General features: G+C 46.7%; 3 protein-coding genes across 15 annotated transcripts; 1 reads left to right on the top strand and 2 right to left on the bottom strand.

Annotated features, from left to right (window-relative positions):
- The first annotated feature begins 18,021 nt into the window (after positions 1–18,021).
- Positions 18,022–37,716, top strand: CLDN18 (claudin 18). Of its 2 annotated transcripts, none has more exons than XM_075099549.1 (5): positions 18,022–18,241; positions 31,839–32,003; positions 33,842–33,947; positions 34,314–34,424; positions 35,157–37,716. In XM_075099549.1, the coding sequence occupies exons 1-5, from the start codon at positions 18,022–18,024 to the stop codon at positions 35,332–35,334; spliced, it is 780 nt and encodes a 259-aa protein (XP_074955650.1). In that variant the 3' UTR covers positions 35,335–37,716. The 2 variants fall into 2 exon arrangements, with proteins under 2 accessions (XP_074955650.1, XP_074955648.1); XM_075099547.1 differs by lacking the exon at positions 18,022–18,241 and adding an exon at positions 26,567–26,911.
- Positions 37,717–42,682: 4,966 nt separating this feature from the next.
- On the bottom strand, positions 42,683–59,941 carry DZIP1L (DAZ interacting zinc finger protein 1 like). Of its 11 annotated transcripts, none has more exons than XM_075099539.1 (15): positions 56,663–56,867; positions 55,544–56,077; positions 53,878–53,962; positions 52,849–52,973; positions 52,311–52,469; positions 51,945–52,082; positions 50,683–50,823; positions 50,159–50,189; positions 49,292–49,336; positions 48,712–48,848; positions 47,363–47,555; positions 46,781–46,985; positions 45,860–46,011; positions 44,902–45,041; positions 42,683–44,112 (listed from the first exon to the last, which is right to left on the bottom strand). In XM_075099539.1, exons 1-15 carry the CDS (start codon positions 56,663–56,665, stop codon positions 43,969–43,971), a joined length of 2,232 nt encoding a protein of 743 aa, XP_074955640.1. In that variant the 5' UTR covers positions 56,666–56,867; the 3' UTR covers positions 42,683–43,968. The 11 variants fall into 11 exon arrangements, 10 of the variants coding, with proteins under 10 accessions (XP_074955640.1, XP_074955642.1, XP_074955637.1 ...); XM_075099543.1 differs by lacking the exon at positions 42,683–44,112 and adding an exon at positions 45,165–45,193 and having other exon boundaries at positions 44,890–45,041; positions 56,663–56,868; XR_012661572.1 differs by lacking the exon at positions 45,860–46,011 and having other exon boundaries at positions 44,028–44,112; positions 56,663–56,868.
- Positions 59,942–60,970: 1,029 nt separating this feature from the next.
- On the bottom strand, positions 60,971–68,966 carry A4GNT (alpha-1,4-N-acetylglucosaminyltransferase). 2 transcript variants are annotated; one of them, XM_075099545.1, is made up of 3 exons: positions 68,846–68,966; positions 63,129–63,578; positions 60,971–62,176 (listed from the first exon to the last, which is right to left on the bottom strand). In XM_075099545.1, exons 1-3 carry the CDS (start codon positions 68,945–68,947, stop codon positions 61,565–61,567), a joined length of 1,164 nt encoding a protein of 387 aa, XP_074955646.1. In that variant the 5' UTR covers positions 68,948–68,966; the 3' UTR covers positions 60,971–61,564. The 2 variants fall into 2 exon arrangements, with proteins under 2 accessions (XP_074955646.1, XP_074955647.1); XM_075099546.1 differs by lacking the exon at positions 68,846–68,966 and adding an exon at positions 64,346–64,556.
- Positions 68,967–69,626: the final 660 nt, after the last annotated feature.

The raw sequence follows: 69,626 nt of genomic DNA, 5'->3' as shown, positions 1-69,626 counted from the left end.
CTTCCCCCAACCTCCGTTCCACCATCCAAATCTACAGTTATGGATATAATACAGACCTCTGGCATTCAAGGTCCTCATTGCCCTATACTTCTGAAACAAAAGCTATTGTGCTGCACCATGAAAGCCTGCCTGTGGCAGAATAAAGCCATTCAGCAGTGGACCCTGAGAGAGTATTTGTGAGGCACTCTCTAAAGTTAAAATCCTGGTGAAAACAAAACATTCCAATTAAAAATGTTCTCTCATTTTGTTTTATGTTTTTGGTTTCCTTTTCTCTCTCTCCCTCTCCTGGAGATGTTCAGAGAGATGCTCATATAAAAAGGGAAGTGACCTGTCCTTGCTTTCATTCTCAAAGGGAGAAGATGGAAAGAGAAGCAGGAATGCACAGCTTGGGAGACAAACAGTATTATTAAAAAAAAAAAAAGTTAGAAACCAGGCCAGGAGGCATCTTCTTCCCAGTAGGCAGTGGGATAGGCTGATGTGTTTCGAAAGACAAGATATGAGGCTCAAAGGCTACCTTTTTTTCTTTTTTTTCTTTTTTTTTTTTTTGATAATAACAAGCACAGAGTGTAATAGAACTATCTCATTCCCAGTTTTTCCATACCCTTCCCCACAGCACATGCAGTATGCCTCAGGTGTCTCCTAGAGGGATCATGACATATGGTCCTTATGTTAAATAATTTGTCCCCTGGGCATGTCTTTTAGGCATAACAGTGTAACCAGTTGTAGGAAAGGCATGGAGCTGGTAGCCCTTCCTATTGGCTGTCCCCAACCTAGGCCAACCTTGCTGAAAACGGGCCATCAGAGTATAGGCAACCAAACACACACTGAAGCCACAAAAGAGATCAGTGAGCACTTTGCTGTCACCGCCAGTAGGTGCTACTGGGACAAACCCATCCCCTTATTTCAGAAATATTATCCCGCTTGGGGAATAAACATTATCTCTTATTTCTGTGGGATGTGTTCCCACACTTGTGACATGGTCCTTGCTCGCTTGCACACCCTTTCTGTGCACTGGGAGTGTCAGTGTGTAGCTGAGGAGGCAGTGCAAGGCTTGAGTCTTCCATGTGTTTTTAAAATGAATCAAAACCTGAAAGGTTAACAATGTGGCAGAGCGGTTGATGTCCCCAGGATGTTGATTCACCCATCTGCACCACACATAGGGTATGATGAGGTGCTAGAGGTGGAAACTGCTTGCTGTAAAGGAAAGTTATGTCAAGGGTTATTCTAATACCCAAGACCTATATCATCCATAGCTCAAATTGCCCAGATTTATCAGTGTATCTTGTCTTTAGCATTGGGAAGATATAGTAAAATAGCAGGGTAGGGGGCAATAGTTTGGCCTTGATTTTTCTGTGGCTGGCTACTTTCTGTATTGAGTTTTGCATTTAGTGCATATCTGGTGGGGGCATGGAGCCAGGCAAGGGAAGCTTTGATTCACTATTTGCTGTGACCCAGTGCAGGCACACCTCTGTGTAAGCAATGTCTCTTTGAAACCACTGCCTGGCTTGTTATTGGCACCAGCATCCATCAAGCCTTTACATCCATAATGCAGAGATGGCTGAAGTAGAACTGACGTTGGTAAGGAGGAGGAATTAAGCCCCAGGACCCCAGTCCTTGGACTCCAGCAGATGATGAAGTCTGTAGTTGTTCTTCCATCCCTCGGCACTTGGCTGCTATCTCAGATGCCAGCTAGGAGTCCCCAGGCAAGCATCCTCCTCTGGGGTTCTTCCCAGTGCACCCCACCTCTCTGATGACCTTCCCTGCAGTAAGTATGTGGCTTTCATCAGGACCTGCTCAAACTCTATGGGCTGTTCTCACTTCTACTTTCAGCACTGTTTGGAGTATGCATGATCAGATGCAAGTGTTACACACTGGTTATTGAGCGAGTTTTGTGCATGTACAGTATTGGATAGCATCTGTTTGAATGTGAATTACTGTTATCTACTATACTATATACTAGGCTCTGAAGTTATAAGCTAAAAGCAACAAGGGAAAGGGCAGTGAGATAGGGGAAGTAAGGCCAATTCACAAGTCAGTGACAAATGCTTTCTACAAGATCCCCAAAGTAACACACACAGTGTTTCCATATCCACCAGTGCAAGGCCCTGAGGATAAGAGCACTTGGGATGCTAGGGTAGAGGCTTTGCCACAGCAGCCTCTAGGTGTGAAGCTGAGCAGTTACAGCACTGCAAGTGAAGGCAAACATCAAAACTGTATGTGGGAGAGGACTTGACTGCTACATGGATTACGGCACCATGCGACATCTGCTCTCTCTCACCCTCTCTCTCTCTTATGGTGAGGAGGGACTAAAGCAGGGTACGTATCTCTGGATGTCTTATATCTGTGTCTCAGCAGCAGCATATTGATCTTTGGTCTACATTTGCACAGCTATCCATCCTAGTGTTGTTGTAACTTCTCAAAGTAGTGCCTGGCTTAAGTTCTGGGTTTATACTGAAGGTACTACAGAACTGTTTTTATCACAAATCCACTTGTCTTGATACTTTGCCATGCAGATGCATTAAAAAGAAAGAAGATGTAGTGAAGTACCTAGTTTCCAAATTGTTAGAAGTACTTGAAGCTCTAGCTGTATGCTCCTGAATGCATTTTATTTATGTTGCATTGCAATCAGCAGGGTGCTTACTAAATACTGCATTTAGGAAGCAGTTGCATTCACTGCACCTTTATGCAGTATTCTTCTGAATATTGGGTCTATTCCCAGTCTGATTTTCCTCTGGCACCAGTATCAGCACCCACCCTTTGTAATACTGTGCCAGGTCTCTGTGGGAGCTGCTCTCACTGTGGTCTTTGAAGAGTTAATCCCAGCTGGCACCTTGCAAATCACAGCCAGACCATTCTCCCACTGCTCTTGCTTCACCCCAGAGCACAAGCCCAAGAATGAGAGGCATAGGAACACAAGCCCAGGCATGGGAGGAGGATGGACTTCACGTCTTAAGCCCTGGACAGGGAGGTCTTCTAAGTGTGCCAACATTTTTGGCCATCAAGGTAGAGGGACAACAACTGCATTGCTAGTTTCTTCTTTGTGACACACTTTCCCCCATCATTCCCCTTTTGGGGTGAACAAATATATTCCAGAATGAAATCATAGTGACAAATAGCTCACAAATATTTTTTCTGCTTCTCGCAAAATAGCCACTGGGCAGTATCTCCTTCCTCATAAAAGACTTAGCGGATTTGCACTCCTTGTGTGGTTTCAAGGCACAGGGAGAAATGGAGCTAGAAAAGCAAGCTGATGTAAAGAAATGAGCTAATGAACTGAGATCACAAAGTGTGCAACCCCAGCTGGTTGTATCTTTCTCTCCAGTTACCTTGGTAACTGTGTAGTGATATGATGTTGCTTGGTTTGTATCCTTCAAGTGAAAGAAGCTCAAAGTACCCAACACTGGCAAAAATATTGGTAAGATAGCATATTCATCTACAAAACATAACAATTAAGTTACAGACTCACTAGATATTGTCTCAAAGGGGGTAATATATCTTACCCAAAGCCTGGATAAAATGACTTCTATTTTTCTGTGAGCCAGCAATCTAGTACATCCTTTGATGGACTTTCTAAGGGCTAAATCAAAGGGATCACAACAGGACTGCTTTTTTCAGTAACATGGTTAGCTGGATCTCTATACCCTTTCAGTCTTAGGTGTCTCTGCTGATGATAATGTTGGTTAAAGAGAGATATAGACTCCTGTTCAATTGAAACAGAACTTAAACTACATTTAGCTTGGGATGGACTTTCTTAATGGGAAGTTGAAAAAATCACCAGCTCACAGTGGTGTAGAAACCTCTCTGGCAGATTTACATCAGTAGTGAGTCTGGGCAGATTTGGATCCGCTGGCTGCCTTTCATCCTGTTGGCAAGGTGCTGCTATGGACCCACCAGTGGTACCTTTAGCAATAGAGGAGGATGGATACCATGGGCTCCTTCTTTCCCCCAAGTATCAAATATTGAGGTACTGCTTTTCTCTAAAGGTGACAGGAAGTGCTACTGCATCCTGGTTACTTTCCCCATTGTTCCTCTGGCTCCATGGTTACTCAGCACCACTGGGTAAGATGATTTAGGGTGGTCAGCATGAGGGAATGGATCTTTATCTAGCCACCCTATGTGACCAACTGCCAGCTTTTGCTCATATATCCCCCCTTGCCAGCCTTATTGTGGCCCCTGACCCTGAAGTCTGGGGTAATGGTGTCATACAAGTGCAGTGTCTCTGGGGTACATGTGGTCTGCTTCAGACTGCTTTGGTCTTCTTGGTCCAAGAGTTTCCTTGGTCTCTTTATAAAACCTGCAGCAAACTACTAAAAGGAAAGGTGCTATGTAAGTTGAGTACTTGAAAGGAGATGGGGAAAACAGTTCAAAGGGGGACAATTCATCTGAGAGGAGAGGAAGGAGCACTCCTCCACTGAGGGGGGGAAAAATGCCCAAATAGGTTACTTAATACCGAATGCCATCTCCATTCCAGCCTCCCACCTGCAGGCTTTGAAATAGCACAAGAAGCATAAGGTTGGGAGTATTGTCAGCTTTAAATGCAAAATCTGAATTGCCAGAATTTTGCAGGTAAACCTGGAGCCTCTCTGGGGGAAATGCAAATTACCTCTTTGCACTGGCCCCTTTTCCCATGCTGTTTTCTGTGCAGTTCTGCAAAGCCCTGGAGTGTGACCTGGAGACTGGGATGCTCAGAGCTGGAGGGAGGTGACTGGCTTTAAAAGCAGATGTCTTGGAGAAGAGCAGGGCTGGATACAGAGCACTGTCTCCTTGTGCACCCAGGTAAAGTGTCAGAGACCTCAGCAGGGCTGGCAAAGGTCTTTAACCAAAAAGTCCAAATCTGGCTTCAGAAAAAGCACATGGCTTGCCTTTGCCAATATTGCAAAGCAGCTAAACTAGAAAAAGAAGCAAACAAGCCCACTAGATTATATTAGTCTAGGGGCTGATCACGGGATATCTGTATACATAATTTATGTCTCAGCTCACTGGCTGAACACTGAGTCAACCAGGCTCAGCAAAACACATAAAGTTAAAAAAAAAATCCTAGGGTTACCATCCTTAACTGCCTGCATAAACACCTTATATTTGCCTTTTAAAAGAAAAACATGTTATTACAGAAAGAACAAGTAGCAAGGTCAGGGCAGAGGCAGTAGCACTGAACTTAAGTTCACAAAGTCCCTCCACCTGCTGCTCAGACCCAGCTGTTGTGCATGGTGAAGCACATGGAAAGGAGGAAATGCAGATCAGACATTGATACAGTCCTGTGGCCAAAATGACAGACAGGTGGACAGGCAGGGGAAGCGGGAGGGGGTTTTTCTTTCCCAGTGCCCTGAGCAGGTTTGCAGGTGCCTGGCTGTGCGTTCAGGGCTGTACAGTTAACTGGCTCCTATTGACAGCACAGCCCAACAAGTCAATAAAAAGGAGGGAAGGCGAAGAAGAGCAACAACGCAGCTGAAATGGGCTGGAAAGACTGAAAAGCCTCAGTATGTAAAGGCTGGCTAACCAGTGTCACGGAGGGAGGGAGCAGCGAGGAGGAGGGAGGTGGCCAAGGTGGATGATCAGCCTTTAAACATATATATTTATATTTTTTTTAATCTGTGTTCAGTGATTCTGCAATGTCTCAGATGAAGTAGTGGAGCCCTCCCATGAATCAACCCACCAGCCTTTTGCACCATGCCCTCGAGGGGTGCCTGTGTCCTGCTGGGGGAAACCCCTGCGCTGTGGGGCACAGGACATGTGCGTGGATGCTGTCGTCCTTTAACTTTGTACCATCTCCTTGAAATACCAAAGCAGGTCCCTGAATAGAAAACTGCAGAAAATTCCTCCAGACAATAAAATGATTCAATTTACTGCCTATAATAGAGGAAGTGCAACGAAGCGGGGCAGAATTCAGGCCAGCACTGGATCGACGAGTTTCTGCTGCCATCCTGTGGCCACGGTCCACATTGCTTTGCCTGAGCCCCATGATCTCTCTCTCTTTGAGGTTTTCGGTCTGAGCGAGGCGGAGGCAGGTGCCCCCGGGGCAGCCTCTTTCCCCGCTGCTGCGGGCATCTCCCTGCCACGTGCAAGCAAACGCTCCGTGCTTTTTCCCCTGCCAGCCTGGCATTTTTGTACAAGCATTTTGTTGTGAAAATTTGCCCTGGGCTTAGATCTGCAGGGCTAATCTGTGCCCTCTTCTCCACCATACAGAGGTCCATTTTTTTCTTCCAGGTTGGGTAGGTGTGTTCGCATCACTCCAGCAACAGCAGAATCATGCTCCAGAGATTACACAGCTCCCAACAAGAAAAAGTAATTATAAATCTTTGTGTATTCAGATTACAGCCCAGATATTCCTTTTATTGAGATCAACAGGCTTATTACCACATTTAAAGCCGATACCACCCAGGCACCCTGTGCAGGATCAGGGTGCTCTAGAGGACAAAGGGAGTCTCTGGTACATGCCATATGCTCAGGGGTGTGCAGGATCTCCTCCTGCAGCCTGCGCGTCATGTAGAAATTTATTAGTCAAACGTTTGTGAGTTGTTTCAAAAACACAGGGCCTTGGAAATATTCTTGAAATGGCTGGTGATAATATTTATAGGCTTTTTTTCTCCGCAGTAATCCACACATGTTAAACTTTGTCATTGCTTTGAATGTGATAATTTTTAACAGTTTCACTACTTGTCACATCAGGTGGCAGCTTGAGAAAGTAATGTAGGTGAAAAGAGGACAAGGGGAAAAAAAAGCCACACTTAAGAATAGGAAAACCCAGGGGGGACTCTAGAGTTTTACCCTGGTTTGCCCAATGAAGAGGAGGAAATGGGAGAAAGGTAACTCAGACGAGAGCAGGCTGGTGCTCTCCCCAAAACTTGAAATTCCCAGGCAGGAGGGGATGTTTGGCCAATGCAAATGCAATAATTTGGCACTCCTATTTTCCTTTTTTTAATTGACCCAGGATATGCATTAGACACCCTATGGCTCTGAAATGGGGGCGACACACAGCCTTATGTTAATGGCATTGCACAGAAACAACTACAGTCTGCATACCAGAATTATGTGCCAGCTCCATTTTCGTTGCTCCTCCAAAAAGTTTACCTAAAAAACTGAGTCGAAGAAGTTTTTAAATAGAAAACTGAGCCTTTTATTACACACAAAAAAGAAAAGATAATATCTCTTTTCTTGAAAGAGCAGAAGACAGCAGCAAAGGATACAGACATGACAAAAGCAAGTAGAGAAAAAGTTTATTTTTCTAGAGTGAAACTGCGCTTTTCTTTGTGACTTTCTTGTCTAGCTACATGTAAGGACAATGGATAGATCTGAATGCTCCTGAGTAAAAAATAATTAATGATGAATTTAAAAACAAATATACAATGCGAAGGGTCTTCAGGCACAGCCTGTAATGTGGAGACTTCTTTCCCTCCCTTGCACAGATGCTCACTTGCAGCACTGGGACTCACCAGTAGCACCACCACACCTTCTGAACTTCTGGACTCTGTAGAAAGCTGCTCTAGAGGGGGTAAAATAAATCCTGACTCTTAACATCTATGCAGGGGAAGGAGAAAGGGTTTATTCCTCACCCCTTGTCCCCACTGGACTTTGCTGGAGCCTTGCAGGGACATCTGTCCTCATTCCTCACCGGCTGCATCTTCCCTCTTTCATTCATCCTAAAATCAGAGACTCATGAAATCCCCTCCTTGTTTCTTTTGCTCTACCCAAAGCACTATAAAACAGGGCTGAAATGCACCTTGAGAGGTCTTCTTGTATGGCCCACATAGGCTTTCATGGAAGTAAGAAGTAAATTAAAAAAAAAAAAAGAAAAAAAAGGATGATTTAGAAGAGCGTCCTAGGCACTTTCTGCGACCAGTGCAAAGGAAACCCTGCCAAAGTCAATTTTGTCTTTCCAGAGAAACTGGAGACAGACACAATTGTTCTCTTCAATGCCAGGCTTTAGGTTTTGAGAAGGCTGGGGCAGTATTATTTGCCAGCACACAATTCCTGAATTTCCAGAGGGAATCTGCTGGTGTCAAAGCAATGAGAAAAAAACAAAGGCTTGGAGGAAAAGACTTGAAATGCTGGTTGTGACAGATGCATCTGAGCCTTTAGATTTTGGCCACAAAACCTGAAGCAGGAATTTACCATCTGTTTGGGCTTTAGATGTTAAAAATCACCCCCCAAAAAAACTAATTGCTGCTGGTGGAGTAGGTTTAATATGGTTTTTCTGTGTGTAAGAATGATGTGGTTGGCATGTGCACTGATGGTATTTCAGTAAGTCAGTCACCCATTTGTGCCCAGGCTATCTAATAGCTGTGGCTGTAGCATGCTGGTGGGTGGGATGGAGCTGCCGGGGGGTCACTGGGCCTGTTCCCCTCTGATGCAATGTGGGAGCACACAAAGGTGATGCTCTTGGCTAAGAGGGAGCACTGATCTGTACTGGGGCTCTTGCAGATAGGTGAGAGGAGCTGGGGTGTGGTTGTGCTCACACTGGTTTCCCTCCAGTTACCTTGGGTCACCTCCCTGGAAAACTCTCTACTCTTCCAGACTTCTTGCTTTGGTGGGCGGCAAAGGGAGATTTGGGGATAGAGAGGGCTTGCCAAGAAGGCTTAAGACTGGGATTCAAGCCTGAGATACACAGATGGCCTGGGTGGGGGTGAAGTGGAGCTTTTCTGGTGGTGGTGATCAAAAGGTTGAAAAACACCGTGCTTTTGGCAAACCACAGAGAAGCAGGGCATCAGGACGTACTGATGAGAACTGATACCACAAAATGCTAAGTTGTGCCTTCTGTGAGTGGTGGAGAAAGCCACTTTGCATCATGAAACCACTGAATGAGAGCATCAGCCTTTTGACAACGTTCAGTGTTAGCTCTATTCATGCCTTGCATACGGCAACTAGAATATGCCCTCTCCGGTCTCCCTGCAGCCTCTGTGCAATCTGGTGCTTGCTCAGTTAAAGTGCGACCTTGACTTCCAGACCCTATTACTGAGAAATAATTAATGACTTCTTAAATATGTAGGAGCTGAAAAATTAATTGCTATCTGGTCCAAAACAGTGTTTAAAGTTGTTCTGATTGATCAGGTAAACGGAGTTTTCTATTGCACATCAAATTTATATACTTTAATTCATACAGTATGTAAATTATTTCTATCTGTCACAAGCAGAAAACTTTTTCATGGATTGCTTTCAGTAGAGAAGTAGATGAAGGTAGCAGGATTCAGTATACCACGTTGCCTTGAAATGTGTGAGCAGCAGCATGTCATCGCCTCTGAAATCCTTATGCACGTCAAACACACTGACCTTTTAGGCAAGCACTCCTTCATTGAAGGCTACAGGGTCTGAGTGTGTCACAACATGCATACAAAATGTCACAGTTTTATTCTACTTTTTCCCCTCAGTTTCTGGTTTTCTTCATTTTTAAGTACTTAAATATGCAACCTAAGTGCTGTATTGGCACAAGAGTAAGGGCTTGTAGAAAGTTGTAAAAATAATTAAAAAATGATACACCGGAGGGGGCTGAAGTTGTGCTACAACTACAATACAAGATTAGAGAATATGATTCATGCAGTGAGATGAAGGGATAACTCCTGTGCCATCCTGAAGAAAGATAACAAAAGTGGCACACATGGTATTCGTAAACAAAATGCATGAGTGGAAACAGCACAAAGTTATCAAGAAATTATTTGAGTTGGGAAAAGAAGGCCTATCGATCCAAATCTGGAAAAGAAAAGGAACCTAGGCTGGCTGTCAGCAAGAGCATCAATTTACAGACAAGTACATTGTGAAAAGGCACTGTGTGCTCATAGGAGCTTGTCCAGGGGGACGGCTCCCACCTGCTTCATCGAGAACACCTATGCCATTTGGTTCACAGTACAAGTTTCTGTTGTCACTCAAAGCCACCACGTCAAAGGTAAATCCATTATTTGGGGCAATTCTCAGATTCTTCCTTGCAAAGCTGTGAACCAGGAGAATATCCACTGTTCAGGAATGTATTTAATTGCACAGTTAATTGCACATGTGGTTAGCTTGTATTAGCGTCAGTGAGACAAGGTCCTGTACCTGCAGCCTATTGCTTGTTCTTCCTTGCTTGCAGAAGTCCCTGTCTGGGGTCCCAGATTAAGCTCACTGGGTCATGTCCATTCAAGGACTTGATTTAAACAATGTGTTCCCAGATACCAATAAATATAGAGAAGTATTAGCAAAAGCCCAGCCAGCTAGGTTCATTAAAGTGCCTAGGTGCCAATACAGGGTACTGCAGTCCCTGTAACGGGGCCAATGTCATTCACTTGTCCCCTAGACACACTCGACGGTCCCAGGTTCTGTCCACTGGTCTGGTCTTTCTGCTTCCTTTGACCTTGTCCATGGACACTTCAGTGTGGGTTTGTTTTAAGACTGAAAAGTCGATGGTAAAAGCAGGGAAGGCTGTAGAGGTAAGTTGAGGTTGGGTGGGAATAGGGACTTCCCTACGTCTTCAAACACTACCTCTTTTGTTGCTGCTCCTTCAGGATGTTTCCTTATCACAAAACAGGGAAACAAACAGCAATTAATGAGTTCTCCTGAACTCTTTTTGGTCGACAAAAGCTTTCTTGCCCATATGTTTCCTCCACCTGCTCCTGGGGACAGGCAAGATTGTAGTAGTTGAAAGGTGGCATGAAGTTCATCCTTCCTGAGAAGCTCACCTTGCTTGGGCATATACAAGGAGTTGTCATGCTCGAGCTAATGAGCTTGTGGAGGAGGGAAAGTGCTCCTTGTTCTCTTTGAAGAACCTGACAGTGTGAAGCTATGGCTGGTGCTCTGACACACTCGAAAAATAGAAACGTGCAGAGCAACTCTGCTGCCTGTGCCCTCCTGGGCTACAAATCCTTTCTTATCCTGCTCCTCTCGGTCACCCCTGCCACCCAACCCTCCCTGGCTAGTTGCAAAATGTACTCTGTATAAAGTTTCCTGGTGTGCCCAGCATTTCTGGGACAAAGCTTACTATCCCGTCTCCTGTTAGATGCCACCCAGTGATGGCAGGAGTGACTTCTTGGTGTTGCCTGGCTCTTTTGCTGGTAGCTGCCTTTCTTGCCTGATGACTAACACTCCTGAGTCAAACTTGGCAATAGAAGTCATGGGCAAGTAACACCATTAGAGGTCTCTAACCTCCTATGGGTAATGAAAAGCACAAATACATTTTTGGGCATGTGGCTAAAAAAAAATCTCAGGAAAATACATTTTGGCTGGACCAACACTTTTCTTTTCAACCTCTTTTTTGCATCCTTTCCTTTTCCTTTCCTTTCCTCTTTTAAATCTCTTTATGTTCTTATAAGTGAAAGTAGAAACAGAAATGTAATTTTGAAACGAAAAGTAGAAAAAGTTTTCACTTCGCTAACTTTGCATATGAATATCTTGGCTTCTCTCTCCCCAGATTAGTTTTAAAACCACAGCTTCAAAAGACCCACCCGGAGCCCATCTGCAGTCACACTCATGTTTTCCAGTGAGTTCACGCTTTGTAAAAATCCCAGACAGATTGAGTGCCCCCAGCTCCCCAAACCCAATCCCCCTTTCTATATAAAACCTACAGTACTGTGGTGCCTAGCCCTAAAAACTGCATTCTTTTGCTTGGGCACATCTTGATTCAGAGAATCAGACGAGGCCTGCACCACCTCCCAGGCTCATTTTTACTGACCTCTGGCAGGTACTGCAAGTGCTGTGCCTGGCAGTTTATCTCCTTCACCATGTAGGAGTACAGCAAGGCCGGGAAGGAGGGATGCAAACAAAAGCATTATTAGCATGTTATTTGGCTCTTAATGGGTAGAAAAGATGCAAGACTTTTGGCACAGTGGTACTTTTTTTCATCCAAAAAAAAAAAAAAGGGAGGAAAAAGGACTTTAATTGAAGCCCGCAATGTTGTATAAATGGAAGATCTAAGTTTTAATTGAAAAATAATTATAACCACTTAATCATTTTAAATGAGGGCTGTAATTGCAGTCAGTTCATAATAGCCAAATACAGACACTTAGATTCCCGCAATAAAGCAGGGATGGTACAGCTTGATTTGCTAATAGCTCTTCCACTTCTCTCCTCTTTTGTCTCAAAGATTAATTCAGGCAAGGGCTATTAGTGCCGTTAATTGGTTCTGCAATTTAGACCTTGTGCTTGTGAATGAGTGACTGATGCAGACCTATCAGCCAATAATGTGAACACTTTGTCAATGTGTTTCTCATTGTCCAGCTGCATATAACTCCCCTGGCAGCTCGTCTGCCACCCAACCCCAGATCCCCAGAGGGATCAAGAAGAGTGGGTCTCCTCCGGGGTGAGGGATTCACTTAGCTTTAGATAGGTCACCTAGATGTCTTTCAAATTACAGCCAGCTTATGAATAAAATAATTAGGCAGTCAAGGCATCCTCCTTGGCAGGGACAAATCCTGTATTCAGGAGAAATCTTCTCCACTGTGCTGGAAGAAGGAGGTTCAATGGGGTTGTGAAGTTGGTGAGGAGACATGTTAGATGGAGAACAGACATTGCTGGTGGGAAGGGGCTGATGGCTCCGGGCAGGGTCCCGTGAAGGGTCCCCTTCTTAGGGGCAGTAGCAATGACTAAAGCCTGTCTGAATCACCAAAGTCACAGAAACCAACACAAACTCTACTCTCTAACAAGTATTATCTTTTACTTAAGTAGTCACAGCATTGGTGATTGGCAGTGGGAACAGCTGGTGGGCACAGCTGGCAGGACTTGGGCTAACAGGAGCAGCTGGTAGCATCATCCCTGACAAGCCCTTAGAAGAACACCCAGAGAAGATTTTACCCTTGCCACATCCGTTTTGTGGGAGATAACTGAGAAGAGACTATATTATTTAGTCTTTACAAGAAAATAACTGCCATTTTAGGCCCAGTGCAAGTGAAATTGCAGGTCCAAATTCCTTGCTCCATCCTTCTTTTCTGTTCTGTTTATTTTTAAATTGGTCTTTCCCCAGAACTTTTTATTTCTAACTTATGTGTAATTTACAGTTTTTATTATATTAACTTATTGATTTGATATATTGCATTATACCAATGCAAAACTACAGTATTTATGTACTCCATTACTTATTCACTTTTGTAGTTTATTTACCTTTTCTTCCATAGCTATTTTGAGGCCATTTCACAGAAAAAGCCAAACCTACCACCACCGATTGCTGAAAATTCCACTGTTGTGTTTGCAGGTTATTTTCCTCCAGAGCTGTTTTATCAGCATGACAAAGGTTTTCCTGCTTCCATTTCAATCTGGAAGAAGCAAAGGCAGTGCCCCAGCCAGCATGGGTGAGCATCACCCAGGAAGCAGTAGGCTGTGTCTCCTAAGGTCCATCTAGTGGTATTTCCCTGAAGAGAGGTAAGTTGCCTCTCTTCCTCTACACATCCCTTCATGCAACACCTCACACAGCATAAAGGCCATTAACCCATGTAGACAGACAAACTCCAGGTCATCTGCCCATTGTAACATCTCCCTTTACTTCAGCATCTCTTATCCTTACCCCTGAGCTATTAGTTTGAAAAATATACATGGGCTTGACACCCAGGGAAGGAGTATGAAAACAGGGTGTCCTGGGATGAGTGTTGTCTTCCAGTCACTCCACTTCCATCTGCAGGACCACCCAGTCTATTTCAGGTGGAGGGTGGGGAAAAGCATCAAACCGTTGCTGGGGTTTGGTGATGTGCACCAAGCGCATGAATATTCACAGGCATATCTTCATGCTTTAATCTTATTTGTAGCATCAAAAATATGTTTACAACTATGCTTCTGCAGAGTTCAGCTTTGGTGTGGTTCTTTTAATCCTGAGAGGAGATGCTGTGAGTTCTTTGACCCTACAGAGATGTTTTCATATCCTGCTGTTTTTTTCATGCTGAAGGTGGTAGCTATTCAGAAGGGGTTTACACAGGCATTCTTCCAGTTTTTCAGAAATGAAAAAAAATATTGGTTTTATAACAGAAATTTAACACACCTAGGGAGGAGATTGGGGTGAACTTAATTCTTCTGTTTACAATATTGAATTAAATAACAAAAAAAGAAGAAAAGACACCCTTCAGCCTCCTTCCCCCCCCTTTTTTTCTTTTAGTTGTTTAAATCTGCTCCCTTACAATGAAGAAATTCTACTGATCAAAAGCACCTGCATTTCCTACCAAACCTTATTCTGATGCTGTTCACTGGAGTGTGGACCAGTCCTTTCTCTGGGGAAAGCCACAGTCTAGGAATAAGCTTTTACAGAACACCTAAGTAGGGCAGGATGCATTTTATTTCAGTGCTGGGAAATCAAGGAGGAATTGCTCAGATTAGAGGTGCTGTGAAATGTGGCCAGAGGTGGAGAAACAGCAAAGGCAAGAGCCCAGGGTGGTGGTTGATCCTCCCAGGTGACATGGGTGAGAGTTGTGGATTGCACTTTAACACAAGGAATAGTTGTTAAAGGTGCTGGTGAGTTTTGAACAAGGGAAATAAGTGGTACTGTCATGTCAAGTTGGTAAGTTTAGGTGGCTGAAGGAGTTCAGTTCTTGATTATTTCAACTGTGAAATGCTGTCAGTAGATAAAACTGTCCTTTTGGTTATAGCTATGGAATTTCTATTTGTGAATTATACTACTCACACATCAGGACCCTACTGTTCTGGCTGCTGTAAATTGTCACAGTCATTGAAATAAACTAAGTGATGACTTGTCCAAGATCTCTCCCTTTACACGTATTTGGTGCTTCCCCCCCAGGGATCAAGGTGTACCAAATAGAGATGCAATTTTCAGGCCTCTCAGGCTGATTGAATGCAAGGCAAATTTATCCCTTTATTTAATTTATTGAAAACAATCCCTGGCTGTCATGACTCCTGTCATCAGGCAGTCCTGGTTGTGACAAACACAGGGAGTGTATTTGCGCTCTAGTCCTAGGCTCTATATTTAGCTATGATACCAGGAAATCTTTCTGTGATTAAGCTATGTTGACTAATACTGAAAGTAATTATGCCATGACATGCAGCAGGGGAGGTGTGCCACTGGGACTGCGTGTCACCATATCCAAAAAAGGGTCTGTGAGAGAAAGTGAATTATGAAAGTGTATTTGGATCACCAATACTGTTCCTTTGGGGAAAACAAGGAAAATGGGGTAATGTTATGTTTAAACCAGAGGACCATAACTGAGAAAGTTATGGAACGAATCCTCCTGGGGGCCATCGCAAGTCAAATGAAGCATGTGATTGGGAAAAGCCAACGTGGCTTCACTAAAGGCAGATCGTGCTTGGCGAACCTGGTGGCCTTCTACGACAAAGTGACCTGCCTGGTTGACATGGAGTGGGCAGTTGACATTGTCTACCTGGACTTCTCCAAGGCCTTTGATACGGTCCCCCACAGCCTCCTCCTGGAGAAACTCATGCGTTATGGCCTAGACAAGTAGCCTGTGCAGTGGGTGGGGAACTGGCTGACAGGCTGCACCAAAGGGTGGTGGTAAATAGCTCCTTTTCCAAGTAGCAACCTGTCACTAGTGGAGTCCCCCAGGGATCAATATTGGGCCCAATGTTATTCAATATCTTTATAAGTGATCTGGATAACGGCATCAAGTGTAGCCTGATGAAGTCTGCGGATGACACCAGGTTGAGTGGGGAAGTAGACACTCCAGAAGGGAGAGCTGCTTTGCAGGAAGATCTGGATAGGCTGGAAGAGTGGGCCAGCAAGAACCTTATGAAGTCCAACAGGGAGAAGTGTAAGGTCATGCACCTGGGAAAACATAATCTGGGAGTGCAGCACAGACTGGGATCCACCTGGCTGGAGAGCAGCTCTGTGGAAAGGGACCTGGGGGTCCTGGCGGACAGAAAGCTCAGCATGAGCGAACAGCGTGCTGCTGCAGCCAAGGAGGCCAACAGGATGCTGGGTTGCATCAAAAAGGGCATTGCCAGCAGAGATAAAGAAATCATTATCCCACTCTACTCAGCGCTTGTCAGGCCACACCTGGAGTACTGTGTACAGTTCTGGTCCCCACTGTATAAAAATGACATGGACAGGCTGGAAGGGGTCCAGAGAAGGGCCACCAAAATGATCAAAGGACTGGGAAGCTGCCATATGAGGATAGGCTGGGAGAACTGGGTTTGTTCAGCCTTGGGAAAAGGAGGCTCAGAGGGGATCTCGTCACCACGTACCAGTACTTAAGGGGCAGCTACAAAGAAGATGGAGACTCCCTTTTTACAAGGAGTCCCATGGGGAGGACAAGGGGGAATGGACACAAGTTGCTCTTGGGGAGATTCCGATTGGACACAAGAGGGAAATTTTTCACAGTGAGGACAGTCAACCATTGGAATAATCTCCCCAGGGCAGTGGTTGGCTCCGCCACATTGGACACTTTCAAGAGTCATCTGGACAGGGTGCTGGGCCATCTTGTCTAGACTGTGCTCTTCCTGGAAAGGTTGGACTAGATGATCCTTGAGGTCCCTTCCAACCTGTGATTCTGTGATTCTTTGTGATTCTGTGACTCTTGGTGAGACACATGGAGTTATCTTCTCCCTGTTTAGTGTTTACTTTTGGGCACTACTTTTCACAAATTATGTGTAATGGACTTCAATATTAGTCATAAAATTGTCAGAACTGATTTTTGAAACTCTAGGATAAATTAGCCCTAGAGAAAGCAACACCTCCCTCATGGATGTTCTCTGATGTCAGGTCAGAGCTCTAAAAGATGTAGAGTTGCTCTGCTTTGGGCGTGGGAATGGACTGGATGACTTTCCAAGGTCCCTTCTAGCTTGCTTGGTGCTCTCAAAAACATGCAAAACCAAAATAATCTCTAGGAGCCAACCACTGCGTTCACACAACAGGTTGGATCTTCTTCAGAAGCTGCTTCACAGAGAAGTCCATCTACACATGAGACCAAGCATCTGGGAGAGAACCAATGTTCCTTAAGCAAGGGTGGATGTAGCCAGACAATAGTGGTCCACTTCTGTGTGCTCCCTGGTGACCTTCCACTTCCACCATCTAAATGTCACCCCACCGCTCCATTTCTTCTGAAGATCCCTTCCTGAACCCTTCACATGCCATGTGTGAGTCTGCCACTGCCAAAACAGGACTCATCAATTCCTGCCTCCCATGGAGCGCAGCTTTCCAGCAACTTTACTCTCTAACCACTAACAGGCTGGCACCAGTGGAAAACTGGGCTAGGAAGGAAGTGATGAGTGATGTAACAGAATGAGCAAAAAAAGACATTACCCAACAAAGTGATTTTCTGTGATAAGGTCAGGTCTCTTAGGTGCTCTTGTCTTACAGTAATACATAGCAACCTGCCTGCCTTACCCTCATTCTTCATCCCTCTAAGTCCAAATTCATATTTGGATGAGGGCAATAAAGCAATAGCGACTGAGGATATACATTTGCTTCTATTTATTTTTTGCCTTGGTCTGCCTGCCAGATTTTGTTCTCCCAGAGCAAACTGCAGGTTCAGACCATTCACTCTTCAGCAACTGCTGGCTTTCCCGTGGGCTCCCAGCCCGACCTCACCAAGCAGCAAGGTCCATCTGAGCATCTGCTGCAGCGGTTTGCTGTTCTTTGCTATATGCGATCCTCTTCTGTACACTATCCTTTGCTTAAATGTTTTATTGAGCAAACTTCCCCAGACAGAGGCCTCTCTATGTGGCTCAAAAGCATCATCCCTGCCAGGAAAGGATTAGGGTTTCCGTAATTTTTATCTGTTTCATCTGATTTGAGCACCTCTGTGGTTGGCCTCCTGGAGCACACAGTCACTTCTGCAGAAGCTCTGTCCAAGCTGTTTCATAGGCACCTGCTGGTCTCCGTCTGCCCATGCCAGCTGCACCTCTGCCTGGAGGGAGAAGGTAAACAGAGAGCAAGGCGTTCACACCATGCGTAACAAATGGTTCTTGGTACTGAGCTAGGAAAATTATCTCACTGAAACAGATAAAGGAAAAGGGTAGGTTTGTATGGCGTAGACCAGACCTCCCCGACTCCCATCCATGACGTAGGCTGTGCCTCCAGCTAAAAGTCCTTTCTGCCCTGGCTTCCTGCCCCAGACCCGACTTGTGGAGGCTTGTGTGCGTTGAGGACCTGCCTAGTGAGTGCTCGGCGCCATGTCTGTGACAATATGCCAGTCCATGGGCTTTGTGGTGTCCGCTTTAGGAATAGGAGGCATTATTGCATCAACATGCATGGACCAGTGGAGCACCCAAGACCTGTACAATAACCCGGTGACGGCGGTGTTCAACTACCAGGGCCTCTGGCGCACATGTGTCCGGGAGAGCTCTGGCTTCACCGAATGCCGCGGCTACTTCACCATCCTCGGGCTGCCAGGTAGGGCTTGCTGGTCGCAAGGGCAGAGAGGTGGGAGGGCAGAGCCATGGGCATGTTGCCTCCCACCTGTGTTGCCAGAAGCCATGTGTGAGCAGTGGTGATGAGTGATTTTCAGTGCAGAGCGGGGAACCCAAGTTTTAGCAAAAACGGACCTCAGATGCTCACCCCATTTGGAGGACAGGTCCCTGGGAGGCACCTCAGCCTGACCCCCCTCCCATGGCCAAGCTGAGGTTCAGCAAAACCCATTACAGCTGATTATGCATCAGGTGCCCGAGATGTTGTCCTGGCACTACACCCAGGGCAATGGCTGCTGCGTGGGGGAATTTGTCCCGTGCTGCGGCTGCCTTGGGCATACAATCCTACCCTAGCTGCATGGCTGTGCGTGGCTTCCCACCAGAAACCACTAATATTCTTGGCATCAGAGAAGATCCTTTTTTAAGAGGATATGTCACAGTTCAGTTCACTGTATTTCTGTATGGGCTAACAACACCAGGCTGGATTTCTCCCTAATTCTCCTTTGGTTCCAGTTTTTTCTTCCACGGGTATCATTCCTGTCCTGGTTGTGCCCAGAGTATCTGGGGGTGCAAACAATTAGGTTACAACAGGATTATCTGGATTTCCTTCTTGCCTTAATACAGTGAGAAAAAAGGCACTTAGACGATTATATCCATCTAGCCTCTGTGCTTTGGCACAGCAAGAACGGAGGGAAGAAGCCAATTATATCAGCAACTCATTGCAGAACTTCTGCAAAATAGCATTTCCAAAACACACAGAAATAAGCATTGTGCACAAAAATAGCTTCTTTCCTAAGTAGTCTATCTCTGTGCAAATCAAACCAGTATAACCCAATGCAGCTATGGCTTCAGACACCAGGAGGAAGGGTCTTTCATCTCCTCAGGTGTATTTCCATGTCACTCATCTTTGGATCCTCGCTCCCAGCTGGTGTTAGCTGTGCTGCAGCATCCCTGTGCAGGTGCCAGGGATGCCCATGAGCATCTTCCTCTCGTTGGATCTGTGGCTTTGAATGCCCTTGTTTGTTCACACAGAGTCTGGGGTGCAGGCATGCATTTTCCTAGAAGTCCAAGGGCTTGATCCTGCGTGGGCATCCAGTTGTGCAGTCCCTAGAAAAAGCTGTGCGTTGCAGCAGGTACAAGTGAATGTCATCCAAGGATGACATCCAAAGACATCTGTGCAGGGCTTGTATTTGCACTCTGCTACCAGTCAGCAAAGCTGAGTAGTGTCATCAAGGGAAAATGCATGCAGCAAGTGGCAGGACAGGTTGGTAAAACTTGACTCTAGCTTACTTATTTTATATGTATTTTATTTGAATAAGCTCGTTGCTTATAGGTAAAGAGATTAAAGTTACCATATGAGGAACAAATAGAGGTGTAAAAAGAAAATCTTCCCCATGCACACATACACCCATCACACACTGCAGAACTTCCTCAGTTCTTCAGCTCTGAAAGCTTAAAATTACAGAAAATGTAACTCTACAGAAGAAGCAATTAAACTTTCCAAGTGTTCAGCTCTGGGAACTACTTTAATCTTTGAAGAAACCAGAATACTTGAAATTTGGGAATTTTTTTTGTTCTTTCAAAATATCTACATTGCTAACCTCACCGTTATAGTGAAAAGCTAGAGTTGTTTTTTTGCAATTCCCAAGCCTCCAGACTAGTGTCTGTGGGGTGGGTATCAATTCCCTAAAATGGAAGTACACAGCAGTGTGGGGGGGATGGATTTCCTTCATTTAGCAGACTGTCTGCGGGAAGTCGGTCTGTCCCTCCTCAGCTATATCCAGCAAGCTCTGCGGCTCCCTCCTGGTTGCGGACAGACATGGGCATCCTGTCCTAAATGCCAGGGATTCTAATGAACTGGTCATCTTAGAGTGGAATTACCATGTGTGTTTGCTGGGCTTACTGCAGTCACCTACAGAAAGTGATTAAAAAAAGTCCAAAGAATAAAGCACAACCTTTAAAAATAAAGTCGGGTGGGACCCCGAACCCCCAGAATTTGCTGTCCTCATCCTCAGTGGTGTTGGAGAGCTGGTGCCTTCCCCGCCAGTGTGTAGGTATATGAATATTTATGTGCTTTTGTCCCGACAAGATGATTTCTGTGACCGGTGCTATCAGCACTGCCCTACAAAGTGAGATGGACTTTTTTTCCTTTCTTTTTAATGAACAGGGCTTGCTCTTCTGAAGCCACTTCCTTGCTCTCCCCCCTTTTCCCCTCCTATTATATATTGTCTGACACTTCCAGTCTCTGGAGAAGCTAGTGCAAAAACAAGCATCCCACTGCTGTGCTTTATAGATTGGCTCTGTCTCCTGAATTCATCTGCTCCTACGGGTATTTCTTCCCACCTGCCGCCAGCGAAGGGCAGCTGTGTCCCAACCTGAGAGGAAAAAAATGCAGCTAAAAATCAAATTATTAATTTGCTAAGATATTATTTAAGTGGATCGTTCCAGTGTTTATTTTAACCATGCTGCATTTTGGTCTCTCTTAAACCCCCCTTGCTAACCACACCATAGTTAATGGTTTGTCAGCATTTCCATTATAAACCCCTATTTATTATTCTGACAATGGCAATTTATATTGGGAACAATACTGCCGGAGTGAATAAAAATAATAGGACTCCAGCAAAGCAGCGAGGTGACCTGAGTACCTCAATGAAGTTTCGGTTTCCGAGGATTTTTTTCTCTATCCCTTGCTCCCATAGCAAAGGTTAAACTTGTCTTGCCCATCATCCATCTTCAATTTAGTTGGGAATTTTAATTTCAGCTAGATTGAGGAAAAATCAAGATAATAGATGAAAATGAGAAATAACACAGGTAGTTTATGGCTCTCTCCCTCGCTGCTCAGTTATAAACAGTCAGTCTCTGGTGAAATATGTCACTTGAGAAGTAAGCATGTTTCTTCTGATTTTGCTTTCCCTTATTATTTTTAGCTGCTTGCTTTGGCATGTCAGTAGGCCCTAGTGTGATTTTCTAGAGGACAAGATCTGAATTTGAACACACAAATAACTGACAAATAGCAATAGCTGAGCTCTGGCAAGGTTTGTAGTTTCACCTAGTGCGGAAGTCACAAGGCACCTTCTGCTAAAACGAGCATTTTTCAGTTGCTTACAAGTTTGCTATGCTACAGTAACATGGGCAGTAATTTTCCTGTTGTCTGTCTTAGCCTCTTTTTTCCAGACCTCTTCAGCTAGACCAGTTCAGCCATTTTTAAAAGGACATTTTGTTCTCAAGTCAAAAGCCCTTTTGACGCTTTCAGAAAGGCTGAGGCACCTCTCTGCCGTGGAACAAAATGCTGGTGACTTGAAAAATAAGAATATTTTTGATTTTCCAACAGAAAACTTGGGAAGTCTGAGAGTACCCTGTTAAACTTCTCCAACTAGTAAAAGGGTATGTGTTGCTAGAGGGGTCAGCATGAAAATAGCCCATGGGAATGGAATCATGACTGTCCAGACTTTTGCATAAAAAAACTGCTTTCAGTTTTGCTGGTGCAGGAAGGCAGAGATGCATAGATGTTTCCTGAGGAGAATTCATGTCTGGAAAGTCTTAATGTTGGCATCTCTGGATTTTTTTTTCTTCTATATCCATGTTCTGACAAGGTTTTCTTTTATTTCATACAACCAATACCCATTTTGTGGCATAACCCTAGGAAAACCCTTGCTCTGGGGATTTTGGAGACCGGGCAGCCCACTGACCAAGGAAATAGCATCTCTGCTCCCTGGAACTGTTTCATGCCCAAAGTTTGTAAGGATGGGGACTGCTAATTGCTGTATCGTGATCCTCCACCTGTGCTGGCCATGGCAAGGCACCCTCCAAGCTCTGCTTTGTACTTAAAATCCTTTAACCCTGCCAGTTCAGCTCCAAATGTTGAAAAGTGTGCAGGCAACTGCTGTAGCCTGCTTAAAGTCTTTTGAGACCAAGTTTTGAGCACAGAAGGGTTTAGGTGGCCCAGGAGGGCTGGAGACTTGATATAACCTAGCAAGGGCATGTGTGAGGCTGTGGTGAGTTTGCACCCACAGCAGGAGGTGAAGGAGGTGTGGGGATGTGAAAGAGCTAACGTGAGACCTTTAGAGAGGTCTTGGGCACCCTGATCCCCAGTGACTTTCAGGGTGGGGAGAGGTGGCAGTGTCTATCAGGGGATGTCAGGAAGCTAAATGCATGGATCATATCCTTGCTATTGTCTCGTGCCTTGACACTGCAAAAGGATGAGAGACATGAAAAATAATCCTAAAGAATCTGGGCTGAGGGCCAGAAGAGGAGCAAGACAAAGGAAATGGCAAGCGGCTGTGAAGATGTGGGGCTGGGCTACAGCTCATAGGCATGTAGGGAAGGACACAGCTTCATGTACCCCAGCTCTGCTGAGGGACCTCAAAGACCCCTCTGGACTACCTGAAGACCAATGGGGTAGAGTGTGTCTGAGCTGGGACAGGGGCCTTCCATGATCCCCTTTCCCCACTGAGTTTCAGAAAGGCCAGTCAGCCCTTCTCATGTTGTGGACTAATGGGCCACACACTCCTGGAGGCTGTGGTCATCACAGTGGTGGAGGGACAGAAAGAGAAGGGTGGGTTTGCTTTGTTTCGGTGTGAACAAGCTGGAATTGACTGGCAGGGTGTGAGCTGTATTTGCAAATTTTAAAGCAAACATGAGCTGTAGGTGATTTTTGTGGGAGAGGCGGCGATAACATTCAGAAGTTGCAGTGGGCCCAGTGAACAGTTTTGAGATAATATAGAGTCAACGCCTGGGTAGATAAAGCAAGTATGAGATGAAATAAAAGTTGCAGAGCACAGCGGTCACAAAGTACCCTTCCTTTTCCTAGTTTGGGTGAACCGCTGGAGATGTCCCAATACTCAGAGTCAGAACCCTGTTCTCTGCTCCTTGGTGAGGAAGCTTGGCCTTTGCAAGAGCTGTCTCCCCACCATGTCCCTTCCTTAGATACTGCTCAGCATTACCGTGTGGCATGGCAAGGCCTTCAATGATCTTGCTGGAAACAAGCAACGGGAACGTGCTTGGAGAGAGATCCCCATTTCAACCACTCCTGGCTGTAGACATCTCCCAGGCGTCGATGGATATGAGCATCAGGTTGCAGTAAAGATGCTTAGACATGCTCTACAGCTACCCTATCACCCAACCACTTTTCAGGTTTTGCTCTGAGCCACCAGTTCAGGTAAAACTCCAAGGTCATCATCTATTATTGCACTGGGTGCTGGGAAAATGGGTTGATGGGTTTTTTGCAAAAGGAAACATATTTTTGCTTACCACGAGTGGCTCAGAAGCAACCATTAAAAATAAGCTTAAAATATGAACGTTTAGAAAGGCAGAGAAAATGCGCTAGTGGGAAGGGTTGGAATGGAAAAAAGTTTGTGTTTTTTCTCCAGATCTTTGCTTCAACCAACCATTGAGGAAGGTATTTGTGGGAGCTTTGAGATCCCAGTATTTACAAGTGTGATGCTATTCAGAGCATGAGAAATGGCAAGTAGCTAATGCTGGGATGGCTGGATAGGACCTTAGGCAATATTCTTAGGGATAAGCAAGTAGAAACTCCCCCAAAACACAGTAATGCTTCAGAGATGACAATATCTGGAATGCTGAGCATGGTTGGGTGTTTGTTTGCCTCTTATCTAAGGACTGCAGCATGATCCCCATTACTGAAGTTGCTTTCTCAGTTCCATTTTTGGGGGGAGCACGCATGAGGTTTAAGGGGGCAATATGCAACCCTATGCTTGTTTATCCTCTTCAGAGACATGATTCAATCTGGCCCTCAAAATCAAAGACAGACTGGTTCACTTGGGCTTTCTTGCATACTCAGAGACTGTTGCTGATATTTTTTGATTTCTCCACCATTGCTTTGGGGTTTCGATGCCCCTGAGTAAGAGGGATGATAAGAAGTGGCATCCCCCATCAGCTGGAGAAAACTATATCCCCAAGAAAAGGTTAGTGAGGCAGCACTGCCTGGGTGGCAGACTCCATCTCAGGCACAATTAAGGGCAATCCAGGGGATGGCCCTCTTTCCAAGAGGTGTTTTTGGGGTGATGAATGGGGCGATGAATGGGGCTTGGGGATGTGAAATGGTGGAGGGGGAAAGAAAAAGAAGAGAAGATCCATATCGGCTGGAAGAGCTGCTCCAGCTGCATGCAGCTGAAACCAGCTGAAAGGGCTAGAAGAAGGAGTGGTAGCTCCCCTCCCAGCAAAGCAAACACACAGGCATGGTGCATGGGAAAGCCACCTTCACCTGTATTTATGCAACCACCCAGATGTCCAATTTAGCAGAAAAACCCCAGTAATTTAAAAAGTGGTAAAAATTTTTGGGAAAAAAAAATCTGGAAAAAACATGTTTGCTCTTTGTATTCTCTGCCCTGTCCCCCCCCCCCCCCCCCCTTTTTTTTTCCTCCCCAGGGGTTATTTTCAGCTGTGACCAGTCCATGGGTCCATTTTTCTGTGCAGCCCTGCAAACCATTGCACACTAATGATGCAGGGTGGCATCACCCTTGGGAATAGGAGTTATGTCCCAGAGGAATATCTGTCCCTGGGACATGCTCTGAAGTGGTCTAGCCTGGAAAAAGTGATGTGGTCTCTTACCACTAGATGGCAAGAAGGCGGCAAGTCCTGGGGCACGAAGAAGGAGAGGAGTCTTGGCGAGCTGCTGAGGACCATCAGGGCTTGGGTGTAACCAGAGTTTCTGGATTGGGATACAGTTCTGGCTGTGGAGCAGAGAAGAATGGGATGGAGAGCTGGCCACATTACTTGTTTAGCACTTATTGCCCTCCTAGCCTCTAGGTCCTCTCCAGCCCTGATTTATCACAAAGCATTATCCAAGATGAGGAATGTTAGTCAGCATGCCCTTTCCCTCACTGAGGATGACAAGTTCTTAGCACCTCTGGTTCTTGCGGGCTCATTTCTGTGTTTTTTTGTTCATGCTATTTCTTTGCTGGCAACTTCTGACCTTTAGATATGTTGGAGCTAGTCCTTCCTCTGATATAAACTTGCCAAAGTCAGTAGAAATAATAAAATTTTAATAAATTAGCTTAGACAATTTTATTCAAAACAAAGACAGCTTGTGCCTGACCCAGGAGGGCTTTGGTAGCTATGATTAGTGAACTTTAGACATGTGACTTGTGCGCTAGCTGTTACAGCAGAGTCCAGTGCAAAAACATTTCTCTCTCCTGCCCACCAGCTCGCTGCACAGGCACAAATGCAAAACGGATATCCTGAGTGGTCCTCCAGAGGGCAGAAGCAATAGCCAACACATAATAACCCCATTGTAATTCATCCATCCACAGACATCATCCTCTCCTCTCTTCCTGGTGGCTTTCACATGGCTTCATGATCAGGAAATGGTATTGACGGTGCATGTGGCACTGAGCAGTATCAGGACTTGTTAAAGCGGGAATTTGTTTCTAGGTCAGGGCTGAAGTAAATCAGTCAGAGCAGGGTATTAGATGAGGATGGATGGGAGTGAAGTCTGGAAGGTCCTTGTAACTCACTGTGCTCCATCGGCAAAGTGGCACGGTGAATTTATATTGGTCCCCTGAGTCTAGCACTTCTCCACAGTGCAAAGAGATAATTACTTTCCTAATTTTTATATCCCCTGCCCTTTTCCAAGACCATCCCCCCAGCCAATACAGACAAGCACATGTAAAAAGGCACTTTCCAAACAGTCTCTGTCTCTCTCCCTCTCCTTCTCCCCAGTTTCAGTGGGGTCACATGACAGGTGATGGGGATCCAGGCAGGAGGAGAACAGGGTTGCAGGAGCTTTGCTTGATCAATATGGGGCTCTTGGCCCAGTGCCCTGGGTTGTACTACGGTCAGAATCAGAGGCAACTGCGGTGATGCTCGAAGTGGCTGCAAGGAACAGCCATGTCCCTGTTTGTTCCCTGAGTTGAGTGGCATCCTCCCACAGAGCTCACCGCTGGCACCCCTATCTATCACCGTACCTCTTATGTGGATGCCTGCATGGGTGGCCAGGTGTAGAGTTGTCCCTGTCTTGGCCTGATGGCAGATATTCTCCCCCTTTACATGAGCAGAAGGACAGGAAGGTGGTGACCTGGGCCAGATGGGTTCATCGGGGAATGTGATCCTTCCCTCTGCCCCATGCCAAGCATGCAGGAGAAGTCCGATGGACAGCAAAGGGTTTCAGGTGGAGGACGGCGCATGTTCCAAGTGGGTTGCCCAACACTTGATGGAGTGCGGCTGCTTAGCTGGGAAAGGACAAGCACTTCTAAAGGACAAAAGCTCATATCTCTGGCCCTGCCAGCACAAACCTACCTAGCAAGAGTGAAACTGGACTATCTTGCAAAAACACTTTGAGCAAACACACCGTTCAATGGAAAGCATCTGATAAGAGCTGCTGCATTTCTGGTGGCTCAGTCAAGAGGACTTCAGTGCTTCTATTAGGTCTGTGGCTGCGTCAGGGCTGTCTCACGTCCTCTGTCCAGGAGAGACACCATGTCCACGACCATCTGCCAGGTGATGGCATTCATCGTTTCATCGCTGGGTGTTGCAGGGTGCATCGTGTCCACTGCCATGGATATGTGGAGCACACAGGACTTGTATGACAACCCGGTCACCGCTGTCTTCCAATATCAGGGACTGTGGAGGAGCTGCGTGCGGCAGAGCTCTGGCTTTACAGAGTGCCGGCCGTATTTCACCATTCTTGGGCTGCCAGGTAGGGGTGAAAGATGCATCAGGTTTAACCCGGTAGCTCTCCTGTAGCTCTGCACAGTTTTCATCCAAAGTAGGAGCAGATATCTTAAAGCACCTTGCATGGAATAAAATTTCCAGGCTACTCAGTGTATGAGCATAAAAATATGTGCATATTTGTTACCAAAATAATACCTTTACTCAGTGGAGGTTACAACTTGGAGCACGTGTAGGTGATCTTTGGATGAGCATCATGGGTTCAGCCCTGTTGCTAGCATAAATCAGCACAACTCCACTGATGTAAGGAGAGTGAGTATGTTTAAACCCACAGATATTCTGTCCCTTTGAATTGAAACACAAAGAAAACAGCTGCATGTAATTTTGCATTGTTATTAGAATAATGGTTTCCACAGATAACAATTGAAATACTTTTTTTTCCAAAGAGAAGACTGGAATTGAAGAAATCTGCCTGTGACCAGTGTGTGTAGGAAGAGCAAGAAGGGGAAAGGTGTGCTCAGTCACTTCACATTGCTTGGGGAGTTTTAGTGGTTACAGAAGGAGATTTCAGAGGGATATTATTTTCTTGATTGCTTGCTTACTTTACAAAAAAGAGCTGTTTTTCCCACCCCACTGCATACAAGGGTATTCCAGTGCTCCTGAGCCAGCTGGACCCACGGGAGGGGAGCAGCCAGCCTGGCTCACCATGCCTCCCTGTGACCTATCATGCCTGTGCCCTGCCAGCTAGCAATAAATTATGGCCCTGAGAGTGTTTTTAACTCTTGGTGCACAACTGCAAATAGGTACAAGCAAGCACTACTGCACATAGGCCTTTTGCATGTATTGATTGGTGCAGAAGAGAGCATGATGTGGGCTCTCAGCCCTGTATCCTTAGGGATGCCAGCCTTGCTTCCCTACTGTGAGGCAGGAGGGAGTGCTTTGGTGAAGACCAGTGTGTTGGCTGCAGTTGCTTTTGAGAAAAGCCTGTGACCATCCCAAAGGGTGCGATGGAATAAATGTGTTTCTTGTACCCAGCTTCAGGGTTGCTAGGTGACTTCTTTTTCATTTGGAAGGGCAAACCCGATGTTTGGAATCACTTCTCCTATGGGACCATTTATTTTAAAGAAAAAAAAATTTATTAAACTATATATACAAATGTTGATCACTATATATACATATCCTTATAATACTGTGTGCAGGTGATTGTGTTTTAAAAGAGCAACGAGGCAATGCTAATCATCATTTTGATGCCAATTTATCATAATCAAGATTTTACTTTTTATGTTATTTTTAGGTAATATAGCAATAAGGAAATGTGCAAAGCAGTCACAGGCATTTTCTATTGTGTCTTAGAGATGTTCTGTCAGTTTTGTTTTCTTTATGTGTCCATTTAGTTGATGAGTACCTTAAAATGTAAAGAAGGAATGCTCCTGGTTGAATTTGGTTAACTTAAAAACCTGATTTTTTCCCTAAACTTTCTATATTCCATAACTAGTCATAAAATTAGATTTCCACCTTTGTATTTTTTTTAGTAACAGAAATGCAGGTGATGTTCATTTAGATGACTTTAAATTGTTTTACTTCACTCACCTCTCACTACTCATAGCAACACTGAGGAAAAAGGCAACTCTTCAGTTGTACTTACATCTGAAAAAATGCAGTGACGCAAACTGTGGTTTCAGATCACTGACTTTTTTTTGGTGAATAAGCTTGCTTTTTCACTATTGTCTGTGCACACCATCCCTTCATATGGAAATCAGGTGTGCAAAATGAGCAACCATATGTGTGCAGGTATGAAGCAAAGTTATCCTACCTCATGCAAAATGTGTATGCAAAATGGCAGGTAGTTTTTGTGCTTGACTTTAACTATAGGGTTCTTTGCTACCTAGTGCTCCTGATACAATTTTTTTTTCCTTAGTCTCCTATTTTGTTTGTCTAAGTCCTTCCACTCCTTCCTTCTGGTGGAGGTCATCCACCTCCTATTCAGAGGACCTTTGATGGATGCCAAAATTCACTTGAAACTGCAGTGCTCTCTTTCCAAACAGCTCTCACTTTCAGTCCCATGAGCCAAGCGAAAAGGCTTTCATACCACAGCAGGCCTGGAAGCACTTTCTTCTCCTTTCTGGCCCTTTGTGGAGATGGTACATAAGTCAGCCTCATGGAGAGAGGAATTGCTACTGATGGCTATTTTGCATTTTTTCTTTTATGCCTTGCTGTTTTCCTCTCTCTCCCCTTTCCAACAACTGAAGATTGCCTCTTTTCAATGGAGATTCACCACACCACTTGGACTTCAGTGCTTCAGCAGAAGTGCAACATCCCAGGAGCTGCTTGGCTTGGCCTGCCTGTTGTGTCCTTCCACGGGCACCCGAGGCACTGGGAACATCTGTCCTGGGAACCCACAATAGCCCTGTGAGGTCTTAGCTTAGGATCACTTCTTGAAGGGTTGAGACCATCACAGTGATGGCACCTAGGAACCATAAGTTCTGTAGAAAGCATCCCAGGAATTGATACTGTAAGTCAGCAAATATAAGAACCCTCTAAACCTCAATTTGTAGTTTTAGAAAGCAGGCATTCTCTACTGCAGCACCGGGTGCACAGGGGATCACACCACCTAGTGTGCACGCCAAGTTGCTCTACTACAGGGGTTATATGCAATCAAAATAGACATATGGATATAAATTTATTGGAAATAATTACCATATTCATACTATTCTTGGAATTCATTAACATCTGCAAATGTCCTTAACTGACGCGTGTTCATGTTCATTAGTGGTCTTCCACGGTTCTCTGGTGGTTGTCGATTGTCTTCTTCACCATTTCTGCTGGTTGAACTCAGTCTCTGGGCATGCTCAGTTATTTTTGGTTTGGTTACACAATTCTTACTGATACTAAACTAGCTTATTCTAATACATTTCCCGTATTTATTCTATCCAAGCATACAGCATCTCCAGACTCCCTTCTATCTAATCACATATAGCAAATTCTAAGACTATCTTATTCATAAAGTAGTCCAAGTATTTAAAAACTTAGCTATGTTGCTCCAATTAGAGGACGCCATATGTTCTTTTGAAGCCAGTAGCAGGTATCAGAATGAAGGACTGTCCTGGAGACAACCTTCCATCACAATCCATAGTGTCTTATGCTGCCCTGGTGCATCAGCCTCTCCTGCCTGCCCTGAAACAAAAGCAGTTGCAAAGACTTAAGTGACTGTAAAGACAAATGAGTATTGTGATTTTCTTCTCTTTACAGTGTTTTGCTTTGCATCAGGTGCTACATGAACAACCTTTGAGGGCTGATAAGGCGTATCCGCCAGCTTCTTGTTCTCTGATGAGTAATAACTAATGAGCTCACACCTGGGGGCTGATGAATAGGAGATTGAATATCCCAGGCTCGTTAGCACTTGTTATCAGCTGATAAAGGCAAATTGAGTCATAAGAGCAGCAGCCCTGGTGGGACTGCCAGATGGGAGAAGGTGGGATATTCCCAGCCTGTGGGATGGCAGACTGCTGGCTTCCTTGTGCATCATGGTGCCAGTGTGGTTCTGCTCAGGCTCATAGTACTCCACAAGCAAGGAGACAAACACAGACACCCCAGCACCCACCCTTGCCCTCCTGGGGAGGGTTTATAAACATTTATCTTCTCTATCCCTATGCAAGGTAAGCAGTGTCTATTCCCTACTTTCCAGCACCAGTGCTTTCTGCTCCAGTCAGGACATACAGGACAGTTGGGCACCATGACCATCCTGGCCAGGCTAACAAAAAGGGTGACAGGAAGGCTGAGTGAAATCTCTGGGGCTGCAGGATATGTTGCCTGCCCCTCTCAGTCAGTTACAAGCCCATGTCATCTTCCCTGAAGACGGACAGTCATGAGTGGGGAGTATCAAAGCCAGACCCAGGGCCGTAAGAGCCCATGGAAGGTCAAGAAGAGGCTGCAATTCATCCCAGCCAAATCACAATAGCCCTTGAAATATTTTCGACCACCCCTTCCCAGTGCTCTGCCAGCCCTGACGCCTTCCTGTCTCTGCCAGGAAGGTGTGCAAAGGCAGGGAGGAGAAGTGTCTGAGGTCAGCACTGAATTGCAGGAGAGATGGGATATGTGCCACCTTATTAGAAAATAATCTTGGTATTTAAATGCATTGCCTTTTCCCTTCACTTCTCTATTTTAAAAGGTGGAAGTTTTCCTTTGCTTTTTCCCCTACATTTCTACTACAGCCAAGAAGAGCCTGGAGGGATTTTGCTACCTTCATCTTATTGACAGAAGTGCTCAGATCCCATGAGTATGGCCCACGGGCATCACAACCTGCCTCCAAACAAGCATTCCCACCTTGACAGTGGGCTGCTAAACAAATTCAGGGATAGGGTATTTGCATGTTGTATTAATGAACATGGACAGATGTACACAGGACTGATATTACAAATAACCGTGGAAAGGATATGCTGGGGGAGGTCATTGCTGAAGGTTCGTTGCTCTCCTTTGGTGTATGTGTAATGTTTGTCAAGGTTTCCTCTTCTCCCATGCCATGCTTTTTACTGTAAAGCAGGAATGTACAGGACTTCACTTGAGACACACAGTAGTTGGAAATACCGTGGATAGCTGGGTAGAGCTGTCTGTTTTCATTGCTGCTTGGAGAGAAAAAAATGTTTTCTGAATCATTTCAGTTATGAAACAACCCATGCTTATCCCAGCTGTACACCAGCTCAATTTCAGCTGAATAAATCGTTACCACTGCCAATGAATTGTCAAACTCTTTTGGAGTTGAAAAAACCAGCCACATTTCCAGACATGCCCCAAAAAAACCACTGAAAGTAGAACCGGTGCCCATTTTCCAAAATATGTTCAGGGTTTTCTTCTTTAATATTTTTAATTTTAGACAGAAACAATCTTTAAAAACCCCCCAGGCTCTGATGAATCTCATTTCAATTGCTTAGAGTGGATCTTGTCAATTTGTTTTACAGCGATGTTCCAGGCTGTGAGGGCCCTCATGATCGTGGGTATTGTCCTGGGCATTCTTGGCCTTCTTGTGTGCATTTTTGCTCTGAAATGCATCCGTATCGGCAACATGGAGGACTCTGCAAAAGCCAACATGACTCTGACTTCTGGCATCATGTTCATTGTTGCTGGTAAGTGGGTGGTGTCATGTCTTTCATGTGCAAGGCCTTGAGGTTGCCTGGAGTTGAGGACTGGGCAAGGCCAACAACATCCTGGCTTGTACTAGGACTAGCGTGGCCAGCAGGAGTAGAGAAGTGATTGTGCCCCTGTACTAGGCACTGGTGAGGCTGCACCTTGAATATTGTGTTCAGTTTTGGCCCCCTCAGTATAAGAAGGACATTGAGGTGCTGGAGCATGTCCAAAGAAGGGCAACAAAGCTGGTGAAGGGTCTGGAGAGCAGGTCCTATGAGGAGAGGTTGAAGGAACTGGGGTCATTTAGCCTGGAGAAGAGGAGGCTGAGGGGAGACCTTATCGCTTTCTACAACTACCTGAAAGGAGGTTGTAGCGAGGTAGGTGTTGGTCTCTTCTCCCAGGTCCCTAGTGATAGGACGAGAGGAAACAGCTTCAAGCTGCATCAGGGGAGGTTTAGATTGGATATTAGGAAAAATTGCTTTACTGAAAGAGTGGTGAGGCATTGGAATGGGCTGCTCAGAGAGGTGGTGGAGTCACCATCCCTGGAGGTATTTAAAAGATGTATAGACATGGCACTTTGGGACATGGTTTAGGAGGCATGGTAGTGTTGGATTGTTGGTCGGACTTGATCCTAGACATCTTTTCCAACCTTAATGATTCTACAATTCTATGATTCGTGCACTTCTGGTCACAGGTAGCAGATGTTCTGGAGCAACCCAAAGTGCTGCTGCTTTCATGAAATTATTGGCATTTGTCTTCCAGCCTGCACTTTTGGGGACAAGTGGTTTCTACCTCTGCTTAGTAAAAGCTCAGTAAAAGAAAAAAAATGTTTGTATGGCACAGAACATTGAAGGCTGAAAAAACAGCCCAGAGATAAAAAAGAAATTAAGTATCTTAATTTGTTGTATGTATATTGTGGTTACATAGTATTGTATCCTTTATTTTTACAGAACAGTTTTATGAAGAGTCTCAGGCTTTATACATAGTAATTTTATGAAGACTCGCCGGGTTGTTGTAGCCTAGCTTGTAATTTTTTAATGCCTTCAGTTAGCAGGGAGGTTGCAGGAATGCCTAGTTTTGCCCAGCCACCTTGAAATTGCAAATGCTTAAGAACACCACTTACAGTTTTTCCCACACTTTACTGCAGATGAGTAGTCAAATCAAATCTGTATCCTAATGAAGGGAAGGAAAATGTCCCTATTTAAAATGCTTACAGTTGAACAGCACTTACTTTTGCTGGGATATGAGACATACAATTCAACTTAAAGATGTACAGGCGGGATAGAGGAAACGACCTCTTGCAACACAGCTTTAATTTTGCACTTAGAAGTCTATCATTTTATCGATAGGAATCAGTGGGTTGAGAATTTGGCCAATGAGGATATTAGAAAAGCCCACCGTGCATTCCCAAAGAGAGGGTGTCTAAAACGTTGATGTTGCTGACTCATCCCTTGGTTGAGTTCACCCATTTCAAAACAATGTCCTTAGTCTCAGCTAGCCAAGAAGTTGGGTACACACATGCAATGGTGGACCAGGCCCTTGGTCACACCTCTGTGAGCTGGCGGTTGTTTTTCTTGCTAAAATAAGGGCTGCTTTCAGGACAGAAGTGTTAGACTGTGACACTGAAGTACCACGATAGTGATGATTGTATGGGGACCTGAGGCAGAAGCACCGCTAATTGTTCAGTCCCTCCCCAGAGCTGTGAGTAATTGGGTTTCAGGAAAGACTTAGAGGTCTTGGTGGGTGTAGTGAGGATAAATAAGACTTGGGGTGCTCAGAAAAGCTGGAGTCCATAATTCCTATGTGGGTCTCAGTCCACCCTTCTGTCTGATCTCAGGTCTGTGTGCCATCACTGGAGTGTCTGTGTTCGCCAACATGCTGGTCACAAACTTCTGGATGTCCACGGCCAACATGTACCAGGGAATGCAGAATGTCCAGAACAGGTAGGTGGTCATCTGACTCAGGGTGCTCCACAGTGCAGATCTCACTCAGGGCCAGGGTGTGCTGCAGCTGATAGAAAGGCAAACTCTGGGTGCATATTAGTCTGGTCTGAGGACTTGGAAGATTTATTGAGTCTCTTTCTTATCTGCACTGGAGATAATTCGTCCAATCAAATTGGCTGGGATATCTCTGTTCACACAGCTCAAGAAGGAGGTAGAAAACCCATTGAGGATGAGCCTGCAGGTGGGATGGTGCTCATGGGAACTTCTGCAGGACCAGAGAGAGAATGACAATATTCAGTGTGTTTCAGAAGAAACAGACTGGATCACTGTCACAGCACTAATCAACCACGTCTCTGTGTTTTGTAGGTACACCTTTGGATCGGCCCTCTTTGTTGGCTGGGTGGCAGGTGGCCTGGCCTTAGTAGGAGGTATCATGATGTGCCTTGCTTGCAGAGGGCTGATTCCAGAAGAATCCCGGTAAGCCTGTCTGTGTTAAACATGGGAAGGTATTGCATGAAGTCCTGGGTGTCGAGATAGCGTGCAACCAGCTCACCACAGGACCTGTCTATGCATAATACCCCTGTTGTAAGAGTTATCACAATGATACATCTGTTTGCCTTGTATCATGGGTCAAAAGTGACCATTTCTCTTCCCTGACTACATGACTTGCAAACAAATAGAGGGGGCAGGAGAGATCAACCTTAAAATCTAAAATTTGCAATGTGCTGGCTAAGTTGGCCCATGAATTGCAGCTTTGATTGCAAATTCCATACCAGATCATCAGCAGGTGTAGATTGCATCAGCTGAGCTATGATCTACATCAGGTAAGGCTTTGTACGCCTACGTAGCTGGTTACTACAGATGTGTCCTTCACTCAACCAAGGATTTACTCATGGGAAAGAAAGTGTAAGTTTATGAAAAAACATGAAAGATGTTTTTTCATGCAAGATGTTTTTTCATGGAATGCCCATGCATTCCATGCATTTCATGCATGCATGCATTTCATGGAAAGATGTTTTTTCATGGAATGCCCATGCATTCCATGGGCAGCCTGCCCATGGAGGGTTGGGCCTGAGCTCACTGAGCGGCTCCAAGTGGTGACACATTGTGCAGTTGCCTAAAATCCAACAGCAAAGAGGAACACTGCGTGCAACGTTGGATAGTCACAGAGCGTCCAGTGGCTGATGCCATCTTTCATGTCTCTTTCAGTTACAAAGCGGTGTCCTACAATGCGTCAGGACGGAATATCTCCTACAGAACGGGGCCATATAAGGTTGGTTCAGGGTATGATCCTGAAACGAAGGCTAGGAAGGACGCAGGGTATGAAGAAGCTGGTCGAAGCGAGGATGGAAGGCGCTCATACCCTTCAAAATATGACTATGTCTAGTAGACTTTATGGGCTTGAGATGTGCTATCTTTTATAAAATAGTTTTCACTTCAGAAGCAAAAAGTATATGCAAACAAAGCAGTCTGTAAATAGGATTGTGTTTTCTATCATATTTCCCCTACTCTGAGGTTGTATCCTAGCTTGTTAAGAACACTGGTTTTATTCAACTGCCTGCCTACCAAGAGGAGGTCTATAACAAAATCTATGTCTTTTTATGCTCTCAGAGTAGAACAGTTTGCTCATACTTTACAGATAAACATTGATACCCAGAACCAGGATTGTGCCTTGTGCCCTTTTCTAATTCTTCTAATAGGTTAAAATTTCCATTTAATAATAGCCCAGATGTAAAAGCGATGCTACCCCACCACCTTCTTCCCTTTGAGCAGGCTTTCATGCAATCAGATGTCATCCCCTACTTTCTCAGACTTTAGAAACATATGCCATGACCTTGGTGTCCCCTGTTCATCATAAGAAACAGTGTTTTGCTGAAATGGTAATGTATCTTTGCTCTGGTCTTGCCACCTGATATTTTTTGAGCAGGTTGAAAAGCAGAAATTATAATCTAGTAGTCTCCTATATTATTTTGCTGTGTATTTTCAGTAAATTCGGTTGTGTCCCTTTTGCTGTGGCCAATGTATACAAGCCCGATGATAGTCATGGCATTTTCTTCCCTGTGACTGTTTCTACTGACACACATTTGCTTTGCTGGTTTTACTATGATGTTGATCTGCTGTGATATTTAATCTGATTTATGTTACTTAGACATTTGCTATAACCATGATATCAAAGTGTATTTATTTCTTCTGATCTCTCCAGGGAATAGATATAATCCATTGTTATTCCTATGCTAGATATTTGCTGTAATAGCTGAAAACCTCTGTGTGCGGCCAGTGTTCCTGCAGATGTCATCTTTAATGAAGCCATATGAATTTCTTATTTAGAATTAATTAGAGTTACATTTGGAGCAGAAATCCCAGGGAGCATTAGATGTGTAACTCCATACTGACATCAGGACTTCCTCATGTTAATTCTTCCCCCAATGATGTGAAGATTAACTCCGTAGTGGGACATTGCCTCTTCTAGACAATCCATCAGAGAGAAGGTTATTCAAGGGGGTCAGAGGAAGGGACACAAGAACTTATGTGGGAGGGAGAGCTGTGTACCATTAGCAAGTCCTCTCACCTGGCTCCAGAGCACATCCTAGCAAAGGTATGGAAAGTGCCTATGAGCAGAGCAAAGGGTACCGAGGGATAAGTTAGAGAAAAAAAAGGGGACCAAAACCTCTAAAGTAGCCATTTTGATAGATAGCTGCAATAGGTTCTAGCCCCACTTGTAATGATTATAAGTTCTTTACAGGAGTTCATTGACAAATTGTTTTGGTGAAATGCTGATACTCCCTTGAGTGATTTCATGCTCTGGAGGGATCAGAGGTAGAGCTGAACATTTCTCCTGATTTGGACCTTTGGTATGTCATTCTGCCAGTCCAGCTGGCATCTCTGGTGGCTTGTATGAATAGGGGGGAAGGCTGTCTCACTGAACATGAGTGCTCTCAGTGAGCACAAACTATACTCACCAGCTCTCCACAACCTTCACTCCTCCATAAGCATCAGCGCTCCATCACCAGATGGAGGCACATCTCCAGCACAGGCCCAGGAGATGCAGAGAGGTTGCACCTCGGGCAGGTCAACGAGAGGAGGAGGGAACACCTGGCAGGGTGCGGCACCCAGGGGCTGATGGTTGGAGGAGACGACCACCATGCAGAGGGATGGGAAGAGCTTCCATCCAACAGAAGCTCTTGGTCCCATCTCAGGCTGGATGTTGGCCCCTGCTGCCACCTGGGGCCTTTGCTACCTCTGCTGGATGTCAGTGCTGACTCTCTCTTTTGTACTAGCAAAGAACTTGTTTTATAGATCTGTTTTTAAAAGAGAACAATTCAGTTTTGCAGAGGTAAATCCTGTCCTGTTTTTAAAACATCAATATTCTATTCAATGGTTTTTTCCCTATCTCTCAGTATAGACTTAGGTTTTCTGCCTCTTTTTTTGCATGCTGGATTTATTTTTTTGTTGGTTTGTTTTGTTAGTTTTTTTTTACATGAATATTAAAAAAAAGTCTTTAAGACCAAAATCACTGTTTTCACTTGTTCTCTCCGTGTCACAAACAGCAGCTACGAACTTTCCTGCTTAGCTAAACTCACCCCAGCTTTGGGTTCTGCAGCTTCTTAGGAGCAGTATGGACAAATGTGTGTGGTTGAGGGAAAGAATAAAAGATTAGGCTTTTTTTTTTTTTGTCATTTATAAGACATAGTTAGTTATATGCTGAGACAAAATATCAGAAAAGTAGATGAATAAGCATCAGGGGACCCCAACTCACTGATGCAATGAAATCAGATGTCCTTGCTGGGACCCTGGGCTTGCTGACGAATACAGTTCCACGAGTGGGTCTTTTGGGGCTTGAGGCCACTTTCGACAGTCCAGCAGCTAGTTTAACTCTCAAGGTAGCAATTAAACTCTTCTAAATACTTCATTGTTCTTAGGAGGGCAGAAAAATTGCTGGTATGCTCTCACTCCTGCCAGCCTCCACTGGAAAGGGGCTGAAAAGCATGGGAATGTTTAATTTAGATAGGAAATGCATAATTGGTGATTAGGTGAAGGTACACAGGGTAATGAAAAATACAGAAAAACACCCGGAAAAAAATTGAAATAAAAGTTTCTGACTGCAGTAGAACAAAAAAAGGCACACACAGAAAATCACAAGGAAGGACCTTTGAAAGTTTCATTTTCTTTTTATACAGCACAAATACTCTGACAAACTCACCAAGCCAGCCATCTCTCAGTTTCACTTTGATGTGTGCTAGCATGTATTGCTGGCAGGATTGCTGGCAGGAGCATTATGGAGAGTGGCAGAGAGCTGAGACAGAGCTGTATCCAGGAATTCCTGTCCTCAGTAGATTTCTAATCTTCCAACATCGGTTTTCATTTCCTTACCTTGGCTGAAAACTTGCAGTATTAAAAATTTTAATGCAGTGAACTTTACTGAAAAAAATCAAATTCTGAAGCAAAGAATCATTTATTTATAAGCCTGTTTGCTGTGTAACAACCCCTGATATTATGGCTGTTCCTCTCTTTTTCTGGCCATAATGGACCTTATCTCTTAGTGGGCTCCATCATGAGTGGTGAGAATCATGCATCAGAGGAATGACAGGCTGGGGAGAATCAGCATCCACAGCCATGGAGCTGCGGTTCCTGCTGCAGACAGCACTTGGTGTTTCCCTGTCTTGGGGCATGGACCCAAATATCTCCTTTTGAGCTGTACTGATCTGTCACCTGAAAGCCCTGAAGCTGAAACCACCTGCTTAGGGAAAGCTCTCGGTCTTAGCTGTGAACAAAGTTCCTATTTCCAGGCTTTCCTGTGCAACCCACTGACTAAAAAAAAAAAAAAAAAGGATACCGTAATTATTTCTTGGACTTTAAGAAAAAAGCAAAATCCAAAAGCCCCTTCAGGATGACCTAGCATTGTCTTGGTCATCCAAGACAGCTCATTGTATCCCAAGCAGCTCATTGTATCCCAGTGACACTGTGTCCCAACATCCACATGCAAAGGACACAAAACCCTGTGCCACGTCCACAGCCCATGGTGCTAAACACCAGCTGCATGGGGAGGAGGGACACCCAGTCCATATGCTGCCTGGGGAGTGCCCCGCGGCCACCTGCCCAAACCTCAGTGTCTGCACCCCATGCTGTGCATGGGTCCCCAGCACTGCAGGGAGGCACTTTCCTGAAAGGGTGTGAATTTGGGCGCTGAACCTGGCTCTACACTCAAAACTGAACTGCTCAAAGGACCAATACCCTGTGCTCAGCCAGTCATCCCACAGGCAAAAACTTGGGAGGGTATGGTCCTGTACCCAGGCATGCAGAGCAAAGCCCTCACCATCCTGCCTTGCTGCCTGGCTGCAGTCTGGGAGCAGCAGTTTAATATTTGCTGCGCTGACCTGGGCTTGCTGGTTTGACCAATTGCACAGCAACAAGGAAGTTTGTGCCTTTGTAAGTCTTTGGTTGTGTAAAGCCTGGAAGTAACTGGAGTTCAGATGCTGCAGATCTCTTGGCCTCGTGAATAAATCCAGTATTTTCTCCTGGCATTGTTACTGGTGAGGGAAAGAAGACCCCGTGATGGTTATTTTGCTTTTATTGGCAATAAACTGCAGGGCAAAGGATGCATTTGGGAGCACTTGCAGAGCCAAGGGGGATGAGTCAGGGAAATGGTGATTGACGAAGTGTGTGTAGATGTGCACCCACACTCAGAAATGGTTTTGTTTCCATAGATTTGATCATCCTCTGAAAAATGCGCATCCTGTTTCAGAGAAGCTAATTAAATATAGGCTTGTCTAGTAAAGCAAACACTGAAAAGGCTGTGTGTATTATCTGCCAGCAGAGCTCTATATAGGTTCCTTCTGAGCTTCTGCAACATTTGTAAGTATATGAGAGCACGGCAGATTTGCATGGTCTTTGACCACGGGGAGCAAAGGGAAGCTATATCTGAAGCTACAAATTGGACTATGAGATAAGAACTCTCCTGAAATCTATATGCAATTAAAAGCCCAATCTTCCTTCCTATAGTGACAAGGTTATTGCTTTTATATAGCTGAACAGAGATGAATGAGCCTACGGATTAATAGCACTAAGATTTATGACACTGTGCTTGCCCCAAATATTATGGGAGAATAACTCTCTGGGTGAGATATTCCAGCTGAATAAATTTGACAGGATTTTTCTTTTCCTTTATTTTTTTTCAGCTTGGTATTATTTGGGAGAGTGGTGTTGCATTCAGAGTTCGTTAGTGCTGTGGTTTGATTATCTACTAATTGTCCCACACATATTATAAAAGTATTACTAATAAATGGAGTCCCACAAAGACAAATGTCATTTAAAAAAACAAAACACATTTTAAAAAGCATGAGACCCCAATGGCATTAAACTCCTGGCAAGGGTCTGACCAGTGATTTCTGTATAGTTGTGCTGCTTTGCACCCATGGGGAGGGGGTCATGCCTATGCCTCACTGATGTCCTAAAACGGTATGGGTCTGTTACAGTGCCTGCAAGCTAGAAGCTGGTTTTGCAGACATCAGCTGGGAAAGTGTTTGTAAAACCAGCATCAGGTTTCTCTTTGACCCTTCACTTTGCCGTGGCAGTGCGAAAGTCCCTTTTTCAGAGGGAAACCCTGATTTGCATGGTTTGTCCTTCATTAAATTGGCTGGTTCTTTATGTTGCTGGCTCTGAACTTGTTTTGCTGTTACCAGAGACTCCAGAGAGGACGAAGACAAAACTTCTGGTAGGAGAAACAAGGTTTCAGCAGTTGTCGAAGATAATGGAAAACTCTCCATGCTGTGCTAAACTGAAGATAAGGTTGAAAAATTACCGTGAGGAAAATAAAAACCTGCAGGAATTTAAGGGGAGCAGTTTGGGTATGGGAGGGATGGGGTTACATGTCCAGGCAGAGGATGTAGGTCAGGGCAGAGGGGTGAGGACTGGGCTGCTTGCACTGGAGGAGAGGTAAAACCATGGCAAGAGTCATGCTGAGGAAAAAGCATGGGTACTGCACAGGACCTGGTCCTCCAAATCATGCCATGATGCTAAGGTTGCATCTTCCATCATTTAACAAAACTGCAGGTTTTTTTAGCATATCAGGAAAAGTCTTTGTGTGTTAAGCAGCATGGACTGGCATATGTGCTCCAGCCCATGGACCGAGCCTGCTCTGCCACCCTCTCCACCACCTGCAAGCAAGCAGCAGGCTGGCATTGCACAACCACAGTGTGCCGGTGGGCAGGATTTGACCTGAGGAGCACGTGCCAAGGTTTGAGGGGGAGGAGAGATGCAACCTCAGGCTCTGAGACGTGCTGGCAGTGTGAAGGCAGGATGCCTGTGGTTTGTACAGATCATCTCTGCCTGCAGGAGCCTCCCTGTTGCTTTCACTGCTAACAAAGTCACAGCATTGCATCTTTGCAGGGTGAAGGAAATAAATTTTGGAGGCGACTCTTGTTCCATTGTTGTTCTCCTGCGGGAGAAGCCAAATTTGTTTCCTTAATGCAGTCACAAAGAAATCTTTGTGCGAAGGAAATATCAGGACACCTGTCTGCCTATTTAACCTCAGCTGAAAGCAGGAGCCCGTGCTTGCACTTCTGACTTTCTTTTCCACTGTGTGCTTTCTGCTGGCTTTGTTTTGTTTTGCTTTGTTTTGCATTCCCCTGGCTGCAGTAATCTGCCTGCTCAGGGAGCATCTCTGCTGCTTTCTGCTGATTTGGCATCTTGCGGCACAGCACGAGCGCTCGGCAGTGCCAATGGGCACGAGACTCATGCCAGGTACCCGGCAATGTGTCCTGATTTGGTGTCATCAGGAAAAGGACAGTACTCTAAAAAGGGGTACACGAGCAGTTGCTTTATCTGGGGAAGGAGCCCATAAAACAACTGGGGGAAAAAAAAAGAGTAAAATTTCTTTTCTGGACAAGACACACTGATAGAGTTTATACTGTTGGAGTTGCTTCTTCCTCTCCTCTTCCCTCTTCCGGAGACAGACATTATCACCTGTGATAACCCAAGGTGAATCTTCATGGTTCTTCCATGCTCATTGGGCATCCTCTGCCATGTGCCTTGCTGCAGCTTGCAGCACGCAGAGAACAACTTCCCATGGAACATGCTGGCTCAGTATGTCCAGTCTGAAATAAAAATTATTTGTCTGTATCTATATTTATTTGTCAGAGTGTCACCTTTCTCGTAGCACAAGGCTGTCAGCTATTTTTGGAGTTTCCCAAACTTAGGGGAAGTTCTTCCCTCACCTTTCTGGCACCATCTAGACTTGGTGTTGAGTGCATGAAGCTCACTGCAACGGCTCAGGAACGCCTCAGGCATGAAAACTGCTTGTAAAACGAATATGAGAGTGATTCTTGCACTTTTCAGCAGGTCAGTATGTACAGGAGCAGCAAGAGCAGCCAGACCCGGGGCTGCCAGGGTTTGGTCAGCAGTTGGCAGGACAGGTGTGATCTAGATTTTAGTGCCAGGCAGGGTGCCTGCCTTGACACCAAGCTTGCCATGTAGTCAAGGGGAAACAGCTTCTGCTTTCTGCCCTTTTCCTACCTTTTTGCTCTTTTGAGCAGAAATTTATTTTGCCCATTGGTTTTGGACTGTGGCAGCACCGGAGTCCAGCCCAGGGCTGCTGTATGGCAGGCAGCGAGGACAGAGGTGCATGAACCAGGACAAGTTTCCTATCGCCCCTCTCACAGTGAATGCTCTCTGCTACCTCCACCTGTAATTTCATATAGATAAAAAGCTAATTTCCTTTTCCTGGTTACCAATACCAGTACTGTGAAAGGGGTGGAAACATCCCTTCCTTTAATGTATTAAAAGCAGTGTTATGATCAACGCCCACCAAAAAGAACAACAGCTATTAAGCAGGTAGTAACATATCTGGCAATAGTACTGTAAGCAATGAATAACACAAAAAGGTACAGTTCTTAAACTCGAACGATTAAAATGGAAAAAATACTTTTCAGGTCTGCAGCTGCGGAGCCACAGTGTATGGGTGGGTGTAAGCGCACTGGTAAATGTGAACATGCTAGGGGACATGGGGATTTACCGAATATGTGGAGCTTCCTGCATGTTTGTGAACAGTTATCTGGAAGGCACTGCTGCTGTTCAGTGAAATTAAATTAACTCACCCTGTTCTGCTCAGTCCTTGGTTAGGCTTGCTGCTCCCTAGCATTAAAACCCACATGCAAATGTTCGAAATAGGGAATGGTGGAAGTCTGACCCAGCAGTGGAGTGGGATGGAAAAGAGAAGAGAAATTGAGAAGTGCCAGTTTTTCCTGTTGCATTTTCAAAAATTTCATACTTTTAAGGATCAAGATCATAAATGCAGTGCTACAAATGTACAAAATTCAGAGAGAATTAGGAAAATGAACTTAATTTACAGAGGTGAGCATTATCAGTGGACTCAGGCTTATGTGGTTATGTTTACAGTGCAAAAAGTCATCCTTTGGGTTGGAGTTTCCATTGATCCAAGAAGGAAAGGAGGGAGGAGACAGCAGCTGTGGCTTGTTACTCTGTCCAAGTGCATTCAGGCCAGGTTCATCCTAGTGCAGAAAATGAGACCTTTTCCATCGCCCTTTGGAACACCAGCAGAGAGAGACACAACAAGAAGAAAAGCTTCTTTCTCCCCTCCCTGACTCTGTTTTCTGAACAGCTTAAAGAATAAAAAAAACACACAGAAGTGCTGCGTTGTGTCCAGCATGGACAGTTAGCCCCAGCCTGTGGGACGCAAAGTCCAGGGAGAGCTCTGGGGCTTCAAAAGCTCATGGCACCGTTGGACACTGTGTTATTGCTCATGTGCATGATGAAGGGAGAGCAGAAATCACTCCTTTTCAGACCACGCAGCTTTTATCCTCCTTGGTGCGATCTGCAGCGGCTGGCCAGGGAGGACCTAACCCTCACTGTGCTGTCTGGGAAAGCCCTAATATCGGGGTCTTTCCAAAAAGAGGGGCAGTAGGAGACCAGGAGCAGCCCTAGGGAGGCTGAAGAAGAACTGCTGCCCGTTTCTGGTCTTGTGGCACCATCCAGTGGTTGCTGGCAGAGGACTCCCACTTCCCTGTCACCACCACATGCTCCCTTGCAGCCTGGCTCCCCAGGACCCTGGGCATTGAGGTGGCCCCTGAGCATCAGCAGTGACCGATGTCGGCAGCTCGGCCGGGTCCTCCAGGGAAGAGGTCTCCAGCTCACTGCTGTCACCTGCAAACTGGAGAGAGCACAGACAGGGTGAGGGGGAGCAGACCCACACCCCACATTTGCTCCCTGTGCTTCCCAGCTACAAATCAGCAGGGATTTCTCCTCTATCAGGCTGATGCAAAAATTAGAGCAAAGAGGCCCAAACATGGCTGCATTGGGATACCACACAGGACACCCTTTCTCTACTTCCATGGTTTGCAAATTGTCCCATTAAAAAAACCTTTGCCAGATGAAGGCCCAGAATTTCATTGGCATTGCAATAAGAAAAAAAAACCTGCCCAGTATTTGTGCCAGGTCTTCCTTGGGTACAATCCTTTTGAACTTTTTTTTTTTTTCTAAAAAAGCAATATGATTTTGACACTGCTACCACTTTAATTACATCAGTTGTCCTCCATAAATTGAGGTTATGTTTAAGTCCTGTTTTAGTGATTTAATAATTTTGCCATTGCATCATTCCAATTTTCTCTGGGTTTGTTCCACAGACCTTTTCTCCATTCAAGTCTCTGGTGCTTAGGGTTTTGCTCCCAATTGCATGAATACTGATTTTTTCTCTTTTTTTCTTTTCTCAAAGAGGGTGAATGGACAAACATTAGGGGAAGGACAGATGACTGTAACTGGATGGAGGGGCCAAGGGCCAAGTCTCTGCTTGCTCTAAGTCTGAACCCCCTGTGCACAGACTATGTCCTGTGGCACTGCTGATGGGTAGGAGCTGAGAAGAGGGTTTGACATGCCTTTTTTTTTTTTTTTTAATGGAAATTATGTCAGAGAACATCCTGGTGGCCACAGCTGCATGACATACCTGGAGTTTCTTGGTAGGCTGGATGGTTTTGGGCAATGCTGAGCTCAGGGCTGGGAAGGGTTTCACCCCATCAGCCAGTCTTCGTGCTACTGCATCCAGGCATCTCTCCGAAATCCTCACCATCATGGATGGGGCTCTCCCTGTGCAGGGAAGAGCAGGTTAAAAGGGGAGTCCCAAGGTATGGTGATGGCACAGCTCGGTAGGAAGGGAGGGGAATACCAGCCACTTCAGGGTAAGTTGGTTTCTGAATAGCTTAAACTCACTAGTGCTGTCTGGATCCATCCCAGTGGACCTGTTTCAGGAAGCAAATATTTTGCACATAGGATAAAGCACAGGGGTTTCCCTCCCAGAGCAAGCACTGGGTGGGTGACGCTCCCATGCGTGCAAGGATGCTGGAAGAAACCTCCATCTGCACATGCAGCCTGGGCTAGTGGTGTGCGGCAGAGCACCAACAGCTCTGTTTTGGCCTGGGGCACACCAAAGCCACGCGCAAGGAATACCTACTGCTGTTTGCAGCTAATGCATAGGCAAGACATGCCTCCAACTGCCCCCCCAACTCTCCAAGGGGCCCAGAAGCAGTCCCCACCTTGTTCCCTGACAGATGGTTCACATTGGGTTTTATAGCTGACAGTTAAAACAAGCTTTCCTCCTTGTGTTTGACAGCCCTTCTGTCAGGTTCCCTGCATCCCCTAGATAGTCTGGTTTACCTCTGTGCAAAGAAACAGCATAGGGTTTATTGGGGCCTAGGCAAATACCCTGGCAGGGACAGGCAAGCACATTGCAGATGGTTAAAGCCACCAGTGCCCCATTGCCCAGCTAGGTATGGAGGATGGCGGGGTAAGACTTGGCCCACTTCAGCCCAAGGACGTAGATGACACGGCAGCACTGATGGTGCTAACCAGGACTGTTCCCACCACCTCACTGACCCACAGCAGCTGCTTACAAGAACAGGCAGTACCTGAACCAGTTGTTTCCTCCAGCGAGTCCAGGTCCCAACCATCTGGGTCAGTCTCATTCCCTGGCACCACTGCAGAGACCGCTGGCTCTTGCTGAGAGATGAGCCTCAAAGGGGATGGGGCAGGTTTCTTCCCTCCCAACTTTGCTTCTGAACTGGTGCACAGAGACATAGGTTGGGCATGGGGTTGCTCTGGTGTCCCCCTTCCCCACTCTTGCCACAGATGCAGGGAAGCCCTGCAATGCTCTGTGCTGCGACCCGACCCTGAGCAGGGCAGCCTATGGAAAAGCTCTGTGTTGGCCAACGACAAGTCCATCACACCCACTGACCGCAAACACTTTCCTGCTGGCATCTCTAACAAATACTCACACCCATACCTTGCCTTGCATTTGGAAATTGCTTTGCTTGACTTTAAAACATAGATCTGGCTTTTTCTCGCTCCTGGAACAAACAAGTCACAGATGAGCTGCTCTTCCTCTCTGCTGCCATCTCGCACCCTCTCTATGATGTTTCTTCTCTGCATGATCTGCACAGTTTTTCCAGGCTTTTATTTGACATCTTTACTACTTTTGCTCCAATACCCCAAGAGAATTATTTCATCCCCTTGCAGATGTCCTGGGAGGGGAAGAAGGAGCTGAACGCTAGTGGGAAATGCCCCATGTTTGTCTCCAGCACCACATGGTGGGTACAAGTCCTTATATCTGATTTTGCTGAGTTGTTTGAGGTGGCCTGTATGGGCAGGGAGACCCCAAGAAGCTTGTTTTCCAAACAAACCCCTCTGGGCTACCACATCACCCACCACTTGGCAGTTTCCAAAGGTGCTGGTGTTTGGGCACCACTCAGCATACTTGGGACCAGGTTGTGGCCGAGGGTCACAGGCACTGCCCACCTGCCTGGAGAATGAAAGGAGACAATAGGACTCACCTCCGCTGTGGGACAAGCCCTCGGTGGGTACTGCTGGCTTTGGAGGTCTGCAGGATGCCCCAGGGAGTCCTTGGGGAGCTGTGGGTGGAGCAGGCTTTTCTCCAAGGAGCAGGCTGGGGGATTGCTGAGGCTTCAGGCTGTACTACAGCTGGTGTTGTCATGGGCTGTGACCCACAAAGGGACCTGGGGCTCTTTGGGCTTTGAGCTGGAAGGCAATATTGAGAGCAAGGAGAATCACCACTCATGTCCTGGTAGTCCTGTGGGCTGCCCTTGGGGGAGCCATGCAGCCCAGCCAACACGGGGTTGTGTAGAAGGAGGGAAAAGGGATTTTCAAGCACCTGCCAAACCTGTATTTCACTCTGCTGGGACTTTTGTGGACATCTGATATTTTTTCTTTATATATGTCAGGCCAGCCCATGTGAGGTCAATATGCAGAGAGCAACTGCATCACCCTAAATGCCCTTTCCTGCCCTTTCTTTGTCTCATTGTCTCACTGGGTAAGGGAATGGCATCCTGTGGCCATCAGTGGGTGGCCACAGGTCCCCACAGTTGGTACGTAGAGAAGACAGGAGGTCACTTCACCTGGGATGATGGAGACGTGTCGAGGCAAATTAGTGCTGGGCTTCTTGCATCGCCTGACTTTCTCCATGACCGCTTGGACCAACTCATCCCTCAGGTGGAGGAGGCAGGGAAATTTCTCAGCCTTCTGTTGCTGCTGAAGCCTGACCAGAGCCTGGAGGCTTCTGTAGGTCCAAGTGGAGATCCCCTTTGCAACCTAAAGCAGAGGATGGCTGAGGGGCCTGACATTGTCCTCCCACAGTGCCAGGTAGTGAAACAAGCCCTCGGCAGCACTGATCATGTCTCAAGGGCATCCTGCAAGCTCCAAGGCCTGTCCGAACCTCAAGGAAGCTCTCACCAGCCCTGACACCTATCATTTCCCCAGCATAATTTATCCCATGCAGACAGCCAGGCTTCAGTCATTGTTTGCAAAGCCCTCATCTGATTTGGTATCTGACCACTGAAGTATAAATTTCAGCTATTTGGGGCAATTTCTAGGCTACAGTGTAAGTGCAGCATTTTCTCTTAGGAGGTATTTACAACTTGAGCCGGTTTTGCAACCATGAATGTCCTGGGCTTGTAGGGATTCAAAGTAATGAGAAGTGAAGGGTGAAGGGGGATGCATTCCTGTGGGTCTGGCTTTGGGCACCCCTGCTGCTTTTGACACCACCTCAGTGTTCCCGAATAACATGCCAGGAAAAGGGGGGACATACCAGGGCTCCAGTCTACGTGAAATGAAGCCAGGAGTGCCCCTTACAAGCACGTCCAGGAAACAATCACATGAGAAGTGCTTTCTCTTTGTGCCTTTGTGCCCTGAACCAAACGCTGCCTTGCTCAGAAACACAGGTCGATGGAGCAACGTGGGTCCCCAGCAGCTGTGCCTGCTGCCTGCCTGCTCACTGCCCTTGCAGCAGCTCTGCAAGGTGCTAGGTGGTGGTGTTGCATTGCTGGGAGCTCGGGAAGACTTGTAGGAGGTACTACTTAATATGCTTGGCATAAAAAGGAATTGGACGGTGAAAGTCCCCTTGAAATCCCCGTGACAGGGGCTGCTGTGCCCTCAAACACCCTCCTTTCCTAGAAGAGAGGGAGCCCTGGGTAATTTACCATATGAAAGGCTGCTTGGGAGAAAGATTTGCTGGAGAGATATTAATAACCAACCTCAGAGACGAGAGCACAGCAGTTTATTCCCTGTGCTACTGTGTGATTCTGCCTCCACCTTCCCATTTGCCTCTCAGGGTGTGATTGATCCAGACAGGGCTTTTTTTTACTGCCTGTTAGTGTTTCAGTTGTTCCTCCCCGCAAAAAAATCTGTGTGTCCCATCACCGGCTCAGGGCTGGCACTGTAAATGCTGGCACTGAAATGGCAGACTTACCCTCTTGACCCCCATGCTCTCCAGCTTTTCCTCCAGCACTTCCTCCAGGATGATGCGAAACTGCTTCAGGAGGTTTGGGTTTCTCCACAGGGCTTCCAGCAGCCTCTGCCTCCCACCCAGGGCAGCCTCTTCCCTGTCTGGAGTAAAGGCGGGTACTGGTACCAGCACAGTGACACATGGTCTGCGGCCTGGGGAGTGGGCTGGTGGGTCGCTCCTCCTCTTCGGGGACATTGGTCCCACCAGTTCCAGAGCAAGCAATGGGTTGCTTTCATCAGACTACATCCCTCTACAAAGGGGCAACTTCCTCCTCTAATTTGATTAATTCCTGACCACAACCCACAGCCCAGCAGCTGCCCAGGACAGCTTTCCCAGGTAGGCAGCAGGGCTGGTCATGGTGCTGTCACCCTCTGCAGAGCTGAGAGGGGACCAGAGACCTCATCCCCTCTGCCCCCAGCCCACCACCTCATCACTACCGGCTTTGCCCAGCACTCCCTTGTCTTCACTACACAACACCCCAAGCCAAACACCAGCTTCATCCTGGTGCTCCCAGGATAGGGGTGGTTCCAGCTCCAGTACGCACCTGCTGACTCTTCATCAGCCACCACTTTGGTCACCTCCCGGGTCACTGCAGGGAAGAAAGGAGCCTGTGAGGGTCAAAGGGGAGCCAAGATCCCAGCACAGAAGCAAGGGCTGATTATCACCTGGTTTTCTTATATGGAAAGTATGGACACACTGTCCATTTGGGGATTAAAGGCTGGCCCAGGTCCGGCACCAGCCCTTGAAGAACGTCCCCAAGGGAAGCCCTGGGGCATCTGCCTGCCAAAGCCACCGGTTGGAGGATGTCAATGGGCAAACAGCCCACTACCCATCGGGGCTGGGGTCAACGATGTACCCCTTGGGTATTTGCTAATAGCCATCCCTGGTTTATGGCCTTTTTTGTTTTCTGAGCAGCAGCACCTGGCTGGGTGTGTGGCTGTGCTGCAGGCTTTAAAGAGCTGAGAAGTCCCTGTTTTCTTACCCTGGCACCTGATTATAGAAAACCCAGGCTGTAAAGAAGAAACCACAGCATGCCTCAACTCCTTATTTTTATGCAAATAACCACTGGCATAATTTCGGAGGAGGCAAGGTCATCCATTTGCTGTGAGCACTTGACTGAAATCTCACTCCTTTGGGGTATGGCTACAATACAAAACCCTTCCAAGAGACAAGTTAGTTTTGTGCCAGCGACCAGAGCTGTGGTCTATGCCACTGCAGCAGATAGTCAAGGGACTGGAAGGGGTCCACTCAATGGCTTTGTGTGAGAGGACATACAGCCAGCTCCCAGGAGAGGACTCCATGGCACATTTTTGTAGAGGGAGACAGAGAAGACATTGTGGTCTTAAGGGCTGTTAGCTTTGAAAAATTTATCTAGATCCAAATTGATTCACTTTAAAAATGCAATCATTACCTTCAGGTTTGCTTGCAGAGAGCAGCTTGATCTGTAAAGAAATAGACTGGGCATCATTCAAATATCATTTCTTTGTCTATAATTTTGGGTAATTTTTATTATTAAGTGCATTTAAAAAGGAACAGAAAATAGCAAGAGTCTAAAGTGGGCACATACACTCCCCAAGAGCTATTTCCCTTAAGCAGACCATACCTGTAAGGAGTCAGCTTAGGGGCCTTCCTTTCCATAACATGATCACTGGCACATCAGATGCCATCCTGTTATATCCATGTGCTATTCCCAGAACGTGTTGCTCTGGTGATCAACACCCTAATGGGCATGGTTCGTGCTGTAACATATTCATGTTACACTTTGTGTTTAATAAGTGCAAAAAAGAGCAGAATGTAGCAAAGCATTACAGAATGGTCTTGAGATTAGGCTTAGTCTTAACTCAGCAAATATTAAATATTTTAAAGCTGCTTAGAGTTAAACATCTGCTTAAACCCTCTTGATGAACTAAGGCCTTTTTTTTTTTTTTTACTTGCCACCTTCTCCTGGGACTTTGACACTTGGGGCTGCTCTTTGAGATGGGTGCTGAGGGCATCCATCTGCTGATGGATGCAGTCCATAACCGCCCGCTGGTCCTGCGATGGGGCAGCACGGAGTGTCTTGTTCTCTTTCTTCAACTGAGAGGGGCAAAAAAGGAACAAGAAGACTTGAACATGGTAAAAATGGGTTTGAAGCCACCTCTTGCCTTTGTCAGCAAGGGCAGCTCTCTGGATTTTTATTCATTATTGAGATGTCCTCCAAAAGGCAGATCTGGCCTTTGCAGAATATTTATGGCCAGCTTCAAAGTCTGCTGGTGACAAGCTCAAGTCTTCTCATTGGTTGTGACAGGACACAGCTTTTGTCACTGCATTTAATTTGTTCTTTCCCCTTGATATCCTAATAACTATACTCTGTTGTGCTGGGCTTTGAAGTCCAGCCAAGGTTCATTTTAAGTGCATAGTCCCACTCTTTTTGGCTACCACTTACTAGGCTGATCTGTAGAGAAGGCATCCCTGGTTTCTCTGAAAAGACCTAACATCTCCAGGGTTTGAAGCTAAGATGAAGAAAAACCATAAGGAAAACATCCAGGCCTTTTCTGAGAGAGGTGCCTGGGAGCTGCCAAGGACATCTGGCACCAACCTGGACCTCCTGTGCCCGGTTCTCCCTCAGTGCCTGCCTCTGCTCTGCCCTCTGCCAAATTAAGCACACACATTTCCCTTCTCAGGTTGCAGGCTGGGGGCTTCTTGTGGGCATGGGCATCCAATCATTTTCATACACAGAGAAATTCAGCTTCCCTTTGGGTGCTGAAGGACAGTTCGCACCATAACAGCAGTACCATTCCCACCCCATGCCATGTTCAGAGGTACCATGCATGGTAAAGCCTTCTTCAGATGTTTTCAGATGTTGAGAAGGCAGCTGATTCATGGGTAAATAAATGACTTTTGTTTTTTTGGTACTTTAAATGCTTTTTTTCCTTGTAGTGAGTTTCTGCAGTGGTCCACTGAAGATGGGTTTCCCTGCAGCAAGCAGGGCTGACCTGGGATTGTGACATGCCTTCTGCACTCTCCAGGTCCCATTTCTGGACTCGGACTGTCAGTGCTCTACACCAGCAGGAGCCCATCACTACCTGAATCTGAGTGGAGACTGGGACTCCACGAAGCAGATGCATGCACTGGTGCATGGATGGGGTCCAACTCCATCCAAGTGCATTTCCTGGGATGTGCAGTAGGAGTAAGGACAGAGATACTACACTGCTCACCTGCACTGCCATCCTCTCCCACTTGCCCTGCAGCTCTGCTTGGCTTGGTGTCTGGCCCCATGCCTCCTCAGTATCATCATTCTGCAGAGTCCCCAGGTTGGACACTGCTGCCTCTCTGGCCTGAAGCTCCTGCAGTTTCTGGAGTGGAGACAGGAAGGAGCTGTGTGTCCCACAGGAGGATCCACTTTCCTCCTGCGGACCCCAACCTTGGTCAGCCACCGCTTCCAACCCCAAAATGCTTGCATGCCACAGGAGCAAAGAAATGTGGACTCTTTAGGCCATGAGCCTGTGATACCACCTGGACCAGGTGATATCCCCTGGACATCCCCTCACCTGCCTCGAGGAGCACACAGGGTGCTTGCTCACCCTCTCCATGGCACTGCTCCTGCTGGCCATGTCCTTGAATGCTGTGAGGAAGAGCTGCCTCAGGCCATCTAACTCTTTATGCAACTTTGCCCTCTCCTCCTCTTTCCACCTTTCCAAATCTCTCCTGCCGTCTTCTTTCTGGCGAGCTCTCTCTGTTTCCTAAGTGGAGTGGAAAAATGGGGCAAGAGATGTCTTGGCTGCAGACCAGAAGCACCAAGAGCCAGGGCTTCTGCCCTGCTGCCAGTGGGACAAGCACCAACACTCTTATTACACCCATCACTGCTCAGAACATGACTGCACACCATGGGGAGGTCAAGGCAGCACAGCCTCCCGGGCAGGCATGCTTACACAGTCCTTTTTCCATGGGACATTTCCCACGGGAATTTTGGGGGGCAAATTTTCCAAAGAGATAAACACAAGCCCCACCATAAAATATTTTTCAGTGCCTTTTTTACCTGTGCTTTAAAAACATCCTGCATTTCATCACTTCTCCTCCCCTCACTTTTTCCAAACAGGCAGCCATGCCCTCGCCCCATACCTGCTCCCTGCGCAGCTTCTCCGCTTCTCTCTCTGCTTCCAGCTGCTGCTGCATCTCCCACAGTTTTGCCTTCAGCTCCTCCACCTCATCCTCCATTTTCTCCACCTGCTTCATCTTCTGCCTCTCTGCAAAGCTCAAGGAAACAGAGGTGCTGTGAGCAAGGGTGTGATCTGCCAGCTCTTACTGGTATTTTGCTTTGCATGGGGGCAGAATCCTATTGAAGTACCAAGCAAAACCACTGCAGGGCTTCAGGGTGGAGAAGCAGGTAGCTGAGCTTCAGGAAAAACCATGACAAATGTGGCCATATAGCCTCTGATTTTTTATTATTTCTTACTTATTTTTGTAAACACAGAGAGATTAGCAGCTTACGAAGCAGTGTTCCTCTGCACTGGGTTTGCTCTCCCAAGCAGCCAAGTGCCCTGCTTGGATGTTTCAGGTTGCACCAGGAAAGGTGCCCCTGGAGCAAAGCTCAACCTGTTGCATTGCATCAGCCCTTGGCTGGGGTTTTGACCTACAAGCAAACAGCAAAAGTAGCTTTGTTAACTGCCAAGTTCTAGAGCTGGGTGCAGGCGAAGCTGTAATAAGGCTCTGTGGCTCTCACACAGCATGTTACACCTGCAGCTTTCAAAGCTTTTTGCAAAGGAGCATCAATTCCTTGCCAAAAAAAGGGTGTGCCAAAAAAAGTATGCTCTCCCACTCTAGCAAAACACTCTCCTGAACTCTCCACTGTAGCTCCATCCCCACAGTCCCATGGAATCTCTGGGTGGAAAAGTTCCCTAGGGAAAATGAGTTGCAGAGCTGAGCTTTAAATGCTCATGCAGTGTCATATTTGGCCTCATGTCCTACCTGTGCTTGAGGGAAAGGCAGTGAGCAGAGAGCATTCAGTAAATATTCACAGAAACACAGAAGAAATAAGTTGTAAGAAGCTGTCTTTAACCTCCTACGGCCACTCTCTGGTTTCCCGCTTCCATATACAATGGGGGAAATCATGCCTGTGAAAGCGAAGGGAGAAATTGTCTCAGTGCTCACCCGCCTTGGTGGCTTCTGTGTGCCGGCGCTGCACGTGGGCTTGCAGGAGGGAGTAATTCATGAAGGCTTTATCGCAGAGGTGGCACTAGAGAGGGGGAGAAAGTCAGCAGAGGGACTGGGATCTGCAGAAAAGGGCACTCCCCACGTCCCCTGCTTGGTAGACAAAGCTTTGCTGCTTTAAAGCAAAATGGGAAACCTCAAGAGATGTAGCTGTCATGTTGGAGGCACACAGATGGAGGGTATTAGGAGTTTCTTCTGTCTGAAGCCAAAGAAAAACCCCTTTATGGGTCAGAAGAAGGCTAATGAAGGTATTTTAGAGGTTTGGCATCTATCTATGGTATTCAGACCTGTTGCTTGCCAGTCGGCTTCACCTTTGCTATAGATCCCACATAATCTGCTAACTCTTAAGTCCAGAGAACAACTGAAGAGAATTGTGATAGTTACACCACAAAAATCTGTTTAAAACTGTTAAAATAAAAGGAAACTGTACACATGTATCAGAACTCCTCTGTAATCCTGATATAATGACTTATGAAAGACTTGTAAAAGCACAGATATACTAGTAGGAGTGTAGCTGAACGTTGTGTGAACACAATGCTACTCACGATTCATTCTACTATGGCTATATTCCACAGCTTTCTAAACACCTCATCTGCAAGTGAGTTCAGATACTACACAAGATCGGGGTAATTGTCTGTGCTGAAAGATTCTTTCACCAGAAGCCCGAGGACCCGAGGGAACGGCAGGAAGATGTGCCAGTGGAGGTTTAAGCTGGATATTAGGAAAAGGTTCTTCACCCAGAGGGTGGTGGAGCACTGGAACAGGCTCCCCAGGGAGGCAGTCACGGCACCAAGCCTGGTGATATTCAAGAAGCATGTGGACAACACCCTCAGAGACATGGTGTGAATTTGGGGTTGTCCTGTGCAGGGACAGGAGTTGGACTCGATGATCCTTGTGGGTCCCTTCCAACTCAGGGCATCCTATGATTCTATATGATTCTATGATGAGTGATACTGCTCGGGGGGAAAATTATGCTGCTTTCCCCAACAGAACAGTGCAATAAGGTGGCCAAAGCAGCACTGAGGTCCTGGTTATAACAGGGTCCTGCTCTGGCTCTGGAGAAAGGGAGAGCTGCACTTGCAGGGATCACTAGGCTGTATGAACCTACATCACCTGGTTTGGGTGGCTTTTACTCTCCGGGAATGAGTGGGTTGATTTGGTGATGGAGAAGCAGCAGAAAAAAAAGGGTCAGGCTTCCTGCTGAAAGGGTGGGAAAAGCTTGGTGGGAGGAAAAAGCAAAATCACCATCCACAGCATCCAGAAATCTTTCACTGGTCTGGAGGATGTTTAAAATCTCCCTGGCATGAGGCATGCCCCAGGACACAGGGATCTCACGAGATCTCCCCAGCCAGCCCTCTACCGACCCCCTCTCCCACACTCTGTGCAGCTCTGACTATCTGTAGTTAACACAAAAAGAGAGCTTCCCTAGCAAGGACTTTGCAGTCTCCATGAAGGTGATGAACCAGCTTTCCCTAAGCAGCAGAGCTAGACAGCACCTTTTCTGGGGCCAAGGCATAACTGCAACAGGGCTACAAAGGCAGGATGCAGCAAAGAGCATCCTGCACAGGTCTGTGCTTTACACGCCTGACACCTTTTCACCACACACCTTGCAGTAGGCAATGGGGCCAGCTTGCAGGAGAAGCTGCTGCATGGCAATCATCTTCTTCCACCTCCTGCTCTCCTCCTTTGCTCCCTGGAGCTGTGCCACCTGCTCTGCTGCCTGCTGCTGTGTGCAAGCCAGCTTGGTGTGGGCAGCTTGCAGGTGCTGTGCGTGCATGGCCAGGCTGGTACCCAGGTGCTCCTGGCAGTGCAGCAGGTACTCGATGCTCAGCTGGGCCATCCTGAGCACCTTCAGCAGGATGGGGTCTGCCGGCTGCCCGCAGTGGGGGCACCGTTCTGCATCCAGGTTGCAGAAGGTCACGCAGGCAATGTGCTCCTGGAGAGCAGCCACGTCCACCTCCCGGGCCACCCGCTCCACATCAATGGCGCTGAAGCGACGCCAGTCCACACTGACCCGGCGGGGCTGGAAGTAGAAGGGGGGGATGTCCACTGGGACGGTGAATCCTGGGGATGCCCCAGGCATCCCCACAGCCCCGGGCATGGGCTGGTGCAGTGGGTGGTAAATGTCCGCAGAAAAGGGCTGGAAGGCAAAAGGAATGCAGAAAAGGTCAGAGTTTATATTTGGTGGCAGAATACAAAAAATCTTCCTTTTCCCTCCCCGTCCAGAACTCCTATGTACTGCTTTGCCAAATTCTGCAAAAAAAATTCTGCCAGTTTGCTCACTATCTGCTTTTGGTATGGGAGACTTGTAAAAGTGTGGGATTGCAATTCTTTCCAATAACCTGTTCTGCATGAATTTGTAAATCCTGAGTGTACCTGTTTTAGGGAAACAGAATTGGCCTGTTTTCAAACAATACACGGTAAACACTGGACACGCTTTAATAACACAACACTGCTGCCTTCTGTGCTGCCTTGCTCTGACCTAAACCCAGATCATTCCCAGAAGTTTTTGCTCATTTTCCTAGCTGTGTCCTAAACAGTAATTAAGCAATTGTATTTAAAATACATAGTTTTAAATCTCTGAAATAGACCTATATTTTTGCTAGTCTCTAGCTAGGGATTTGCTGCTGCCCTATGTGTTACGATTTCCCCTCTGCTACAATCACCTCCCACTTTTAAGATACTTTATTTTTAAAATAAAGCTCTTTCCCAAAAGGCCACTTACCATGTTTTTGGATGTGATGGGTTTACCGCATAGGCTGAGCCCCTGGCATGTGGGCCAGAGCAGCCAGAGCAGTGTCGGTGTGTTGCTGGGTGTGCTGTGTACAATGGTAACATGACTACTAGCGAGCCCATCACCCTGCACACACCTGTGCCTCCTGCACAGCCTGCAGGTACTTTTGTGCTCACCAGACAATGACAAACGGTGCCAGGCAACACAGGGAGATATTGAGCAACTGTAGGCATGGTGTGATAAAGCCAAGCTTTCCTAGGCATTCCTTTGCTAACTCAGAGGAAGAGAATGCAGTGGTTATCAGTGCCTGTTTGCAGCAGAAAGAGTGCCAAAATCAGCTTTTTTGCCCTAATTTCAGTCCCCCAAATGTTGTTTGCAAGTGGGAGGCTCCAAGGATCCCACCTGTGTTTCTTCAAAGCTCAGCCCCACCAGGCACACAGGGTGATGGTAGCATAGGCAGGGCAGAGCACGGGTAAGGGTCTGCCAGGCTAAGCCAGCCCTCCTACATGTGGTGTTTTCCAACTTAGAGCCTGGAGGAAACATCTTTTGCACTGCCTGTATGTGTCCTGGGATAAAATGATCCCGTTCTCATCTTTTTTTGATGCTGGAGCAATCACAGGGTTTCCCAGGAGTTATCTAGGGTTGCACAGGGTGGAGCCTATTAATGCTGATACTGCAGCTAGTGACGTCTGCAAGCTGCTGAGCATTTTCCATCCCATAGGACTGTTTCTCCACCCTTACCCCAGGGTCTCCGTTACCTTCACTGTCAGGATTGCTTCATCTGCACGGTACTTCTTGTGTCCTTGCAAGGCTGGTTTGCTGTCAGTCCAGCTCAGCAGCACTCAGACCCATTGCAAACTCTGCAAAGTCCCCTCTTGTTTTCAGAGACAGAGGGTCTGCGCCTCCCCTGATAATAGCTGCCCTGTGTAAGTCCCTTTACTTTGTCTCTGCCTTTCTCTGGACTGCTTAGTCAGATCTTCAGGCACCTAAATATCTTTTGCCTGCAGTCCCATCTTCCACAGGGTCCTCTCCCTGTTGCATGTAAACTAGTGGTCAGCGACTGCTCTGAACCATCTGGATCAATCTGGGTGGCTCTTTTAATCACTTTTTAGCTCTCCATCAGTTTTACCTGACCCTCTCTTCTTTCTCACCCTTCTCTCTCTTATTCCACTGCCTCAGTACAGCAGGAGACAGGAAAGCCTTGATTCAGGGCTGCAGCTAACCTAGGAAGAGGTTGCACGCTGCTGCAGACAAGGCATGAAAGCCTCCAGAAATGGCTCTGGACCAGTGTGATACTGTAGTCAACTATAGTTTCCCTCTGGGGTTTAGCTTATTTTTTATCTTTTTTTGGTGCCTACCTAAAAACACCAGATCAGCAAGCTTCATCTCTTTCCAGGCTTGTATGGCCAGCAAAGATCCTTACCGTTGTTATTGCTGTTATATATATAGTTAGCAGCACTGCAATGTCAAACAACCCAATTCATTGTATCAGGCAAAGTGTAATCATATATACATGCATGCATACATATACACATGTATGTATATACAGGTGTAAATATAACCCTGACTCGTAGCTGCATGTTATGTAGACCTGTTGGGTAATGGTGAGTGGTCCCTGCAGGTGAGGTTTTGTTGCATGAATTCACCACTCCTGAAGGGGAGAGGTTTGCAGGGACCACTAATTAAAATCCCCTAATGATCTACATCATACCGCAGGAGGTAGGCTGTCTTACATAACCTTGTTAATATTAACAGAGTTTTCACGGACCAAAGCCAGCCGTGTTTCACCCGGCCGTCAACACTGACCTGCTGCTTAGCAGCGTGGCTGCGCTTGGCCCATCGCCTGCTTCAGGCGTGCCTGCGGGCACTGGAGCCTGCTGGGTTTTCCCCTCCATTTTATACAAAATGAAATATATAAGGTTCCATACAGCTCAACCGTGGCTTCAGCAGGGTGTTTGTACAGTAAAACCACAGCATTAGGCAACCTGGGAACCCAGCTCTGAAGCTTTATTTCCTCTCTTCAGTTCTTACTTGCATTTGCCTAGGACAGATCCTCAGCTGGTGTAAAGCAGTAAAAGTATTTCGACTTCCATGCTGCAATGTAATGCAACACCAACTGATGCAATGGAGCTGCTGGCAAAAGCTGCCTTCATCACCCACGAGGGAAATGTTGATATTGCTTCCCTAGAGCTGAGATTTTGCCCACTGGGGGATGAAGACATCAGCTTCAAGGGTGCAGGTCCATTGCAGAGGTAGCACCTGGTACCACCCAGCAGAGCTTATTGCTGAAGGCGGTCCCTGCACTATTTTGACTCCACTGTGCATAAACCAGCTTCACCAAAGTGCTGCTAGAGCTGGGTCTCAGAAAGCATTATGGGCTTTCATTTTCCAGGCTGGCAGATGGTGTGTTTGCTGTCCCAGCTCATGGCTGCTGGGCCAGGTTGTTACATGGTCCTCTTCTCTGCAACCCTCAGCCTTTAGCAGGGAAATTTCTCCTCGTTTCCTTCTCCTCCACCCTTCCCCACCACTACACTGGGGCCCTCCTCACCTTCCTGTACTTTTCAAAGGCTTCTTTGTTCTCTGCAATGTCTAAGGGTGCCCCAGGTGCCAGCATCCCTCTGCTCCCCTGCTGATCTGAGAGCCTAGAAACTTTGGGAGATGCCTTACCCGAAAGTAGAGAGGTGTCAGGAGACCCAGACTCTGCTTATGACCTGCTTGAGCTGCCTCCCTACCTCCTCCGGACCCTTATGAAACACGGCGGTCACCTCCCTCCCTTTCCTCTTGCCGAAATGTGATCTCCCGGGACTCGTGTGAAGCAGCAGCGGCTCGCTCAGGCGGCTGCAGGAGAGAGCCCCCACGCAGGACCTTTAGTGAGGTCAGCTGTGCTTGCTGTCATCAGCACTGCTTTGCTAAAAGTTCTGACAATAAACAACAGGCAGGAGAGAGAAGTGAGATGGGTTCGGACCTCATCTGCAGAGGAGCCGCTATGTAACACAGCAGAGCATTGGAAATGTTTCTCGCCTGAGCTCATCTGCAAAGGGAGCTCGAGCAGGCCAAGTCTCTGCTGTCCCCCAGCCCCATCCCTCCCTTCCAGGGACACAGCCATTGCCCAGAGAGGGGAGCCTGGAGAGTCAAGCCATGAGGCAGAAAGAGGCAAATACTCACTTGTTGCCAGAGACAGAGAGATGAACTGAAGAGGGTGGACAAGGATGGGAGCAGAGAGCAATGAACGTGGGCAGTAAGAGGTGGCCAGGAACAGCCAGGGGCTGTCCAAAGCCGTTTGGGAAACAGGGAGGACTTTCTGGGCTGTAACCTTACACTCCTCCCCTGCATCTCCTCAGCCCAGAAAAGCTGAAGTCGTGGAAAAAAAGGAGCTCATGATGCCATAGGCAGGCAAAACCCACTGTAACAAAGAAGGGAGAAAAACTAAACCAGTGTGGATGGCACCGGGGCATGAAACTCATGAGCTTCACCCTGGGAAAGGGAACGGCAAATATTCCCCTACGCCACGTTGCTGCTCTGACGACCCGCAGCACTCGCCTTGGCACTGCCTGCCCTTGTACGGGTGCAGCTTGACTGACTTTAGAAGTTACTGGGGGGGGGAACGCAGGGCTGGAAGGAGACTTGAACTCCATGTCTGAACACAGCACGAAGCACACGTAAACCCTGTATGCAGAGGGCTTTCTTCTCCCAATTAATCCTGCTGTGCTTTCTGGCTGCAGAATCCGGGCTGCTGATTGCAGCATGCTCATTAGCTGCTGTGTTTACAGAAGATAGCATTGTGCAGATGGCAAACATGTGATGATGGGCAACCAATCCACCCCCGCCTTTCTGTTCCCAAGTTAAAAACAGCTGTTCAGACAGACTCAGAAGAGATTTGCAAGCTGGGCTTCTTTTCAGGGGGTTGGGTGGATTGGCAGTACCCTGGGAAAAAAGTAAATGCAAGGGGATTCATTGCTTTTCAGCAGAAAAAATTCACTGGGTGCCCTGTTGGGTTTAAATGGGGATTTTTGCACAGGTGGACAAGGGTTACCAGAGCTGCTGCATCTCATTTCTAGGTATGCATTTATTTCAAAGAGATTTGTGAGCCCTGGAGAGCCACCCCTATCCTTTCTTGGTGACTCAGCATCTCCTTTCTAGAGGGGATGTGACTGTTCGCAGCCAGAACTGACATCAGAGGATGGGGCGGTGCAGCCCCTTCCTGGAAGGAGTGAAAGTAAAAGTGCAGGAGCACAATATTTGAAAAACAGGACTAATTTCCCAGGGGCATGCAGGGGAAAGCAAGCTCAGGAATAGTGGTTTATTAACCATTTTATTTTCACTTGCACTGGTAAGGTCCCTCTCAAAAATGTAGGGTGAAAATTCCATGTGAGAAAAACACAGATTAATGAAAAGACAGTGGTTTGGGCTTCTCTTCATTAGCAATTACTGTCATCCATCCTTTGCCCTACACTTGCCTCAGAGGCTTCAACCCAGTCTAAAGCCTCACTCTGTGTTTGTGGCTTTTCTGACATGGGTAGCTGCCAATAGTGCCAAAAGGTGCAGAGATTAAATTCCTCCCAGGAGGCCATGCATCCTTTTAGGAACTTCGCCCTTGGAAAAGCTCACCAGTAAGACCTGTAAGTCTGTTTGATTCAGAAAGGTTTGGTTCATGAGTACCTCTAAGGAAACAGAACTCAGTAAAGGTGTCCTTAGTGTTGCTGGAGGCTATGTCCGATGAATACCCACCACCATTCTGCACATGCTCCTTAGTGTCCCAATGGAGTAGGGATGGTGATTATGAAAAGGTCTTTCTTCCTCCTACAAAGCCAGCTACTGACACCAGTGGTGACTGTGTTTTGGGCCCAGGACAGGGAGGGCTGGAAGGATCACCCCCCTCCTCCTCACACCATCTCATGCAGCATCCTCAGAGTGTGTGAAGTCCCTCAGCTCTGCATTTTGGATCAGGTCCTCATATGTAGTGGGGCAGTAGGCTTTGTACAGTTTTTCAGCCAGTGTGTTGCTGCCTGCAACCACCGTTTTCCGGTTGCGGTTCATAAAGTTCCATAAGTGCAGTGCGTAGGAGTGGTTGAAATTGGGGCTTTTGTCCCACACCTTGTAGTACCGGCCCCAGGCTCGGTACGGTATGGGGTAGAAGCGCTGGGGATTGAGGAAGGAGATGTTCTGACACCTGTGGTCCTCGGTGCCTTTGAAATCTGTGAGATTGCAGATAGCTTTAAGCATCCTTGTCATTAAAAAGGGCCCCTGGTTTCCCCAGATGTTCCCATTGTACTTGAGAACAAAGTTCTCCATGCAGTCCCAAATAAATTTGTGATAGGCAGGGAAGCCAAAGATCCCATTGCTGGAGAACTGCGACCTCTGTGCTGCAAGGAAGCTTTCCTCAGGGATGGGCCTGATGGAGATGACATCTGTGTCCATGTAGATGCCTCCATACTTCCAAATGAGTGCCAGTCTGCTAGCATCAGAGCTGATGTGGACCCAGTTCTTCTCGTGCTCCGGGACTACCTGCAGAGTGGGAAAGGTGGGACAGTGATGCCACCAGCAGAGAACAGACCACATCCATCCATTGGATGCAAATGGCACCATAAAACTGCACCTGCATGCCTGCAAATGTCACAGATGTTCTTCCTACAGCTATTGAATTTTATTGGAATAAGATAAGGGGGCAGTGGAGAGCAATACTTTGTTAATATAAATGAATGCAGGACCGTTTCACAGGTGTTTTAATGGAACCTACAATGTTAAATCAATGATACTGTGAATCATTGCCTGCTATTTCAGTGGGACACAACTCACTTAACACACTCCCTGATCACTCCCAGCTCTTTGAAACAGGCTGGAGGGTTTTCACGCACTGTTGGTATTTGGAGTCAATATTTCTCAGAAAGAAGAGTTTGAAGGAAATATGCCTGCCCCGCACAGTGATGGAGTCAAACAAATTGGCCAAAAGCTACTTGCAAGCAGTTTGCCAGGAACTTCTTTCCAGGGTGGACCTTGCAAGATCCCACCTTGGTTTTGCATATTGCTATTACAAAAACTGAAATACCTCCTGCATCTTATCTACTGCGGGCTCTGTCGGTGTGTGGCAGCATTAACAAGCACTCAGATGACTGAGGCAGCACATTTTGTTCCACCAGCTTCTGCTGAGAAAGATTATTAAGTGATGTTTTATCAAAATATGTATGTAATCTATTTTTACCACTGTTTCATTTGCCAAAAAATATGATTCTCCAGATAGGGGGGGAAATGCTGATAATATGTTCAATAAACAGATAGATGAATACACTGCAAAACATGGCAAAAATTAATCTATTCTGAACCAAAAAAAAAAAAGGTGACTAATTTCACATAGCTACTCCTGCACTTCTCCATTCATTTTAAGCTTACTTCTGACCTTTTCCCCTTCCCATTTATAAGTTTTCCTATTTCCCTATTTTCCCCTTATTATAACACTCACCTGGTTGTACCACTGGAGCAGAGGGGTCTCCTGGAAGACAGTTTCCATCTGGAGAGGAAAAATGAAGACATTCTTCATAGAAGACAAAAGTGAGAAGGCTGCATAGCTGGAGTTCAAGACCAATGCCGTGTCGTTTGTAAGACCCTTCATGAAAAGGATGATAGGCCGGTCCTGGTAAATCCTGGCAGCAGACTCCACGGAGCAGCACACCAGCGGGGGCGGCTCCAGGCGATCCGTTGTCTCCAGAAAGATGATGCTTTTGCCGAGGTTCAAGACCTGCTCAGGTGTCAGGAAGTGCTTGGGCATAGGCATATAGGAGAAGCAGCAGCTGGACAGCAGGGAGATCTCATACAAAATTCCTGAGACAAAGAAGAAGCAGAGGCATATCTGGATTTTCTTCAACATTCTTGCTTTCCCTGGGCCTTTGGAGTCATGCCTCAGACATGGATGCTAAGGAGAGACAAGGAACAGCAAAAATATATGCCGGTGTTATTGCTTAGCAGGACTGAGAAACGGTAGGACATGGCTTTGAACAGTGTAGCATAAAGGCAGTTTGGTGAAGCTCATGTCTTTTCCCCAGGACAAGCTTGGCAAGATGTCTCACAGCGCAGAGGGCTCTGTGCTGTGGGGTCAAGTGCTGGGGTCCCACCTCCTCATCCCCAGCCAGGCACGGGGTACCAGGAGCAGTCTTGGAGAAGGGACATGTGACTATGTCTCATGGCACAGCTACGCAGACATTGGGTTGGCAGAGAGGGAAGGACCAAGGGAGAGAGCAGGGAGAGCAAATCAAGAAGGACTGCCTCACCCCATGCCAAGGCAAGGAGCCCCAAGCCCATCTCTGGAGCAGGCTGATGTAGCAAACTGTTCCCAAGCACTGCAGCATCATGCCAACACATCCTTGTCCACAAGCAGGACATGTCTAGGGGAGTTGAGGAGCAAACCCTGATGTGCTAGTGGAATTAGGTGGCAGAGGGGGCTGTGAATGCCAGCGAGGGGAAGGTCATGATTACAGTTTGGAATGTGTCAGCCAAAGCTAAAACATTAGCATGTAGGCACTGAAGTCTTTTTCCCAATTTGCCCCTTCTGCTCCCACTTCATCCTCAACGGCTGTGAGGGACTTGCGTCCTGCAGTGATGGGGGCTGCAGAAGGACCAGAGAGAGACAGATGTAAGGAAAGAAAAAGGATGGGTTTGTACAAGCAAAGAACTAGGACCTACCCAGATTATAGTTCTGAAAAATCCACATATCCAGCTTGTTTGTTTGCCGTCGTGGTGGCTATCAAGCACCCTTGAAGCCCAGCTCCATGGTAAAGACACCCAAACTGTTTGGAGCATGCAAAGGGATTTCTGAAGGCAGGACACTGATGCACAGAGGAAAACTGGCTCTGCTGCAGGCTGAATCTCAGTTGCAGAAACGTTTTGGGGCCAATGGGCCACCTAAAAGGACAAAATAGGGATGGGTTTTAGGCAAGACCCATCTCATGCCTACATCAGCCTGGCCCAGCTCCTCATTCCTGGTCTTGCCACGACATGAGCCCGTACAGCACTGGGGAGTTCCTGCGGGTGAGCAGCAGGATTGGATCTTATCTTCATTGCACTGTTTGACAGGCTTGTGATGCAATGAAATTCTCTCCTGAAATGCCACCTAGTTGCATCTGAGCAGCCCACGTTTGCTCTGCAGAGACCACAAGCCAGTGTCCAACAGAGTAGAGACACTTCTCATGACAACCTGATGTCTAAGCCACCCCCTGGAAGTGTTTAAAGCTTGATTAATTAAAGGGGGTGGGAGGAAGTATGTCTCTGTGTGCCTGGTTAATTAATGAGATGCATTACCATGTCACCCAACCTCAATACAGATAAGTCCGCAGCGTAGCAAACCCTGTGGAAATTCCCCTGCAACTGCTGAGTGCGTGCTATGAAGCTCTGGCAGCTCCTGATCCATTTCTCAGAGCTAGATCTCATTGAATTAAATATTAAAGCAATGACTGTTCCCATCAGTACAGCTTTCCATGCTGCATAGCAAATTTTGTTGTTTTTCATTGCCACTGCACAGAGCTCCTTGTTACACCCTGGGTTCCCACAACAGCATTGGAGAAGATGCCAGGGGTGAAGCAGGTGACAATGCTATAGCCACCAGGCATCAATGTGGCTGTGGGTATGATCTGCTGGACAAAGCCAGCAGGTTTGCAGCCTGCAGAGGAGGGAATGCTGCTTTTCTATTATTACTTTTTTTCCCCTTTGTTTTCCCACTTTCTATCACTGCCCCAGCACTCTGCAGAGGACCCCTGCTGTGAGAGGCACTACCCTGCACCCGGGGCCTCCCTGCAGATATTGAATTTGGACGGAAGACACGCCACGGAGAGCAAATACAAGTCGTTTGGAAATTACTCGTTCCCAAGCCTGCAGATAAAGCAGCCTGTGCTGCAGAGTGCTGCAGCCCCAGCAATGTCCAGGTGCAGCATGAACACCCGCTGCTAAGCCCACCACGAGAAGGCTCGGGAAGCAGCAGCAGAAGTAAGATTAAAATAAACTATGTTACTTGAATGACAAAATTTCCCCCCACACTAACCTCCTGCCCTTTCCCAGACACATGCTTCTGACTTACTCCAGCCATTTGAAAATAAAACAGAGCAAAAATATTGTCTCCTAGCAGCTCCCTCACCAATCTCAGCTTGGGCAGATTTTCGGGTTTATTTTTTTTCCTAGTCCCAGCTTCAACCTAATCCATGCCTGCTGCTGTTTCTGTGCTGCCCCCATACAGTTCAGGGACTAGAGCTCCCTCCCTCTGTCCTTTGGAATTTTTAAACCTTGATGCCACTTTCTTGGCAATCTTTGCTTGAAGCAGAAAACCCGGGCTTTACTTTGATTAGAAATAGGACCATCAGGACATTCCCATTACTGGATTAATACTTCTTCTTTGATGGCCTAAAGATCCGATGTCTCAGGTCTTTATGAGCAGCCTAGCAAAGCTGTGCTCGCAATAGCCATTCAAATTTAAAATAGTCCTGGAGGCATTTTATTTGCAAATTGTGGGGAGAGAATAAGTAGGCACTCCAACAGATACTGGCACTGTGTACGACATTGTGAAGAGAAATGCGAATCCTCATCGTTTCATTCTGGGAAATTGTTTTGCTTGGTTGGTTTTCCAAAACCCCTATGTGGCGAGTTATGAATTCTCATCACATTTGACCTGGAGGCTGCTGTTATCAAAATGCTCACTTCCCTGCTCAAGTTAAAAGGACTGCGGAACTGAATGTTAAAAATAAATCCCAGCCATTGAATAGATTACCCTGCAGAGTGGGTTGCTTTTCTGGATGCAGCAGACGGCATGCTGGCTTGATGGCCCATCTTGTAAAGATATTTCTTTTCTTGGGGCAATTTCAGTATTTCAAGTGCAGGATAAAAATGGGTGGGAGACTACAAGAGAGATTACTACAAATGTGTGATAATTCCTCTGAGGTGTCCATGAGACACACGCGGCGGGAAGGTACAGCGGGACTTTTCAGTAAATGTCACCAAAGGGAGTGAGTAAAGCAGAGCGCCAGCGTGCTTGCAGCCATACACACCCCCTGCACATCACGGCCTGACCCCATGGCAAACGCTGGACTTCCTGCAGTGGCAGCCTGGCCAGAGGGATCCCCTCCCCGGGAAGCCCATGGGCCACAGTTGGCCCCACGGGGACTCAGAGAGGGGCTCAGCTTGCACAGGGACTAAGTCTTCTCATCTGCCAAAATGATTTTTTTAAATAAAAAAATAACAGCACCTGTAGCTTTCAGTTTGCACAGCCCTTTAGTTCAGATTGGATTTGAGTTTTAGACTATCTGAAGCAAGTCACCTGCATTATGAATTACAGTTTATGCACCACAGGTAAATAATACATGTGTCACAGTTCTCTGGCAATGCCAAACTCCACTATCACCAAATCCTCATCCCACAGCTCCTGGGCATCCCTCAAGATTCAAAAGAGAGATTCTCATCTTCTTGTCTATCCCCCAAACTACGAGTTTCCTCTGAGAACCAGTGGAGTTTTGCATTTGGCTTTGCACCCATCCAACTTGGTGACTGTCAGTACTTCTCCTGGCGGGAAATAACCCCAAGGCAGTCTCCTTTTGTAACACACACGGCACCACTTGAACCTACACAGGTTTACTTTCATATCTTTACAGAACCTGGTCAAGTAAATTACAGCTACAATCAAGTTAGTGCACGTGCACGCACTTCAAAGCCAACTTCCTTCCAGATTTAATACCAGGAACATTTGGAAACCTCTTTCAAATGGAAAACCTGTAGAAGAATGTATCATATTCATTGCAGACTGTAATTAATACAGCCTTTCCAACCTCCAGCAATGCATGCCAGCAAAGGGACTTCTTATTGCACTGCTTCTCCCTGCTTTCTGATTCTACAACCTGACGTGTTTATAGAGATAAAGCGAAACTCACCTTTTGGCTACAAAAAGCAGGCAAAGCGTGCAGTCTGTTGGGAAGCAAAGCCAAGCTGACCCACACTGAAAGGTACCCACAGCCAGTGGAGAACCCTTTGCCTGTGCCAGAGGAGCTGCACTGCCTCTCCAAGTATCTTCTGCCCTGAGCGGCCTCATGGCTTGCTCTCCACCAGCTCTGGTGTTTGCATTCTTGGTGCGTTGAGATAAGGCTGAGGAAGGAGCTAGGGCTGTGTTTTCAAAGGTGCAGGCACACAGGAGCACGCAGTGTGAGGTCCTTTGAGCAGCCAAATATAAGCTCTGCCACTCTGTGAGGGTTAGGAGAGATGGGTGGGACTGAGTCGGTGCCAAAAGGCAGACCATTTGTCCCTTTTGAGGGTGGTTTACATCATATTAATCCTTTTCTCTTTGCATCTAGAACCACACTTATAGAGGCTACTTTGCACCACAGCTTAGATCTCTTTGCTATATAGCAAAGAACAACTATGCTGGCGTGGCATTGATGCTCTGAATAGTTCCAAGGAAGGCAACAACAGGGCTACACAAACGCATCCCAGATAACAGCACACATCCTAAACTAGCTGTCTGACAAGCTCAGATGCCTGCCCAGCTCCCCAATAGAGATCAGGCAGGCAGGGAGGCTTGCTAGTCTGTCAGAGCTTCTGCTTGTTCCCACAACCTGTCCCCAGGAGGATGCCTTGAGTGGTACAGGAGTGCCGTCAGGTGCCCCCAGGATTGCAGTGGCCCACTTCAGGTTGGCAGAATCCCCTGAGCTTTCCTGGCCCTGGAGTCTAAGGGGTATCAGTGGCTGTCCTGTGCTGGGACAGCAGAATTTGTAAGGGAGAGGTGGAGCTGTAGTACCAGTGAGAGCTCCCCAGTGCATCCCTCCTGCAGCCCTGACCTGTGCTGGACCAGCACCACGCAGCCTGTTCAAGGAGACCAGATCATCCTGCTGGGATGCAATCCCCACCTGCCAGTCATCCACAGCAGTCAGGCTCTTTGCAGCTCCAGTCCTGTTCCTTTTTCCCTTCTCCTCCTGATTTTTCACAAGGCTATATATCCAGGCTGGAAGCTTTGTCCAGTCAAGGGGTGCCAGCAGCCCCACATGTTGCATACACGCAAGCAGGGCAAAAACACTCATTTGCTACGCAGAAAACCACCTCTCTCCAACAGCAACCTCTTAGTGCTTATAAGCCATCAAAAGCACTCAGCTCAATCCCTTCACAACTTCTGGTAGCAGCAAAAAGTGAGCCTTTCTGCTCTTAGAAATTACCCACCAAATATGTCAGGGTGTGCCCATTTGCTCCTGGCCAACTCGGGGGCACCCCACCTCGCGCCACTGCAGGGTGCAAAGGGCCTGCCCCCGGCTTTGTTTGCATTTGCACGTGTTTCCTGCTGCAGAGAGCTGGCGGAAGATGCAAGAGTGGCTAATGTTGCCGCAGCCAGGCAGAGCAAACAGTCCCTACAGAAAGCTATCGACATAGTCAGGGCTTTATCAGCAGATTGCACCCTGGGCAAAAATGCTAGGAGGGCTCCAGTTTCAACTGGGAAATCACGTAGGTGAGGAGCAGCCATGCCTAGAAACACCCCTCTGTGAGAAACCCTCTCCTTCTGCAAACACTTGTTCAGATCCATCATTTGCAGTCTGACTTGCAAGGAAATAGGGTGGCCAGTGTCCATCTCCAAAGCCAGAAGCTCATCTGGGGATGAACACTTCCCTCCCTCCATCCCTCCTTCCCTCCCTCCCCCTCTCCCTCCTTCCCTCCCTCCCTCCCTCATGCACATATGTAGTGTCTGCTGAGCCTAGAGGATGTATTAATATAGGGGCATGCATGGGAACAGATGACAGTGGTTATTAAAATTTTCCACCCAGCTTTTATCTTGCACAACATGAAAGTATCACTCTCCTGCACCAGCTCCCCTCATTGCCTCAATGTGCCACCAAGCTCCTTGGCCTGGACTTAGGAGGGTAATTTTCTATGCAACCTAATCCTGCAGAAGAGGCGGTGTAAAGTTGAAGTCTGGAGCAGCCCGTATCCCCAGCATACAGGGGAGATG

This window comes from Phalacrocorax aristotelis, chromosome 7, assembly GCF_949628215.1.
Source record: "Phalacrocorax aristotelis chromosome 7, bGulAri2.1, whole genome shotgun sequence".
NCBI lineage: Eukaryota > Metazoa > Chordata > Aves > Suliformes > Phalacrocoracidae > Phalacrocorax > Phalacrocorax aristotelis.
Note: the sequence above shows the minus strand (reverse complement) of the source record. Positions and strands in the feature narration are given on the sequence as shown.

Bases quoted from the DNA above. Each gene is read 5' to 3' on its own strand.
- CLDN18 (XM_075099549.1), top strand. From the start codon at position 18,022: ATGTCTGTGACAATATGCCAGTCCATGGGCTTTGTGGTGTCCGCTTTA. The intron at 18,242-31,838 runs GTAGGGCTTGCT...TTTGTTTTACAG, and splicing joins CACCATCCTCGGGCTGCCAG to CGATGTTCCAGGCTGTGAGG. The intron at 33,948-34,313 runs GTAGGTGGTCAT...TGTGTTTTGTAG, and splicing joins ATGCAGAATGTCCAGAACAG to GTACACCTTTGGATCGGCCC.
- DZIP1L (XM_075099534.1), bottom strand. The intron at 52,470-52,848 runs GTATGGGGCGAG...CACTCCACTTAG, and splicing joins AGAAGCTGCGCAGGGAGCAG to GAAACAGAGAGAGCTCGCCA. The intron at 52,083-52,310 runs GTGAGCAAGCAC...TCTCCACTCCAG, and splicing joins GGAGCAGTGCCATGGAGAGG to AAACTGCAGGAGCTTCAGGC.
- A4GNT (XM_075099546.1), bottom strand. From the start codon at position 64,462: ATGCTCCAAACAGTTTGGGTGTCTTTACCATGGAGCTGGGCTTCAAGG. The intron at 63,579-64,345 runs GTAGGTCCTAGT...GTCTCTCCTTAG, and splicing joins TTTTCAGAACTATAATCTGG to CATCCATGTCTGAGGCATGA. The intron at 62,177-63,128 runs GTGAGTGTTATA...CCCACTCTGCAG, and splicing joins TGCTCCAGTGGTACAACCAG to GTAGTCCCGGAGCACGAGAA.